A 72,089-nucleotide genomic window follows, 5' to 3' on the forward strand; every position below is an offset into this window, starting at 1 on the left:
ATCGTTAGGGTCATTTTGAATTAGAATTTCTATTTCTTACATATTAACTATGCTAGTCTCTGGCAGGAAAAATATACTGACTTGGATTAGTAAAATATTACTACCCCATATTATTTAAAAAATTACAAATTTATTTTCCAATAAATTGATATATTGACAACACAGTATTTAGTAGCAATAATTCATGTTATTTTTTAAAAGTTAAAGTTGTGGTGTCCAGGTGGCTCAGTTGGTTAAGCATCTGCCTTAGGTTCAGGTCATGATCCCGGAGTCCTGGGATCTAGCCCCACATCAGGCTCGCTGCTCAGCGAGTGTCTGCTTCTCTGTCTCCCTCTACCCCTCCCCTGCTTGTGTTCTGTCTCTCTCTCTCTCAAATAAATAAATAAAATATTTTTTAAAAATTAAAAAAAAAAAAAGTTAAAGTTGCAATAAGGGAGGGGTACATATGAGGGTAATTTCCCTAGGCAGCTGGGCAAGAGTTGAAGGAAATATAGTGAAGAAGAGAATTATAGACAAAGAAACTGCTTGATGTGAATATCCCTAATCTCAGACCATATGCACAATTGCACATGTCACCTGAGAGAAAGAAAAATAATAATAAAAATATTCATAGCCATTCTTTGAGTATTTATCACATGCCATTGTGATAAGTGTTCTTATACTTCATCTCATTTAATTCTCTTTACACCAGACAGTGTTGAAAACAACCTGTGTGGTATAGACAACACTCCTATTTTGTTTATCAGGAAACAGAAGTTATGAGAGGTTAAGTAACTTGACTAAAGTGACACACGTAGTAGGATGTAGGGCTGTATATCACATGTAAGTCTTCTCACCGCATTGAGTTGTTTACTGTCCACAAACTAAGAATGAAGGCGAGGAGTTGAAAAGAGGTAACTTTTTTTCCTGGGAGGTATTGTCTTAGGAGAATGATAAAGTCAGTGTGAACTAGTTAGTTGAATGTACTTTTGGGTTTTAGGAATATTAATTATAAACATATTTTTCTTCATTTTTAAAGTAGATGAAGTACTCTAGTAAAGGTATCTGATGACTTAACTGTTTCACAAACAAACATTACCAGTCCCCATAAATCTAGGAATGGTCACAACAATAAAACACCAAATAATAACGTTCGAGTAATATCTTATTTACATATAAAACTTCATATGATTTATTTAACGTTAAAATATGCAGTAATCAACTTGGACTCTGAATTAACAAAATTAAAATAATTCTTCTCTAATTGACATATGAAACGTTATGTAAAACTCAATATATTAAGTATTTATGAACTTCTGTATGTGTTCAATTACTGTTGGCATTAACGAAGAAAAAGAAATATTACCATTCTTCCGCTGGCATTTGGAAGAAGAAATAAAAGCCATTCCTTGGAAAGGAAAACCATCATTCTCTGGAAAGTCTTCTTGGTGGTGGTTATACTTCTCAGGTCAATATCTTTCCTTACTAGATCTACAGTAACTCATATTTTTTGCAAAAAGGATTCTGTGTGAATTATATTTTATAACATCACCGATTTTACATATTTCCTTTTTAAGTGAGAAAATGTAACTTTAGGGAGAAAAGGAACTATAAAATAAATATTTACTTGATCTATAATTAGTAGCATATCTTTCATAGTAATTTGAGAACAAGGAATACAGCTATCGGCACTAAATCTATTCCATATGCATACAAGGTATTCATGAGCACTTTTTTTTTAAAGATTTTTTTAGAGTCTTTTTTTTTTTAAAGATATTTATTTATTCATGAGAGACAGAGGGAGAGAGAGAGGGAGAGAGAAACAGAGGGAGAAGCAGGCTCCCAAGGAGCAGGGAGCCCGATGTGGGACTCCATCCCAGGACCCTGGGATCATGACCTGAGCCAAAGGCAGACACTTAACCATCTGAGCCACCCAGGCGCCCTTCATGAGCACTTCTAAAATCTGGTGGCCTTCTCTATTAAAATGATTACAAAATAGATATTTTTGCCTGTCTTCTGCCAGTCTTAGCCTGTCAATAATCAATATTGTGATCAATGTCGTGGTCACACAATCCTTGCTGTTCTTACTATGATTACAAGATGCCCTTCTGCAATACCCATCAGGGAATTTGAAAAAATAAAGATTTATTTATTACTCAGGAGACCTGGAAATAATGTACCACACCTAAGACCACACAGGGAGTTTGCAGGGAGCAGGGCTGGGGTGGTGGGGAGAGAGAAAGTACAGGGGTCTGGGTTCTGCTTTTATTGAGGTCAAGGGTGGAGGCCTGGAGTTTCATGAGCTTACTCTTTATTGGCGAATTTAAAATATAAGAGTGGGAGTTAAAGCTTTGGGGGAGAAAAATAAGTGGTCTAAATGGTCAGTCACGGAAATCAGCTAAGATTTATACAACAGGAATCTCAGTGTCTGGAGGAGGCCTGGCTCTTTATCTAGCCACTGGCTAGCAAAGTGTTTATTCCAGATAGCCCTTTTTGAAGTGGATACTTGCATTACAAAAAAAGAGAAAAAACACAAAAACAAAAAACATTGTCAGGGCTTACACTACTTTGTAGAACATTTCAGTATTATGTCAGAAAATATTTAATACAGTAAAAAAAATTGTACTTGATTTAACTGGAAAAATTATTTCCAATGCAGTATTTCCATTACTGTGAATGGAATGGTACTATTGCAAATCTTGCTCATACATTATGCAACAATCAGCAATGAACACAGCATTTTAAAACACTAAAAATAAATGTATGGCCATACTTTGATAGCTTTCACTACTTTTGAATATTTTTAGGTTTTAATTTTGACATAATTTCAATATTACAGAAGATTTACAGGAATAATACAAATGATTTCTAGGTACTCTTCATGAAAACTCATTAATTCATCAGTCACCAATGTTTTAAGAGAATGTGTGTATGTACATATATAGGCGTGTATATATATAATTAATATTATTATTTTCAGAACCATTTACATGTTAAGTTGTTGACATCAAGTCCCTTTCCCATAAATGCTTTTGAATGCATTTTCCAAGAATAAAGATATTCTTTAATATAACCACAGTATAAACTCAGGAAATGTAACATGACGTATAAATTGAACTTTCATCATATCAGATCATCCTAATAATGTCTTTTATAGAAATATTTCCCTGGTCTAGGATGCAATCCAAGATAGAGCATTGCACTTGTCATTTACTGTTTAGTCGGACTTGGCACTTGGAGATGTTACTTCAATTCTCTGAGTTTTAATTTGCAGCTATGGACCTTCAGGGAAGGTATCCAACTTTTCTAAACTTCAACTTGTAAAGATGTTGTGAGAATTAAATGAGATGGGTGGCGCAGTCGGTTGGGCGGCTGCCTTCGGCTCAGGTCATGATCCTGGAGTCCCGGGATCGAGTCCCACATCGGGCTCCCTGCTCGGCGGGGAGTCTGCTTCTCCCTCTGACCCTCTTCCCTCTCGTGCTTTCTATCTCTCATTCTCTCTCTCAAATAAATAAATAAAATCTTTAAAAAAAAGATATTACAATAAATGTACTTTCTTTCAAACGTATCTGGCATATAGTTGGTGCTTCAAAAATTGCAGCTTAAAAAAAGATAAATAGCATATGTTTAAATAATAGTTATAAAATTCAGATTTTAACCTAAATGTAGTGAAAGACAAACCACTTCCTTGTATCCTTTTCAGAATGCACTTCAAAAGGCCCAAAGCAAAAAGGTCAAAGTCACTTTGAAAATGAAGTATCTTATATAAAGACACTCTACTTCATTGAATGGTACAGTGCTTTACAGCACATGATTTAATTACACATCTCACAATGGAAAGCAATAAAGTTGTACAGCTAGCATGAAGAGAGTCAAGGTTTCAAGACAGACTTTTATGTTATGAAAGAACATTCTTGATTGAAATACAGAGAGAGGGTTAGTTTTTGATAAGAAGGAATTGCTTGAGAATGTTCCTATAGGCAAAACATTACCTCATGTTTATGCTTAACTCAACAATTACCTCAGAAAAGTGATGGAAAAAATAGCACTTTTACTGATAGAGACAGATCTTTGGAGAATGCTTGGCCCCTGAGATTTTTCTCTTTTTGTTCTACTTCTTCCTATCCAACATCTGCCCAACCATAGGTATAACCAATTGCCAGTCTTCCCAGAAGCGTATAGTTCCTTGTCCAAGCCAGCTAGGGATTCCCTTCTTTGAAAGCCATTAGTGAGCCTATGATATTGTTATTTTATAATAAAATATATATATATTTGGTCTCCAACCTTGTTTCTGGCACAGAGCTCCTAAAACCCTTGGAATTTCCTGTGATTGCAATGAAAAGGTGTCTTGTTATGTTAATGAAGTAACTTTTGGAAAGTGCTTAGATAGGTAACTTATATGGAGGCTGGTTGCCCCAGGAAACCACCAGGTGATAAGAGGGGTGGAACCTTCAGTAATTGCCCACCCCACGCCCCTCACCTCTTGGGAGGGGAGAGGGCTATAGGGTTGGTGAACACATGGAGTAGTGGTAGAGTGGCTCACTCTGAGAGAGCACAGAAGCTCCATGCTCCTTCCCACACTCCTTGCCCTATGCAGTTCTTCCATCTGGCTGTTCCTAAATTGTATTCTTTTATTATAAAATGGTAATCTAGTATGTAAAATATTTCTCTGACTTCTGAGAGCTGCCCTAGTAAATTAATTGAGTCTGAAGAGAAGGCTGTGAGAATCTCTGATTTATAAGTCGTTCAGAAGTACAGGTAACAATCTGGGCTTGTGGCTGCATCGAAAGTGGGGGGGGAGGGTAATCTAATGGTACTGAGCGCTTTTCCTGTGGAATCTGATGCAATCTCCCTGTGGACAGTGTTGGAATTGAGTTGAATTCTCAGACACCTTGCTGTTTCCTTGAGAGTTTCTTGGTGTTCTATGGGAAGCCCCTCCCCCACCACATACATGGGAATTGTGTCCAAGAACTCAAGAGTTCTGAAGAGTCATTTTGGCCTTTGATCACAGTCTGTCTCACTATAATATTTTATTAGGTTATATGTTTAAGGCTTTTCTCCACAGTGGGAATATTTTTTGTAAAAATTGCCTGGGTTCTTATATTTCTTTTGTGTCATTCCACCATGTTCAGTTCTGTCAAAAGCACTTAAGGGTGCTAAAGGAGTATTTGTGGAATTAGTATTTTTAATCTAACTTTGGGTTTTCAGTTTCATCATCTATCTGGGGTGTAAATCCCCCTCTTTTTGTCTCTATTTGCCTGATACTGAGTTAAACTGTAGCTAAATCTGACTGCTTTAGGCCTTTAATGACTTGCTATCTCCAATTATGTGAGATAGGACTTTATCCACTCATCAAAGTGCAAGGAGTAGGAAAAGATCAGAGGGCTAGGGAGAGCTCTCTTTGCTGGCTTTACGGTTCTACTCTCCTTCTGCAGAAGACTCGTCATGTGTGTTTTTTCCCTCTCTTCTCCTCATGCATTATTACCTTCTCCTCCTCACCTTGAGGCTCAAGCTGTGGTACCTGTCATTTGTGGTCTTCCTTTCTTACATCCATCTGCAAACCTACCCCAAAGCCTTTACTCTTTCCTAAACCTACCCTCATTTTTTAATTGTTTAGACACCACAGTGACTAAGCTAATTTTTCCACTTCACCAAGCTTTAAATACAGATATATTCATACCTTAGAAAATTCCTAACTATTTCTAATTTCTCATAAGGATAACCTATGGCCTTAAGACTTCAGCAAAGAATGTTACTAATAAAATGTAGATAAATCACAGACTGGGAGAAAATATTTGTAAACATGTATCTGACAATGTGCCCATATCCAGTGTTGGGGAAGAATTGCCTCTGCCCTTCAAGGTCCTTCTAGCTGGACTAAAAATCAAATAGGTATGAGACAGGTTAACAGGAGAAAATCAAATTTAATAGCATGTATATGGGGAAATTCCAAAGGTAGGCAGCATGATGCTTTTATGATTATGAGCTTAAGAAGAGGGGTAGGGTCTGAGAATACAAAAGGGGAAAGGCCATTAGCAAGAAGGTGAAAGCAGGTGTTTGGATAACAAAGGTTGCCCTATTATGTAGACAAGTTTCTTAGGTAAAGAGGAATCTCTGTTAATAGCTCTCTTCTTGATACAAGCAGGCAGTTGAGAGGGAGATAAAGAACTTTTACAAAAAAATCTTGTAAAAAGACAATATTTGAATAGACCCTTCTAAAAGAAATTTTTTAAATGTTTAATAATCACATGAAAAAGTTTTTAATGGGGAAATGCAGATAACAATGAGATATTGTTAAACAGTCATTTGTTGAGTAAAATTGAAAATACTGACAATACAAAATATTGGCAAGGATGTGGAGTAAATGTAATTCTCTTGGTGCTGGTGGGAGTATAAAATTGTCAAACCACTTTGGAAGATGATTCGGCAGTTTCTTATAAAATGAATCATACAACTATCCTATTATCTAATTATTTCACTACTTGGTATTTACCGAATAATAGTGAAAATATACAACATAGAAAAATTATACATGACTATGTATATCAGCTTTACTTATAATAGCTCAATACTGGAAGTAACTCGATATCCATCAACAGAGGAGTAGATGAATTGTGGTATATGCATTAAACATGTAGTAATAATTTACATTATTCTGCATAATCACTAGCTCATACCCCTGGCTAGTTCTGGGGATATTCGAGAAAATGGATAAATATTATTCAAAAGATTTTATTTATTTATTTGAGAGAGTGAGTGAGAGAGAGAGACAGAGAGAGAACACAGGAGCAGGGGCAGAGGGTGAGGGAATGGGAGAAGCAGGGATCCCGATAAGGGGCTCGATCCCAGGACCCCAGGATCATGACCTGAGCCACCAAGGTGCCCCAAGAAAATGAATAAATTTTAAAAACATGTTGAGTAAAGAAATGATTCAATTTATATAAAATTCAAAATAGGCAAAATTAACCTATGGTGTTAGAAATCAGATTAGTGGCTGCTTCCATGGGCAGAGTTTGATTGGAGAGTGGAATAAAGTTTCTGCATTGATAGAAATGACCTATGTATTGATTGGAATATTGGTTATATAAGTATAGACATTTGTCAAACTCATACAACTGTATACTTCAGATCTGTACATCTTACAATATTCAAATTAACCTAAATAAAAAAATAAAACAGATACTTTATTTAATATTCAAATACATTTTCCCATAGTTGTGGTCCCTAAGGTTCAATATGTACATTAAAATAAATTTGAGATTCATAGAAAACATATTTTGGGACATTTAATTGGTCAAATAGCCTATCCTTTGTTTTGGGTATCCAAACATCTCTTAAAAAAAAGTGATTTAATGAAGATTTTAGAAAATAGATTCCCCTGGTTTTCTCCTTGCTTTGTCTTCCAACATAACACTTTATGGTGGAGAACTGGATCAGTTGGAGAAAATACTATAACAATAGATAAGACAAGTAAGTGTTCTGTTAAAACCTCTACCCCGTCTTGTAAGATCTCTTTGTATATTTTCCTGGTAACCTCTTGGAATATACCTGTAATCAATATCTATCTCTCTCTCTGTCTATCTATCTATCTATCTGTCTATCTATCCCCCAAATCTAGATTTTCTTCAGCTATCTTTGTTCTCCATATTTTGTCTTTTATTTACTGTAAATACCTGGCCTCTTAATTTCTTTGAATTAGCTTTATCTTTCCACTTGTTCTTCATTAATTAGTTAAATAAATCTTTAACACATGTTTGTTTTATATCTGTTTGTATGAGAATCATGTTTTTAAGGTTTTCAAATTATAATTTGACAGCAGTAGGAGAGAGATTATCACTAGCTAGGGGAATGGGATTCTTGGGATCTTACATTCGAAGACCATAAAACAAAATGTATCTTTACCCATTGAAGAAAAAGATAGGTTAAGACAGTGCCAGTGGGGTTAGGGAGATATTCTGGGCCTTGCTTAGAAGAACTGGACAGTTTGGAGTCAAGAAAGCCTCGGACATTAGGGAAAATTAAACTTTCTAGGGAATCTGCATTTCCTAGTCTGGTGAACCTCTGGGCAAAGTATCCTGGATATAACAAATCTGTGTAGTTTTTAGTTACCCAAACTAATTAATTCTTTTTATTCTTTAAGACAGTTTGAATTTTCTGTTTCTCATAAACAAAACCAACCTAATTCTTACAAAACTATGTTCAGTGAATCTTCAGTTACCTTTTGTGGAAACAGGCACTTTCTGGACAAGTACTGTCATTTCTGGGCATAGATTATACTGTGATGACAGCTACAACTTCCATGTGAAGATCTTGTTTAGTTCCTCTACAATTAAATAATTTATTTTGTTCTCTACATAAATTTAGAAGATTCCATGTCATCTTTAGTACTTATCTCACTATTTTTGGTAATATAGTCTAAGTAACACAGCAAGTGAGAAAACAAACCCTAATGCTTCTAAAAACATCTTCATTATCACTGTCCCTAAGTTTACTGATGTGGGTGAACTGTTCATTGAAATAACATTGAAAGTGGTTAATACAGGCATATTACAGTACATCAGATATTTTTGAAGGAACAATAGGATTATGTGGAAAAATTATGTAAGAAGTAAGAAGAATGGAAATAATATTTCATTCAAATAACTATAAAAGGAGAGCTAAAACAAGTAAAAATCCACTTTAATACTAAAATAATTTAAGATTTTTAAGTGACTAAATAAAATGGATAGGAGGAACACTAAGTTGGAATTTGAAAATTCAAACTATTTTGTTCATAGTTAATTGAGGGGAAAATATGTTTTGGTCTGAACTAATAGTTATTCTGCACGTTTTGGAAATCTTCACATTCTGTTTTTTTAGGTCAGAAACTAGAAGAAGGACTAAAACGAAGTATTAAAGGTAAAGGGAATTGGAACCCCAAAAAAGTATTTCTTTTAAATAAAAGGATGACTGAATACACAAAGGATATCCTTTCTGGGCCTTGATTTTTTAAGTGCTCACTATCTCAGTCATACAGGAAGGAGGCTGTGACAAAAGGACCAAAGCTGTTTTCAATAAGATTCTTAGAATGATCACCTTGCTGAGATTATAATGCAAAGAGACCATGACATACATAAGGTTTCTAGAAGATACAGTTTCTGTGTTAAAAGGAAATTAAGTGGTCTTTTTTATTTTTTTCAATGGATTAAGCTTCGAAGCCCTACCTGTGTTCCCTTACTATTTTGAATGTTTACTTTCGCATAAAAGGAAAGATACTTTAAAATTATAAATTCTAAGACTTTAAATTTCCATTGATTCTAATAGATTTGCCACTCTTCCTCTTCTAAATGTTAAATTTTCTCATATTTTAAAATATTAACCCAATAAAAGAAATGTATTTAGTAACAAACTAAAATTAGCAAGGGTATTTACATAACAGCCCTGGAACAATAAAAATGTGCATACTGAATAATAAAGATATATAATTTTAACTTTGAAAAATATGAATCTTTTAAAACTAGGAACATTAGGTAACATTCTATAATGCCTCAATATTGAACTTAGTGGAACATGGTGTGTTTTGAGGAAAATGCCACAGTTTAAAAGATGCAGAAGCTAACAACTTCACATTTGAAGACAGAATTGTAGGAAGAGTCTGGTCATATTGAAAAGATGAAACACATGGATTGCAGGACAGAACATCCATTTAGTGCGTATACTAATGATTGGCAGATCACCAATATGATGGTTCACTGATTGGTAATTGTTGTGAAAGCACTACAAATCAGTGGAGTAGCCAGACTTTAATGTTTTAAACATGGCTTTGAAAGCAATTAAAAATTAATCTTTTGATTGCAACTATATATCTTAAATAATATGTACCTTAGAAGCAGAGATAAAATAGCTTTAAAAAGTTAATGGACTTATTAAAGCCAAAAAAATTTACCGATATGACATTTATAACAACCACAGAATTAGAATATCTGACAATAGTACCACAAAGGGTGAAGGAAAAATGGAAGCATGATGTTATAAGGTACCTTAACTATATGTGAAGTAGTATAATATTATAATAAGGTAGACTGTGACTAAAAATATATTTTGTATAAATTATAGGAGTAATTTCAAGCTTGGCACTATTAATATTTTGAGCTGAATAATTCTTTGTTGTCGGGTGCTGACCCTGTAGGAAGTTTAACAGCATCTCTGGCTGGCCTCTACCCACTCACTAGATGCCAGTAGCACCTCCTTCAGTTGTGAAACTAAAAATGTCTTCAGGCATTACCAAATGTCCCCTGGGGTAAAAATTACCATCTACTGAAAACAATTGCCTTAGACAACTAAGGAAAACAAGAAAGGAGTATAAATCAATAGAAGTGATAAAATTAAATCTTTAACAAAACCAGCTAATCCAAGAGTGTATTATGCTAAGTGAAATAAGCCAGTCAGAGAAAGACAAATACCATATGATCTCACATGTGGAATTTAAGAAAGAAAACAGATGAATATATGGGAAGAGGGGAAAGAAAAAAAGGAGAGAGGGAAACAAGCCATAAGAGACTCTTAATGATAGAGAACAAACTGAGGGTTGATGGAGGGTGGTGGGATGGGCTAGATAGGTGATGGGTATTCACGAGGGCACTTGTTATGATGAGTACCAGGTGTTATATATAAGTGATGAATCACTGAATTCTACTCCAGAAACCAATATCGCACTGTTTGTTACCTACCTAAAATTTAAATTATAATAAATAATAACCAGCTAATCTGAAAGAAGGCAGGAACAGAGAATAATACACTAGAGCAGATGAATCAAATAGAAAACAAAAAGCAAGACAAAAATTCAATCATATTGATTACATTATGTAAAATACAAAATATGTATAAAGTTCAGTTAATAAGCTAAGAATCTAAGATGGGTTTAAGGAAGAAGACCCAACTGTGCTCTCTCTATAGGAAACCATTTTAAATATAAGGTACAAAAAACTAAAAGGATAGAAATGATATGTAATATAAACACTATTCAAAAGAAAACAAGAGTAGATATATTATTAGCCAAAGAAGACTTCAGATGAAATACATGTACAAAATTTGTTAGAACTTAAACACAGGGACAAATCCAAAATGATAGTTGAAAATTTCAACAGTCCTCTCTCAACAATTGACAGAGCAAGTATATAGAAGATCTGAATGATACCATTACCAACTTAACCTGTTTACATTTATGAAATGCTACAACCATTAAGAGCAGAATACATATTTATTCAACAGCTCTGATTATATTTCTGCACCTCCTAGGCTATGATTATTCTTGGGCTGAGCAGGTGTCCATGGTTTGAGGCAGCTGAGTCAGAACAAGGAAAGTTGTGAAGGATGGAATGTGCCTTAGGTGAAACACTTGTCACTGTGAGTGTGATGTGGCATGAAACTGTCCATAGAGCCACAGCTAAAATCATAGGTGGACCAAGGGGAAATGACACAGCAAACCATAAATGTCTTCTAGAGTGTGAACTTTCACCTGTTGTTCAGCTGAAAACTTCTGTATCATTCTCAGAAGGTCACACATGACTCCTTTTTTGGGGGAACCCAAACTAAAACACTATTCTCCTTGGACTGCAGGGCCACATTATGACTTTCATGAGCCAAAACCACTTTTGCCTTCATGCGCCTTTCCTCCATAAAAAAAGTGTTAAAATTATATACCAACTGCATTGGTATAAAGACAAAGTAATATTATATATTACATTTTCTTTGACCTAAAAGTTCAGTTTTTTTCTTCTGATTTTAAAAGGTGTTAAACAGGGGCACCTGGGTGTTTCAGTCGTTAAGCATCTGCCTTTACTCAGGTCATAATCCCAGGGTCCTGGGATCAAGTCCCCCATCGGGCTCCCTGCTCCATGGGAAGCCTGCTTCTCCCTCTCCCACTCCCCCTACTTGTGTTCCCTCTCTCACTGTGTCTCTCTCTGTCAAATGAATAAAAATTAAATTTAATTTAAAATGTAAATTATTTTAAATTTAATTTTATTTTTAATATAAATATATTAAAATAAATTATTTTAAATTAAAAAAATTAAAATTAAAAAAAGGTGTTAAACATTTGGTGGGCCCCTAAAAATACTGTGGGTCCTGTAGGCTGACTCTTGTCTCTGGTGGATAACGTGGCCCTGGCTGACTCAAGCACAAAGTGGGACTGGGGGCAGGGGAAACATGATAGGAAATTGCTGTCTCTTAGAGGTACTTAATACCCAAGAAATTCTTTTAAATTCCAAATCTCTTTTACATGCTAAATCTATGGAGGGTTTTGTAATGGTTCTGCTTTGATTTATGACATTTGATTTTCTCCTAGATTTTATTTATATATTATTATATATATTATATTATATAAATATATTTTATAATAAATTATATAATAAAATATATTATATAAATATATATATTATATATATATATATCCAAAAATTATTTACTGATCTGCCATTCCAGAATGGACAAAGTAGTGGAACAAAGGAAAAAAAATGTATATTTATCATTATTCCAATAGAATTTGCTTCTTGTCTTAAGCAAGTGACTATGCAAAGATTGTTAAATGTCACACATAAATCAAATCGATGTTTTAAAGAATATACCTGACATATACTTTCTCATTTGCTACCTATGGAAAGATCTTGAATACATATTACATTGCATTATTATGAGATAAATATTTATCAAATTTTAAAAATGTATGGACTGCCTTTCATAAGCAAAATGTTACATAAAATAAAAACAACATAAAACAAATTGAACAAAAGCTTTATATATAATCCAAGAACTTTAAGGCTAGCTAGTGCAAACTTGTACTTCTTTTAGGTACTAATATCTGCATTTATCCTCACAGCCTTTCTTGTAATCTTAGATAAAGTTGTTACCCCACAACCTGTGTTTGATATGATTCCCTTCAAAATTTTCAGGATCATGGATCAATTTTTATCATTCTTACTTATTTTCAATATTTCTACCACCTGATTTATTTCTTCTAGACTAAAATATATTCAAGTTTTTCCTATTAAAATAAAAACAAACATAAAAGGAAAAAGAAAACTCTCAATCAACTCTGAGTTTCTAGATGTCCTTTTGTGTTCCTTCTCTTTGGAGGCAGATCTCAAATGTCGGTCTCCTATACTTGCCTTAATTGTATCATCTTTTATTCATTTTTGTCAGTTTATCAGGCTTCTGGCCCCACCAAAGGGGCTCCAGGAAAGATACTAACTGCTAAATCTCTGTATGCCATTTGGTGTCCCGTCTTATTTGACTTTTCTACAACATTTGACACCATCAGCCACTTCCTTCTTTGCTAAATTAGCTTCGATTTTGCCACATTATGGAGAGCTATTTTTCTGTTGCTTACTAGAGCAAATCAACTGGGCATACAAATGGTGTCTTTTGTTCAACCTGTTGAAAAAGTCATCATCTTTCTTTGTAACCTGATCCTCCTTCCTCCTTTCCTAATTCCAAGACTGTAAATACCATTCAGTCACTCAAGGAAAATAAACACACAGAAACCAACCAACGAAACAAAACAACTTGGGTACATTAGACTCCTCCCAAGAATCCTACTCCTGGGGCATCTGGGTGGCTCAATCAGATAAGCATCTGACTCTTGATTTCAGCTCAGGTCATGATCTCAGGGTCGTGAGATTGGCCTGCTTCAGACTCCACTCTTAGCAGGGAGTCTGCTTCTCTCCCTCTCCCTCTGCCACCCCACCTCTTGTTCTTTCTCTCTCTCTCTAAATAAATCTTAAAAAAAAAAAATCCTACTCTTATTTCCCTTGGTCACCAAATTCTACATTTTCTATTTCCTTGACATCTCTAATTTCCATCTTTCTCTCTTCATCTATGTAGGTTTGTTTAAATTCAGATCTTTCATCTGGATCAGTTCATTAGAACCTTACTCTAATCCAGTCTTCCCTGTGCATTGCTGCCAGAGATAGCTAGTTGCACATATTCCCCTGCTTAAGATGCTTCAATGCCTTCTGATTCTTTACAGCACAAGGGGAAACACCTTAGTATAACATACCAAATCATTTATAAATATTTATTATTTTGAGGGGGGAGGACCCGAGGGAGAGGAAGAGAAGGAATCTCAAGCAGACTCTCTGCTGAGCGTGGAGCCTGATACAGGGCTCAATCTCACGACCCTGAGATCATGACCTGAGCTGAAACGAAGAGTTGGATGCTTAACTGACTGAGCCACTCAGGTGCCCCAGACATACCCAATCTTTTACAGTTAGTGTCCTTCCTACTTCTTCAATGTTGTATCCATCTAGTGATACATCCCACCTGTTCCTTATACCCTTTTCTTCAATGCAGAGTCATAATCTCTGCTCCTGACACTGGAAATTGCCACACACAGCAAGACTACTTCAGACTTGGATTTTGTTCAAGCTGCGCTGTATGCTTACGTTATCACATCCCATCTTTCAGCTGGTGAATACATATCCAGCTTTCAAGTTTTAACCTTTATTTGAAATCTCTATCCAGCAGGTAGAATTATGCTCATCTTCCTTTTGCCACCATTACAGCTCATTAATATATCTATTTCATCTGTAATATTATGTGTATATTTGTGATGATCTTTCTCTACTTTATTACGTCTTCTTCCTTATATTTTTATCTCCAGTGCCTGGCACTGCAACTATTTGAAACACAATTGATACAAGTTGAATAAACCCACAAAGAACAGTATGATCATGGTAAAAGAAGAAACAAAAGAATGCTACATTTCAAGAGAGAGAAATTCTCTTATATCACTTTTATGTTTGATAATATTGAAAAATATATAACTCCAAAAGAAACTGAGAATAACAAATTACCTAAAGAAGGAAGCCCATACTAAAGTGACCAGTCGGATTCAGAGAAAACATCTGTTATGTTAAGAACACACACACATACACACACAAATGTAATAGATACCTAAAGTGTAGCCAGCAAACAATGAGGAGGGATACAATAAGAAGGCTTAAAACACAAACAAAACAGTGCTGTTATAGAAATGAACGAGCAAATAGTTCTGAATAATCCTATTATCTAGTGAAATTAACTTGAAGCAGTAAATGTTGACAGTTTTGTCATCAGCATAATATAACCTCTAAGTCACATGCTGAGAATCTTTCTCTGTGGTTTGAGACAGATTGCATCAGTTCTGCCCTGCTACATGTCTGACTCAGTGTCACAGTTTACAGATCAAATGTAGCTGTTCCATATTTTCAAGACACCCAGAGAAAGTCTGACCTGTCCCTTTTTGATCAAACCTTGCTTAATCACCTATAACTTAAAATGCTAAGGGACAAATCAGGAGAATTTTCATTTGCCAATAAATGATGATGCTATAAAGTGGCGAAGGTCATTATAATTTTGATGATCTTAAAAATATGACTTGAGATTAACCTTAGAAATGTTATTACATTTGTTTCATACTGCTGAATTTATGCAATAATTATTTTTAAGAACTTGCAAATTCAGACTAAGTTATGGAGATAAAAGTTAAGATGTGAAGGAAAGTCAAAATTAGAATATTTTTAAAAGAATTGCAGTTTTGTTACATTTTGCTTATATATGTTAGACTAGTAGCCAATAAGGTATTTCCAGTAAATATTGGGATTTCCCTAATGAGTAGATAAAATCAATTATTTATAATCATAGTGTTATTTTATTCAGAAGTATAAAAAAATCATATTATAAGCAGTTAAAAATTTTTGTCTTGTCTCCCTCTCCACCCTGCTGACTCTGCAATTTGATATACAATGGTAACCTAACAAGCAAACAATTTCATTTTTCCAGTAGGGATGGTATTAACAAAGGGGTGAAAAGATGAAAGAATACAGTGCCCAACACAATCTTACATACACACAGTAGATGCTTAACAAATGTTTGCTTCTTAATCTACATATAGAAAAGTACACACAATTAATAAACTCTATAAATTAACCCAAAGTAAAGGCATCCAGTACCCATAATTCAGATCAAGAATTATTACACTGTCAACAACTTAGAAACTTCTCTAGAACCCCCTATACTTACCACCCCTTTTCTTTCTTTCTCTTTCTTTCTTTTTACTTCTTTTTATTTATTTTTAAGATTTTATTTATTTATTTGACATAGAGAGACACAGTAAGAGAGGGAACACAAGCAGGGGGAGTGGGAGAGGGAGAAGCAGTCTTCCCGTGGAGCAGGGAGCCCGACGGGGGGCTCGATCCCAGGACCCTGGGATCATAACCTGAGCTGAAGGCAGACGCTTAACGACTGAGCCACCCAGGTGCCCCACCAGCCCCTTTTCTACCCAAGGGTAAATGCTATTCTAATTTTTAACACCATAGTTTATTCTGTTTCATAGTCATAACACCTCATACATGGAAGATAATAAATATTATTCTAAAACCATAATTTAGATTTGCCTATTTTTTTAACTTTATATAAATGCAATTGTATAGTATGTATGTTTGTGTGATTCATCCATGTTTGGATGGCAGCAATCCAGGTCTGCTCTTTTGTAGAACAGTTTTAGAACTGGTTTATGTTCACAGCAGCACTGGAGTCAGGTACAGAAATTTCCCATATATCCTCTGTCCCCACACATTGGTAGCCTCCCCCATTATCAATCTCCCCCACCAGGGTGGTACATTTGTTACAATTGATGAACTACCTTGGCACATCACTATCACCCAAAGTGCATAGCTTGCATTGGGGGTCATTATTGGTGTCGTACACTTTGTGGGTTTAAATAAATGTATAAAGACATCATTAAAGTGTCATACAGGATATTTCCACTGTTCTAAAAATCCTGTATGTTCCACCTAGGCATCCCCCTGTCCCACCCCCTGGAAACCACCAATTTTTATAATGTGTCCTTAATTCTACCTTTTCTTTGAATGGATTGCCTTGAATCTCATACAGTCGGAATCACACAGTATGTAATCTTTTCACATTGGCTTCTTATGCATTTAAGTTTCTTTCATGTCTTTTCATGGCTTGATAGCTCATTTCTTTCTTTTTTTTTTTTAAAAAATTAAATTTATTTCTCAAATACTTATTAATATTTCCCTGTAAAATATTCAGTTTAATAGATACTCACTTTAAAAGGTAAAACATAAACTATAATTAATGAATATCAAAATTGTAAAAAATTATTTAAATCAACCTTAATTTTTTATTGTTATGTTAATCACCATACATTACATCATTAGCTTTTGATGTAGTGTTCCATGATTCATTGTTTGTGCATAACACCCAGTGCTCCATGCAGAACGTACCCCCTTGAATACCCATCACCAGGCTAACCCATCCCCCCACCCTCCTCCCCTCTAGAACCCTCAGTTTGTTTTTCAGAGTCCATCGTCTCTCATGGTTCGTCTCCCCCTCTGACTTACTCCCCCTCATTCTTCCCCTCCTGCTATCTTCTTCTTTTTCTTTTTTCTTAACATATGTTGCATTATTTGTTGCAGAAGTACAGATCTGCGACTCAACAGTCTTGCACACTTCACAGCGCTCACCATAGCACATACCCTCCCCAATGTCTATCACCCAGCCATCCCAACCATCCCACCCCCCCCACTCCAGCAACACTCAGTTTGTTTCCTGAGATTAAGAATTCCTCATATCAGTGAGGTCATATGATACATGTCTTTCTCTGATTGACTTATTTCACTCAGCATAACACCCTCCAGTTCCATCCACGTCGTTGGAAATGGCAAGATCTCATAACTTTTGATGGCTGCATAATATTCCATTGTGTATATATACCACCTCTTCTTTATCCATTCATCTGTCAATGGACATCTTGGCTCTTTCCACAGTTTGGCTATTGTGGTCATTGCTGCTATAAACATTGGGGTGCACGTACCCCTTCAGAACCCTACATTTGTATCTTTGTGGTAAATACCCAGTACTGCAATTGCTGGATCGTATGGTAGCTCTATTTTCAACTGCTTGAGGAACCTCCATACTGTTTTCCAGAGTGGTTGCACCAGCTTGCATTCCCACCAACAGTGCAGGAGGGTTCCCCTTTCTCCGCATCCCCGTCAACATCTGTCGTTTCCTGACTTGTTAATTTTAGCCATTCTGACTGGTGTGAGGTGATATCTCATTGAGGTTTTGATTTGATTTCCCTGATGCTGAGCGATGTTGAGCACTTTTTCATGTGTCTGTTGGCCATTTGGATGTCTTCTTTGGAAAAATGTCTGTTCATGTCTTCTGCCCATTTCTTGATTGGATTATTTGTTCTTTGGGTGTTGAGTTTGATAAGTTCTTTATAGATTTTGGATACTAGTCCTTTATCTGATATGTCATTTGCAAATATTTTTTCCCATTCTGTCGGTTGTCTTTTGGTTTTGTGGACTGTTTCTTTTGCTGTGCAAAAGCTTTTTATCTTGATGAAATCCCAATAGTTGATTTTTGCCCTGGCTTCCCTTGCCTTTGGTGATATATCTAGGAAGAAGTTGCTGCGGCTGAGGTCGAAGAGGTTTCTACCTGTGTTCTCCTTTAGGATTTTGATGGACTCCTGTCTCACGTTTAGGTCTTTCAACCATTTGGAGTCTATTTTTGTGTGTGGTGTAAGGAAATGGTCCAGTTTCATTCTTCTGCATGTGGCTGTCCAATTTTCCCAACACCATTTGTTGAAGAGACTCTCTTTTTGCCATTGGACATTCTTTCCTGCTTTGTCATAGATAAGTTGAACATAGAGTTGAGGGTCCATTTCTGGGCTCTCGATTCTGTTCCATTGATCGATGTGTCTGTTTTTGTGCCAGTACCATACTGTCTTGATGATGACGGCTTTGTAATAGAGCTGGAAGTCCTGAATTGTGATGCCGCCAGCTTTGCTTTTCTTTTTCAACATTCCTCTGGCTATTCGGGGTCTCTTCTGGTTCCATACAAATTTTAGGATTATTTGTTCCATTTCTTTGAAAAAACTGGATGGTATTTTGATGGGGATTGCATTGAATGTGTAGATTGCTCTAGGTAGCATTGACATCTTCACAATGTTGGTTCTCCCAATCCATGAGCATGGAACATTTTTCCATTTCTTTGTGTCTTCTCAATTTCTTTCATGAGGATTTTATAGTTTTCTGAGTACAGATCCTTTGTCTCTTTGGTTAAATTTATTCCTAGGTAGCTTATGGTTTTGGGTGCAATTGTAAATGGGATCGACTCCTTAATTTGTCTCTCTTCTGTCTTGCTGTTGGTGTATAGGAATGCCACTGATTTCTGTGCATTGAATTTATATCCTGCTACTTTACTGAATTCCTGTATGAGTTCTAGCAGTTTTGGGGTGGAGTCTTTTGGGTTTTCCACATCCAGTATCATATCATCTGCAAAGAGTGAGAGTTTGACTTCCTCTTTGCCGATTTGGATGCCTTTGATTTCTTTTTGTTGTCTGATTGCTGTGGCTAGGACTTCTAATACTATGTTGAATAGCAGTGGTGATAGTGGACATCCCTACCACGTTCCTGAACTTAGGGGAAAAGCTCTTAGCTTTTCCCCATTGAGAATGATATTCGCTGTAGATTTTTCATAGATGGCTTTTATGATATTGAGGTATGTACCCTCTATCCCTATACTCTGAAGAGTTTTGATCAAGAAAGGATGCTGTACTTTGTGAAATGCTTTCTCTGCATCTATTGAGAGGATCATATGATTCTTGTTCTTTCTTTTGTTAATGTATTGTATCACGTTGATTGATTTGCAGATGTTGAACCAACCTTGCAGTGAGGGATAAATCCCACTTGGTCGTGGTGAATAATCCTTTTAATGTACTGTTGGATTCTATTGGCTAGTATTTTGGTGAGAATTTTTGCATCCATATTCATCAAGGATATTGGTCTGTAATTCTCCTTTTTGATGGGGTCTTTGTCTGGTTTTGGGATCAAGGTAATGGTGGCCTCATAAAATGAGTTTGGAAGTTTTCCTTCCATTTCTATTTTTTGGAACAGTTTCAGGAGAATAGGTATTAATTCTTCTTTAAATGTCTGATAGAATTCCCCTGGGAAGCCATCTGGCCCCGGGCTTTTGTTTGTTGGGAGATTTTTGATGACTGCTTCAATTTCCTTAGTGGCTATAGGTCTGTTCAGGTTTTCTATTTCTTCCTAGTTCAATTTTGGTAATTGATACATCTCTAGGAATGCACCCATTTCTTCCAGGTTATCTAATTTGCTGGCATAGAGTTGTTCATAATATGTTCTTATAATTGTTTGTATTTCTTTGGTGTTGGTTGTGATCTCTCCACTTTCATTCATGATTTTGTTGATTTGGGTGATTTCTCTTTTCTTTTTGATAAGTCTGGCCAGGGGTTTATCAATCTTGTTAATTCTTTCAAAGACCCAGCTCCTAGTTTCGTTGATCTGTTCTACTGTTCTTTTGGTTTCTATTTCATTGATTTCTGCTCTGATCTTTATTATTTCTCTTCTCCTGCTGGGTTTAGCCTTTATTTGCTGTTCTTTCTCCAGCTCCTTTAGGTGTAGGGTTAGGTTGTGTATTTGAGACCTTTCTTGTTTCTTGAGAAAGGTTTGTATTGCTATATACTTTCCTCTCAGGACTGCCTTTGCTGTATCCCAAAGATTTTGAACAGTTTTGTTTTCATTTTCATTGATTTCCATGAATTGTTTTAATTCTTTAATTTCCTGGTTGACCCATTCATTCTTTAGTAGGATGCTCTTCAGCCTCCATGTATTTGAGTTCTTTCTGACTTTCCTCTTGTGATTGAGTTCTAGTTTCAAAGTATTGTGGTCTGAAAATATGCAGGGAATAATCCCAATCTTTTGGTACTGGTTGAGACCTGATTTGTGACGTAGGATGTGATCAATTCTGACGAATGTTCCATGGGCACTAGAGAAGAATATGTATTCCGTTGCTTTGGGACGGAATGTTCTGAATATGTCTGTGAAGTCCATTGGGTCCAGTGTGTCATTTAAAGTCTTTATTTCCTTGTTGATCTTTTGCTTAGATGATCTGTCCATTTCAGTCAGGGGGGTGTTAAAGTCCCCCACTATTATTGTATTGTTAATGTGTTTCTTTGCTTTTGTTATTAATTGCCTTATATAATTGGCTGCTCCCATGTTCGGGGCATAGATATTTACAATTGTTAGATCTTCTTGTTGGATAGACCCTTTAAGTAGGATATCCAGCTTTCTTTTGGTGTCCATTAGCATGGTAAATGGTTTTCCACCCCCTCACTTTCAATCTGGGGGTGACTTTGGGTCTAAAATGAGTCTCTTGCAGACAGCATATTGATGGGTCTTGTTTTTTAATCCACTCTGATAGCATGTGTCTTTTGATTGGGGCATTTAGCCCATTTACATTCAGGGTAACTATTGAAAGGTATGAATTTAGTGCCATTGTATTGCCTGTAAGGTGACTGTTACTGTATATTGCCTGTGTTCCTTTCTGATCTATGCTGCTTTTAGGCTCTCTCTTTGCTTAGAGGACCCCTTTCAATATTTCTTGGAGGGCTGGTTTCGTGTTTGCAAATTCCTTTAGTTTTTGTTTGTCCTGGAAGCTTTTGACCTCTCCTTCTATTTTCAATGACAGCCTAGCTGTATATAGTGTTCTTGGCTGCATATTTTTCTCGTTTAGTGCTCTGAAGATATCTTGCCAGTCCTTTCTGGCCTGCCAGGTCTCTGTGGGTAGGTCTGTTGCCAATCTAATATTTCTACCATTGTAGGTTACGTATCTCTTCTCCCGAGTTGCTTTCAGGATTTTCTCTTTGTCTCTGAGACTCGTAAGTTTTACTATTAGATGTCGGGGTGTTGACGTATTATTATTGATTTTGAGAGGGTTTCTCTGTGCCTCCTGGATTTTGATGCCTGTTTCTTTCCTCACATTAGGGAAGTTCTCTGCTATTATTTGCTCTAATATACCTTCTGCCCCTCTCTCTCTTTCTTCTTCTGGGATCCCAATTATTCTAATATTGTTTCATTTTATCATATCACTTATCTCTCGAATTCTGCCCTCGTGATCCTGTAGTTGTTTATCTCTCTTTTTCTCAGCCTCTTTATTTTCCATCATTTGGTCTTCTATAATGCTGATTCTCTCTTGTGCCTCATTTATCCTAGCAGTTAGTGCCCCCATTTTTGATTGCACCTCATCAATAGCCTTTTTGATTTCGACTTGGTTAGATTTTAGTTCTTTTATTTCTCCAGAAAGGGTTTCTGTAATAACTTCCAGGCTTTTTTCAAGCCCAGCTAGTATCTTTAAAGTCATGATTCTGAACTCTAGGTCCGACATCATACTAATGTCCGTATTGAGTAAGTCCCTGGCTGATGGTACTACCTCTTGTTCTTTTTGCTGAGGTGATTTTTTTTCGTCTTGTCATTTTGTCCAGAGGAGAATAGATGAATGAGAGAACAAAATGCTAACAGGTTTACAACGTCCCCAGCAAATATACTGTATACAAATCAGAAAAGACCTGAAACCAGGGGAAAAGAAAGGGAAAGAAAGAAAAAAGAAAGAGGAAAAAAAAAAGAAAAAAGATAAAAACAAAAACAGAATAATACAAAAAAAGCAGAATATGATCAAATATGATCAGGCTAGTGCATAGATCAGTGCCACACACTAGATTTTGGGCATATTTTGGTCTGTTAGAAAAAAGTGCCTCCTAAAATTTTAAAGGAAGAAAGACATATATGTACAAAATAAGGGTCGATACAATGAAGGGATGGAAGATGACTGTAAAGATGAAAATTATAAAAGAATTTATAAAAGGAATTGATAAGTTGTTTGAAAAAAGAAAGAAGATTTAAAAAAAAAAAAACGAAAAAAGGGAGAGAATGTGATCAGGCAGGAGACTAGAACAAAGCCATACACTAGTGATTTAGGGTATATTTTGATCTGTTAGAAGAAACTGTATCTCAAAATTTTAAAGAGAGAACAACTTATATATATATGCCAAAAATAAGGGTAACTACTATGAAGGGATAAAATATGACTCTAAAAATGAAAAATAAAAATGTTTTTTTGAAAAAAGGGATTGATAAGATGTTGGTTGAAAAAGGGAAAAAAAACAGTTAAAAAAATTAACTTTGATGAACTAATGAATCATTAAAAAAAGCCATGAATTCTATGTGCACTATTCCCCTAGCGCTGGAGTTCTCCCGTTCTCCTTGATAGGTAAACTTGGTCTTCGCTTGCTGGCTGTTCGTGCTGGTCTTCTGGGGGAGGGGCCTGTTGCCGCGGTTTCCAAATGTTTTTTGCCGGAGGCTGAACTGCCCCACCCTTGTAGGTCTGGTCTAAGTAAGCTGCTCGGGTTTGTTCTCAGGAGCTTTTGTTCCCTGCAATCTCTCGGTACAGCTTTGGAGGACCAGGGTGAAAACGGTGGCCTCCCAATCTCCACCTGGAGGAGCTGAGAACTCGGGGCCCCGCTCCTCAGTGCACCCCCAGAGAAAAGCAGTCACTCCCGTGTCCCTGGTCTCTGGCCGCACTCTGTGCTCACCCGGCCTGTGACCGAGCCTTTGTATCTCTGGCACCCGACCCCGTGTGGAGTCTCCAAACCCAGCAGATCCCTGCGGTGCGCTCCCGCGCCGCTCCTCCCGGGGGAGGAAAGGGAGTCTCTCTGGATCTGCTGCTTGTTGGGTCCCTGCTGGAGGAGCAGTGACCCGACTGGGCCGCGGATCACAATTTATGGCAACCCCGAGCTGAGAGCCCGCGCCTCGGCTCCGTCTCTGCAGCCGGCTTCCCCACTCCGATACCTGGGAGCTCTGGCGCACTCAGGCACCCCCGGTCTTTCTGTGACCCCAAGGGTCCTGAGACCACACTCTCCTGGGAGGATTCCACCCCTCACTTAGCCACTGCAGCGACGTCCCTCCACGGAGCCGACTTCTAAAAGTTCCGATTTTGTGCTCCGCGTCTCTATCACTTGCCAGAAGCAGCCGGCGGAGGCCCCCTCCCCCACCGTCTATCCTCCCGAATATCGCCTCGGATTCACTTCTCCGCACATCCTACCTTCCAGTAAGTGGTCGCTTCTCTGTTCAGAGAGTTGTTGCTACTCTCCTCTTCGATCTCCTGTTGAGTTCGTAGGTGTTCAGAATGGTTTGGTCCCTGTTCAGCTGAATTCCTGAGACCAGACGAAATCTAGGTCTCCTACTCCTCCGCCATCTTGCTCCATCCCCTCGATAGCTCATTTCTTTTAAGTGTTGAATAATATTCCACTGTCTAAATGTACCACAGTTTATCTATTCACCTACTGAAGGGTATCTTGGTTGTTTACAACTTTTGGTAATTATGAATAAAGATGTTATAAACATTTATGTGCAGCAAACCATTTTTAAAGAAAGATAATAGTAAACCCTATTCTATTTCTAGTCTAATGATTCCTAATAATGAATCAAGTTCATGATTAATGAGTATGGATATAATACCAAGGAAAGAGGAATCATTGGGTTAGAGGGTCACATAATGACATCATATGGTTTTCATTCTCAGTGATCTTTGTGCTAAGTAGTTATTAGTCATATGAACTAATATGATGAACCAAAGATCAAGATATGTATTAATTGGTGTAAAATATTTTTCTAAGATATGACTCATTGCTTTACCTCAAGTGTCTAAGAGGACATTCAGATTAGATCCTTATTTACAAGTCTATTGCTTGTGGTACTAAATTTCATAATGACAACTATAAGATAAGGGTCACATATTATCTTTAAGACAGAAAAATGTTTTGTAGCCTAGGGTAATAGTAAGATGTTGTTTCAATTGAGAACAATGGCTACCAGCGGTGGTGGTTTTATATATATAAATTTTTGTTAAGTGCCGACTGATCTTTTGTTGTAGCAAGTAAAAAGAAAATGAATTTTTAAGCTTCATTATTTCTCCTGTGGTATTCTTTTGCAAACTTAACTAAATCATGTTTCTGTAGCTATGTAAAGGGTGTTACTTTCTTCTACTTTTCTTTTTAAAGCTAAGGTTACTAAAAATATGTAGTGCCAGACCATAGAGAATTAAATCTGATAGCATATGCTGGTGGAGCCAGAAATTATTAAAACAGACACAGTATGTGGTGTGTTGAGAGACAAAAGTAGCTTAATTATTTAGTTACACTGTTTCAACCTTTATAGTTGACTTTTTTGGATGAAGGTATTAAAGAGGCCTTGCCAAACAATGGAATCATCTCTTTTTGCTTATTGTGGTTCAAGTCGGATCTTGCTTAGAAACAGAAATATGGATGAGATAATCACAATGAATTAATTAAACTAGCTGACGTTCTGTCCTTGGCCTGGACCAGGGTTTGTCAAGGTTGACAGTATATCAAATTCACCTGAGGAGCTTAAACTACTAGCGAAGCCTGGGTTCCATGTGCAGACATGATCTTATCAGTCTAGAGTGTGGCCTCAGCTTCCTGATTCTAATGTATAAGCCAGGATGAGAACTACTGACTTAGTCAGGTAGCATATTAGAAAGGAACACGGATTTTGGAGAGTCAGAATTGACCCCAGTTAGAACTTCAGCTGTAAGAATGATTTATGAAGGTCAATAAAACCTAATGAGCCTCTGAAACAGAGCTGTTGAATGAATAAAATAAAATTATTCATGTGAAAACTGATGGCATGGTATTTGGCATATGATAGGCATTAATAAATATTCTTTGTCTAGTCTCTCCTTCTCATTTCTCTGCATCCTCACCCTTTAAAGGATAGGGAACCAAATATAATAGCCACTGTTTACTACCTGTGTGGTGCTTCTATTTTCTTTATATTCTAGTTCTGGTTCAAAGAACACTGCTGGGTAATATGGGAGATAAAGAAGTTGATAAACATGTTATTCTTCTATTTTCCCTACCCCATATCTGATTTGCTGCTTTCTTCAGACCTCCATTTAAATGTTATGTCCTCTGGGAAGCCTTTCCTAACTACTCCACCCATCCCAACCTAGGTTGAATCCCACTGCATCCCACCTTCGTGATATTGCTAATGAATCCACAGAATTTACCATTATATTTCCCAGGGCACATAGTGCTCACTTAATAAATTTAACTGGATAAATAAATGAAGGAGTTTAAACTAAAATAATATTACAACAGCCAGCATAAGGCAGTATTTATCTGAATGTTAAATAGATGGTTGTAATATGAACATAATTTTTAATAGTATACAAAGTGCTTCTACATGAGTAATTTTGTCTAGACTTCTCATTATTTTTTCTTTTTTTCCCCCATTTTTGTTCTCAAAAGATGTTTTTTGACTGTCTACTCTCTTGTGACAGATGCCCTTCTAGATATTGGAGATACAGAAGTGAACAAGACCAACAGTGTCTTGGTTCTCTTTGGGTTCACATTAGAGTCAAGGTAGATAGGAAAGAAAATGACTAAACAACTTAGTATTATTTCAGTGGTAGTAAATGTTCCCAAGCAAAGGGTATGAGAGAAACTGGTTGTGGTGTGTGTGTATGTTAGAGATGTTGCTTAAAGTCTTCTCTGAGAAACTAACACCGGAGCTGTGGTCTGAAAGACAATGAGCCAGCCATGGGAAGGTCTAAAGGTGGCAAACTGCAGACCAATGAAATTGACAGTGCAAATTCCCCAAAATGAATCTGAGTTGCCATATTCTATAAGCAGTGAAAGACTCATGTAACCCCATAGTGAGCAAGGAGAGAAGACTAGAAAATGAAATTAGGTGATAATCAGGGACCAGTTCCTATAGAGCCTTATAGGCCTTGGTGAGAAGTTTGTTTTTTTTAGTCTAAATATGGTGAGACACCATTGGCATATTAAAGATTCTGGAGGCTGGAAAGTTTATATTTAAATGTATTAGATTTATATATTTAAAAAAAAACAACTTGACTGACATGTGGAAAATGGAGTTTGGGGGTAGTAGTGGTAGGGAATGGGGGATATACGAGCCCAGAGTGGAAGCATTGCAGCTGTCCATGCAAGAGTTGGCAAATCATCTTCAGAAGCAGCAGTTAAGATCAAGAAGTGGATGAAAAGAATACATTTTGGAGTTACAGCAGGCAATGCTTGTTGATGGACTGGGTGTTGGATGGGGGTGGTGTTAGTTGAATGTGTGAACAGGCCAGCTCTACCCCTTGTGATGGGGGCTTGATGTTGGGGTGGCACGTGTAGGTCTAGGTTTTTTTCATGCACCCCTGGGAACTTCGAAAAAGCAGGGCTTCGGCAGTGAATCTTTTTTTTTTTTAAAGATTTTATTTATTTGAGAGACTGAGAGGGAGAGAGAGAGAGCAAGCATGAGCAAGGGAGAGTGGTTAGAAGGAGAGGGAGAACCAGACTCCCCACTGAGCAGGGAGCCCGATGTGGGGCTCGATCCCAGGACCCTGGGATCATGACCTGAGCTGAAGGCCGATGCTTAACCAACTGAGCCACCCAGGCGCCCCTTTGGCAGTGAATCTTAATCACTCCTCCTGAGTACAGCTTTGGCTGTGGTTGGTAGGGAAAAATGTTGCTGAAGATTAAGGATCTCAACAGTTCCTTAAGACGATTAGGGTTTGGAAAGTTTGGTGCAAGAGCGTGAAGGTAGAGAAGAAAATAACCTGAAAATGTCTGAGAAGCAGTGAGTAGATCAGTTTGTGTGGATCAAGGATTAATGTAGGGGAACAGTGAAAGATACATATGGAAAACAAACCTGGGTTCATTTTGTGGAAAGCCATAAATGTCATACCTAGAGTCCATGCTTTATGGCTTTATGGAACTAAAAAAGTTTTCTGAGAAAACCTGATGATGGCATACCAGGGGGATTGATCTAGCAATGCTCACATGATGGCATAGAGGGGGGAAAAAGCCTGAAAACAAGGAGACTATGTAAATACCATTCAAGCAGGATTATTCATTCATTAATTTATTTACTTGTTCAGTTAACATATATTCATTGGGCACCTGCTGTATGCTAAAATCCAGTGGTCAGCAGGGTTCTGTTTTATCTAAAAGTGAAATTAAATATGCTCAGGGAAAGGTGTAGCAGGATAGATGCTCACAAAGAGAGGTTGAAATACAAATCTCTCAAATGCTTGGAAAAGCAACGTGCTTTTATTATCTAATTCTGTGACATTATGATTCATAGCTCTAAGGTTTGTTTGTGCACATGGGACTGATTCTTTCCCAAAGGATATATTTTTAAATAGTTTTAATACTGTTCTATAAACTAATTATACATTTTATATACTTACAAATGTGTGTTTTAAAGGCCATCCAAATGGTTAATATTTAAAGAAGCCAGATATATCATTTAAATCAAACTATTATTTTATTTTATATTAGTACACTGCATTCCATGCACTTTGAACATAGATGTATTTTACATACAGACAAATTTGTTCTTATACAACTAAAAGATACCACTTACCATTGGATGATTGCACTAAACTAAGTCCTTTTGAACTTATGTATGGGAAGAACTATTAAACTAAAATGCAAGTCTTTTCCTTATCTTAGATTACATGATATCTGGTATGGATTTTTGTTAGAATTTCTGACAGTAATGAATGAAACCCCAGCGCAACTGTATTTGACATTACAATCCTTGACCAAAAGAGACATAGGGAATTAGGGAGAGCAAAATACATGACCCCAAAATATGCCACTTTGGCTTGTATATGGGTTATTTTGAGCTGTAGGCAAGACTTATCCGACTCAAGGAAAACTTTTACCTCTCCCTTAATTACCTAAAATAAGTAAAAGAGAGCTATTAACAAAGATAACTTTTTATCTGAAAAACTATCTGTATAGCAGGGCATGCATGTAATTACCAAACATTACCTCCCCTTTGAAGCCCCAGGCCCCTATCCCATTTCTTAGGATGTCATATAAACCCCAACTAAGTGACTTGTCCTTGGGTCTCATATTTTTTATGGGGCTCCTGTAAATATGTAATTAGTTTTTCTCTTGTTAATTTGTCTTACATCAAATATAATTCTGAACTAGAATAGAATGCCATCATATATTAGAAGAAAGGCCTGATAAAACCACATTGTCAGTATTTATATGGTGGGAAAAATTGGCCAGTCAGCTCCTAATCTTTGTAATTTTGCCATGAATTTTACTCAGACTCTCTGGGGTTATTTTTATCCCTTTGCTTTGGACCCATTACAGTCAAACAATAGTTATATTGTTCTTTATGTTTTCCTAGAGAGTAGAACATAATTCCAGGTTTTAATTACTCACATGAATTAGGTAAATTTTTCAGAAATGAAAGCTGTCTGATAAATTCATTATACAGACATGAACAGAGTTATAACTACAATATATGCTTGGGAGTTTTCTTCCAAAGAGTATTTCCTTCATATAGTGTTTTTGAAACCTACATTATGTTTTCAAAGTAATACTTGTATTAGGAAACATGCTGATAATATCACATTTTCTTCTCTAGAAAACATGAAAAATGTGCTTATCGTTCTTGTCTGTAAATAATTTAACTAAATACTTAAAGTAAATCATTAAATAAAACTTCAGATGACTGCATTAAACAAAGTAAAATCACACTGTTTCTAACACAAAATTCTTTATTAAGGACTGTATTAGTTAATGAGCAGTGTTACAAAAGGGAAAAAGAGAGCATTTAATCAAGATGTAGCATGGCTCTAAAGCTCATTTAGCAAGCAATTACTTCTGTTTCACTGAAAACCAACAGGCTGTGCCTTAAGTCAATTTCCAGGTGAGGCAAAGCCAATGCCACTGATGTCTGGCTTTAAATATAGACAAAGTTAACCAATCAAAATCAACATGATTCATGACTACAAGATGCATGAAATTTTACATTAATTAAATTACTTTTTTTTTAAGATTTTGTTTATTTGACAGAGAGAGAGAGTGAGAGAGAAAGCACAAGCAGGGGGAGCAGCAAAGGGAGAGGGAGAAGCAGGCTCCCCGCTGAGCAGGGAGCCTGATGCAGGGCTCCATCCCAGGACCCCAGGATCATGACCTGAGCCGAAGGCAGACGCTTAATGACTGACCCACCTAGGCACCCCTAAATTACTTCTAAATAAACTTGAGAACAGATCTTGAAGTTGTGCCCAGGAGTCGATTAATAAAGCTTAATTTAGTCCTATCTCTTTAACAACAAAACATATTAGAAGATAAAAGTATATTTTTTTTACAGGATGGCTAAGGTTTATCAATTACTCAGGTGAGAGCTTTGGGAGTGTCTTCTCAAAGAAGAATTAATGTATTAAATTGTCCATGTGACAAAACTCTATGTAAAAATGAATTAATAGATACCATTTTATTTCTTCTGACCTTATTTCCTCTGATTTTACAAAACAGTGATGAATGATTGAGTAAAATTGGTAGCTCAGTGATATTACCAGATATTCACAGAGCCTGTGTGACAGATGAGGACAACATTTATTGAGCAACAATTGAATAATGAACTCATAAGAATGGCTGAGATTATGTTTATGTTCTTTGACTTATGATATCTAGTTTTTATTCTTCAGTTTTATTGGTTAGTAAAGTTTAGTTGGTATACTTCCTGATTCAGCCTGTCTTTCTGCAGCTATTATTTACAGCTTTATGATACTGAAGATAGACAATTTAATGACATAAACAAAAGTACAGAGTTAATAGCATACAACTCTCCCAGTAGGAATCAGGAAGAATTGTAAATGAGATGATAGTTGAACTATATCTTAAAAAGTTAACTTTTCCTTTAAAAAATATTATACTGGGGGTGCCTGTGTGGCTGTCGTTTAGCGTCTGCCTTCGGCTCAGGTCATGATCCCAGGGTCCTGGGATGGAGCCCCACATCAGGCTCCTGGCTCAGCAGGGTGCCTGCTTCTCCCTCTCCCTCTCCCTCTGCCTCTCTCTCTCTCTCTCTATCTCTGTGTCGCAAATGAATAAATAAAAAATCTTTAAAAAAATATTATACTGGGTAAGAAACACAAAATCTTGTTTTCCTAAGCTCTTAAATTCTATTAACTATTTCAGGGAAAGTTAAAATTGTTAATAAGTTTGTTACAGAACCTGGACTGGATTGCCCGACGGAAGAACCAAGCGACACCTGGAGATCTTGGAGGATAGGAGATTTATTTAACGCCGGCAGGCTCAGAGGAGAGTGGTCTCCAAAAGTCCGAGCCCTGAGTACAAACAAAGAGGGCAATGTATATACTTCTACTTCTGCATACTTGGCACTTTGGGCGCGTGCGCGAAGTGGGGCAGGGAGAAGGACCCGGATTGGTGCGTGTGGGAAGCAGAGCAGGGAGAAGAACCCAGAAGAGTCCCAGGGCAAGGACTGGGACTCTCTCGCTGGCCCGGTCAGCCATCTTAAGACACAGATTTTCCTATCATTCCCCCTTTGATGCCCCTTTAAACACCTAGTTTAGAGGACATCATTTTCATCTTCTAAGGGGCGATAGTGAGTAAGAAGTAACTGGAGTCTGATTTTAGCAATTTGAGTAGTGATAAACTTAGTAAGGGCATTAAGAATACAAGGACCAAATGCTACTATGAGGAGAAGCAGTAGGAAGGGGCCGACAAGGGGGGCGAACCAAGGGAACCATTCTGAGAGGGTATCCCACCAAGTTGTCCGCTGGAGTATTTCCCACCAGCAATGTACTCATTCCTGTAATTGGGTCAGAGTTTCTTGGACCACCCCCAACTCATTAGCATAGAAACAACACTCCTCCTGTAAGAAGAGGCAGAGCCCTCTTTGCGCAGCCCTGAGCAAGTTGAGCCCACACCTGTTTTGGAGGACCACTGAGGCCAGTGAATCAAGTTGGTACTGCAGGGCCGTGAGTTGTTGAGTTAACCCCCGATACTGGCCCTGAGACATCCCGACGCCAGTGGTGCTGAGGGCAACACCTGATGTGGCCAGCAGGCTCACGACAAGAAGGATGACCACAGGAGAGCGTCCAGGGTAGCTAGGAGGTCTCCATATGAGTGGGGCATCGCTCCTGGGGAGGACTGAAAGATTGGGTAAGAGACGGACAAGCGTGCATGATTGATTACATGGGGTGATGCAGATGTGTACACCTTGATCAGAAGCCAGAAAAGTGTTGTTAGGCACACAGACCCAGCTGTGGCCCATGATGGGAGAGGAAGGGTTGCCATACAGTGGTACCGGAGCCAGAAAGGGATAATCTGAGGTCCCCAGTGCTGAGGTGGGAGGTGACACAGTAGACTGGTTGAGGATGACACCTAGGTATTGGACAGGACCGGGCATTATACAGATTCAGCAGTCAGATGCTAGGGGTGGATTTGAGTGGTTAAGCACTTGGTGGGAGGTGTTAATCATACCTAACAGTTGAGCTATAGACGCTTGCTGCCTGTGAATGGGGGACCCAGGGATGGGTCTGGACTCTCCACTGGTGCAGTTACTCATCCAAATGATGAACTCTCTTCACTCTGGAGTGGTCGATCTATGGAGTGACACCTGAGACCTTCAGTAGGTCGGTTAGAACAACAGTGTGGGGCCCTATTCACTGCAGTTTGAGGAGGTCTTTCTTCCAATCTTTTACCCAAACTGAGTCCCCTGTCTGGAAGGAGTGTACCTGAGACCCGAAGGAGATTGGGCCCCTCTCAATGGTGTACTTTTGTAATTTATTTAGGGTGACCCCCAGGGCCCCTCTCAATGGTGTACTTTTGTAATTAATTTAGGGTGCTCCTTTATCCTTTTATCTCCAACCTGATGCAAGTTTCCTGGAAGGCTTCCCAAGCATGGATGAGGCCATCCATATATTAATTAGAATGGGGAGAAACCTGATGTCCTGGGTGTGCAGCAAGCACACAGGACAGCTAGGGGTAGCAGATCTGGCCATGGGAGGTTAGTCTCCTGACAAAAGTTTGCTAAGGTTCCCTTGAGGGCACGATTCATTCGCTCAACTTTCCCTGAACTTTGGGGCCGGTAAGTTGTGTGGAGTCTCTACACAATGTCTGATCAAGACCTGTACAATGGTCAGGACCTGTACAATTTCTGCCACAAATGCGGGTCCATTGTCACTATGGATTGTTAATGGCAGGCTGAACTGGGGCACAATCTCCCACAAGAGGACTTTAGCTACTTCCCGACTTTGCCCTGTCCTGGTCGGGAAGTCTTCGACCCACCCAGAGTATGTGCATACTATTACTAGGAGATATCTGAACCTCTTGCTCAGCTGTACATCTGTGAGGTCTACCTCTAGATATTTGAAGGGGGTTGCTCCCATCCTCTGACACCTGACGGGGGCCATGGTGCAGACCGAGCATTATTTTTAGCACATGTGATGCATCGTTCACTCGTTGCTCGGCATAGTGCTGGCAGCTGACTGATGTAGTAGTGCTTCTTGAGAAGGGCCTCTAATGCAGTTTTTCCCAGATGAGTGAGTTGGTGGTATTCCTTCACTAGATGCCCTCCAGTTGCTGTTGGAACAAAGATGTACCCATCTGGCATCATCCAACATCCCTTTTCAGTAAGGGTGGCCCCCTCAGCCATGACCAATTCCTTTTTCTTTTTAGTGTAACTGGGCAGAGGGACTTCCTCAAAGGGTGTTAGGGCCATGGTGAGGGAAAGGGCTCTGTATCCTCACTGGTTGCGGTCTTGGCTGCCTTACCTGACAGATGAGTTCCCTGTGCTATGGGGTCATCTCCTTTCTGGTATCCCTTACAGTGCAGGATCACTACTTCCTTTGGAAGCCAGACAGCTTCGAGGAGTCTCAGTATCTCCTCCTTGTTCTTGATAGTTTTTCCTGTGGCAGTTAGGAGGCCCCTTTCCCTGTAGATGGCTCCATGTATATGTATAGTAGCAAAGGTGTACCGACAGTCAGTATAGAGGTTGACTCCTTTGCCTTCACCAAGGGTGAGGGCTCGGACTAAGGCATATAACTCAGCCTGTTAAATTGACCATCCAGCTGGTAATGCCTTAGCTTCTAGGACTTCAGTGGTTGTGCTTACTGCATAACCTGCTCTTTGAGCACCCTCATAGGTAACTGCTGCCATCGCTGAACAGCGTGAGCTCTGGATTCTTTATGGCTTGATCCTGCAGATCTGAATGGCTCGCATAGACTTCATCTGTCACCTCGGAGCAGTCATGGTCTGGTTCCCCCTCTTCCATGGGGAGAAGGGTTGCTGGATTTAACATCCTTACTGTTTCGAGGGTGACCCATGGGTTTGTGCTAACCGAGAGTTGGAAAGGAAGTGGTGTCCCTGTGCATTCATGAGGGACACAACTGCATGAGGGACCTTGACATTAAGTTCTTGCCCCAGGGTAAGTTTGTCTGCCTCCTTTATGAGTAGGACTGTGACTGCCAGTGCCCTGAGGCACGGTGGCCATCCCGCTGCCATGGGGTCCAGCTTCTTTGACAGATATGCAACTGGCCATTGCCAGGGCCCAACAGTCTGGGTGAGTACCCCGAGCACTATTTTTTCGTTTCCATGCACAAAGAGATTAAAGGGTTTTTCTACATCTGGTAGGCCCAGAGCTGCAGCCCACCCCAGGGCAGTCTTTATCTCTGTGAAAGTGGCTTCTGCTTCCTCAATCCAGGCAGAGGGTTCTTGATCTGGTCCCCTTAAGAAATCATAGAGGGGGGTCTTGCTATTGCCGAGAACCCAGTGACCCAGATGCGGCAGAATCCTGCAGCCCCCAGGAATTCTCGTAAGCCCCTTTTTGTTTGGGGCTATGGCAGGGAGATGATGACCCTTTTCCTCTCTGGCCCTAGTTCTCTTTTCCCTTGGGTGAGGAGGAAACCAAGGCATTGGACCTGTTGTTGGCAGATTGGTGCCTTCTTCCATGAGGCTCAGTATCCCGAGTCTGACAGGAGCTGTAGGAGGGCCTTTGTGCCTTTTGTGCAGTCTTCTTGTGTGTCACTGGTGAGGAGGAGTTCATCCACATACCGGAGGAGGGTGCATCATGTGGCCAGGGCTTCCCCAAAGAGGGTTGGTGTGTTGATTACTTCCTCGTTCATCATCAAAAAAATATGAGTAAGTACCTACTATTTGCCTAGAACTGTGCTTGGCACTGGAAATTAAATGATTAGGAAAAACATCATTCCAATAAATGTAAAAATACAATTGAAACAGGTGCTATAAAGGAGAGCTATATGGGGCAAAAAGAGAACATATAGGAGGGGTCTGACCTCATCAAAGACATCGGGAAGTTCTTTCCAAAGCACATAACAGAAGACCAGAAATACGAAGGATGCCTAGTAATTGGCAAGGTGGAAATATAGGTGTGTTCAGCATAAGGCTGAGCATTCCAGGCAAAGGAAAATCCCATGCAAATGTGAAGACTTATTAAGAGCAGAGCAAGTAAAATGAGTCAAAGAAGGCCAGTGTGCCTAGAGAGAAAGGTGTGCCACACCTTTCTAAAATTTATAGAACAAAGTTTGGAGCAATGACTTAATTTTAAGAAAAGGATAACCCATTGAGATGTTTTAAATGAAAAGGTGAATTCATTGGATTTGTGCTTTGTAAAGATGGTCCTGGCTACAAGATAATTCTGGAGAGCTTATTAACAAGGGTCCTAACCAGAAGTGGCCACAAAAATTAGGAAAGAAACCCCAAGGAAAGAGAATGGTTGCTTATTTTAAGATACCGGTATAGGAGGTAGAGAGAAATGGACATATTCAAGATATTTTTAGGAAGTAAAATCAATAGAACTTGGTGATGGATGCATATGGGAATGAAGGATGACCCCATAAGCATACTTAACTAGCAGAATCATATACTGAGAGATCAAGTATGGGAAAGAGTTTGGAGGCTGTTCATGAGTTTAGTTTTAGAGAAGTCAGGTTGCAAATATATCTCATGGAAGATATATTCCAGGAAGATATCAAGAAATATCCCTTAGTTGATCTAGAGTTCATATATTAGAAGTCTGACTTGGAAATACTGATTTGTGAGTCATCTGTTGCTATTGTCTGAATGTTTGTGTCTTCTCAACATTCATATGTTGAAATCTTAACCCCCAAAGATGATGGTATTAGAAGGTGGGTCCTTTGGCAGGTGCTTAAGCCATGAGAGTGGAGCCCTCATGAATGAGATTAATGCCACATAAAAAAGGCTCCAGAGGGATTCCTAGCCCCTTCTACCATGTCAGGACACAGTGAGAAAGTGCAATAAACCAGGAAGAAGGCCTTTACCAGAATGTGACCATGCTACTACCTTGATCTTGGACTTTCCAGGCTCTAGAACCATAAGAAATAAATTTCATTGTTTATAAGCTACCTAGTCTCTGGTGTTTTGTTATGCAGCCCCAACAGACTAAGAACCAAGATATCTGCATATAGGAGGTAATGGGAACCAAAGATAGGGATGATATTATCTCAGAAGAGAGAATAGTAGGAGCAGAAAAAGAACAGAATTGGGAACCAAATATTTACTCCATATTTTAACGGCCTCAAAGAGCTCGTACTCCAGAAAGAAAAAAGAAATACACATACACCCACATCAAAAATCATTAAAATGCACATTGTTAATGGCCATAATAGTCTAATTTCCTTCTATGAGGTCCAGAACAAAACATGTGATTGGTGTGGCTAAGGAGGTCTGATCAGTGGGGTAGAAGAAAACATACAGACATCCACATGCAATTCCTACAACTAGGAATGTGATCATTTCTGTGAAAATGTCATCTAATCTATAATGAAAGGAAATTTGATACCCCGTACACTGGGATGGATCAAAATGCTGGATTAATTAAACACAAAGTGGAGAGGAGAAGAGAAGAAGATATGAAATGCTTCAGGACATAGTCTGTCAATAAAATGTTTGCATTTTGAGTGCAGAGAAAAATTAGAGGATAAAAAAAAATCATGCGCACAATGTGTTGGGAGCGCAGAGAGCATAGTTTTTAACTCCCTCTAATGGAATCTCAAGAGTCTTAATAGATTAAGTAACACTTGTTATATAGGATTTTTCCCTGTGAACAAAAGAAAGAACACTTTTTTAAGTTAGAAAATTTTTTATTTAAATTATTTTAGGGGGGTGCCTGGGTAGCTCAGTCAGTTAAGCATCTGCCTTCAGCTGAGGTCATGATCCCAGGGTCCTGGGATCAAGCCCTGCTCTGGGCTCCCTGCTCAGTGGGGAGTCTGCTTCTCCCTCTGCCTGCCACTTTGCCTGCAGCTTTGCGTGCTTATGTGCTCTCTCTCTGTCTGTTAAATAAATAAATAAAATATTTAAAAAAATGTATTTTAGAAAGATGCGGCACCTAGGTGGCTTGGTTGGCTGAGTGGCTGACTCTTGGTTTCAGCTCAGGTCATGATCGCAGGGTCCTGGGATCAAGCCCACGTCAGACTCTGTGCTCAGTGGGGAGTCTGCTTGAGGATTCTCTCTCTCTCTCTCCCTCTGCCCCTCCCCCTGCTTGTGCACTCTCTTACTCTCTAAAATAAATAAATCTTTCAAAAAATAAATTATTTTAGGAAAGAGATGAAAAAGCTTTTGTCTCCCCACTACCCATGAGATGGAATATCTGAGGAGAGAGAGAATAAATTGAATTAAAATCCCACTGAAAGGGAAGTGGTGACAGAGGTGGAGGTAGGGTGGAGGGTAAAGGCTAAGGAAGGAACTACTACAAAATGGAGGATTGACTTTGAACAAAATTGGCCCTAAAACTTTCTCAGAGAGCATAGGAAAGAAGGATGGGCATGATGAGCAATGGCTTGTGGAGAACGGGGATGCATTTAAGGATATTGTGAAGAAAGAGATGATGATATTATTGAGAGAGGGGGAATGGATGTGTGGGGTTACTTATGAGAACTGAGTAATGGTTTGTGTACTATGGAGGTTTCCAAACAGCAAAAACACCTATTTTCTTATATTGTGTGTGTGTGTGTGTGTGTGTGTGTAGCCTTCGACCTTTATCATATTTTACAAAATATATCTTACATATAGCTTTATAATATATATATGTATATATATAAATTATAACATGAAGTATCTTGGGTCTTAAAAGAGTAGCTAGGCAATGACTGATATCTATTTATCTATTTCTCGTCATAAATACTCAAATAGGTACTCCACTATTTTAAACTATTGTTTTGGGGAAAATTATATTACTTATAAAAGGCAAATCTCAAAGAAGCATATGCATCAGGAAAATTTTTATTCTATTTTGGAAAGTTAATTAAAATAAGAGTTACCATTTGTTAAGCAATTATTATGTTCCAAATACTGCACTGAGGATTTCATATCTGTTATCGACTTAATTCCTTACATACCTAGTTTTATCATTTTCTCATTCCCATTTTATAGATGCCAAAACTGACTGGTTAAATCATTTGATCAAGATCACTGCATTCTGAATGAGAGAGCAACGTTTCTAAGGGTTGTCTATTAAAGTTCGGAGTATTTTGGCCCCAGCCACTCCCCAGGTTAAACATCATAATGATTTATGTTTTGCAAATCCAATCCCAGGGATTTTTTGTTTTTGTTTTTGTTTTAGAGACTGAGAAAGAGCCCCCCCCTCCCTCAGCGCGTGGGAGCTGGGGTGGGAAGGGGTGGAGGGAGAGGGAGAGAGAATCTTAAGTAGACTTGGTGCTCAGCAGGAGCCCGACTCAGGGCTCGATGATCGATGATCAATCTCTCGGATCTCTCAACCGAGAGATCCTGACCTGAGCCAAAATCAGAAGTCTGAGGCTTAACCAGCAGAGCCATCCAGGTGCCCCCTCCTTTTTTTTTTTAACCTAGCTTTAGTAATTTTTACATTTTATATTTCCCAATTTAGCCCAAGAACAATGGGGCTTCCTTGGGGTCAGTCTTAACAAACTGTACATAATCCCCTGCCTCCCAAACACACTCAAAGGAAAACACATAAATACATTAAAACAAACATATACTTGACTCCTACAACCCTAATGGATAATGCATAGTTTTACTGAAGTTTTTGTGAAGCAGTGGAGAAGACAGTTATATTGCCTTCCGCACTGCAAGACCTCATAAAAATCTTTAAATGTCAGACTTCCACCAGAGTTCTTTCACTGTGCAGCTGTGGTAGTCATCCTTTTAGTTTTGGCTCTATCCTCCCCTTCTAAAACCGTGTTTGTAGTCTCTCTCTCTCTTCCCCTTCTCGATTATGGCTATGAAAGTTCATGCTTTTATCTTTCCACAACCAGAGCTTTCTAGAAGATCCTACCCTTTCCTTTTTTCTATACCCTCCCATTTGCAGTCCATCTACCAAATAACCTAGCCAGAAAACTGATTTTCCTCAATATCTGATCTGCCGTGGGATGAAGGAAGTAATCTGTCATTGAAAATTTTAGACAATACACACACACACGGTAGTCATTATACTTTATGAACATTTTTGATTGCTTGTAAATACATGTTTTACTGTAGAAAAGAACTAGATATATGGATTATACTCTAAGACTGAATTGTATTTATGGTTAAGTGCTAAATTATGAATTCCAAATTTGAAAGGACTACACAAAATATATTTTCTACTTTTGCTTTGGAAAAGCATGAGTTAATAACTTGTGCTGCTTTTGTAAGAAAAATCCTGAACTTAACTTTGTCTTCCTTTTCAGAAATTTCTATCTGTTATTTCTTTAGACTCAGAAACATCTCTTGTGAGTAACTTTATAGCTCCATATTTTTTTCACAGTAACTTTACCATGTTATTTTTGGGGGGAAACTACATTGAAGATCCGAGTCTACAATGACTCATTATAAAAATGCAGGTAAATATTTATTGTGAGTAAATATGAAATATACTGATTCACTATATACATGTAGAAAGGGGCAGGAAGAAATAGGAAAGGCCTAGCCTAGAATTATTAACTTAATTATTAATGTGGGAAACCTTAAAAGAAGTTTAGAGATTATGTGTTGAACAGATATCAGTCAGTAATTAGCACCACCTACTTCAGCAATTATACTGATAGAAAAATAAAGAAGCAAAAATAAAAATTAACTCAGCATAAAACCTTTTAAGAAGCTCTTAAATTTTTCCCTCTGCTTGAAACTGAAATGAAGCGATGAAACAGCATTTTGAGGCTATTCCGAATAGATCCACAGAGCTAAATGTGCTAGAAAAAGCAGAGAATTCTTGCACAGATGGTCTGCCACGGAACTTGCCAAATTAGCCCAACGCACAGCAACTCTGGGAAAGGCTTTTCTGCCAACAGGCAAATATAGTGCCTTTTAGATCTGGGTTGCCAAAACTGAAGTCTGAGAACGTCATATTGTGATACTGCTTATCTCTGATGAAAATCATAAATAACAAGAACATTATATTATAGAGTTTTGATTCAATAGCAAAAACAACTGTGACCCAATTGCTGGACTGAAAATGTAGCCTTGTCCTGTTGTTCCTGCAGTCACGCCCCTCCCCACCTCCCTGCCCCACTCCTCAGCCAGACTGATCTGTTTAAAATGCAGATCTCATCATGTCCTCCCCTCCATACAACTGTTCAATGGCTTCCCTTTGTTTTTGGGATAAAGCCCCAAGTACCTGACACGTTGCAGTCCTGCCGAGTATGAATGCCTCTTTTCCATCAGACCACAAACCACACTGGCTTGTAGCTCTAGCTGGCCCAGACCTGTCAACCTCATTCTGGCCCACGGGCATCTGATGTTTTCTATTCATGGAAGTTCTTCCTAGACCACTCACCACCTTGCTTTTGACCATTACCAAGTTAACTGGAGGTCATACCAAACTTTTTCTTTCGGGAAACCCTCTCTGATCAACGCCCCCAACTCCACCTCCACTGGATCAGTGTGCCCTGTTTTGTTGAATCTCAAAGAATCTTACATTTTTCCTTTAAATAAAGTTTAGCAAAGTGCCTGAAGTGTATGTGTTGATATTTGTAGGATAGGGCATGAATGGAACTAAAATGTTTTAAACATGAGTTGGAAAATAACAATATAAAAGAGGCATTGACATTATATTCATAGATATGTTTGTGGTAAAAATTCCAATCCTAAGAAATGTGGAAACGAGTGTAGAAATTACATTTACATAAAAATTATTTTGTAAGATTTTTAAAGACAAAATACTGGCTTACTACTTTACTGACAGTTCAAAATGCAATATCCTAGTGGTAATATTTGTACAACTCTCAGAATATACTAAAAACTAGTGAAATGTACACTTTTAAAGGATAAATTTGGGGGTGCCTGGCTGGCTCAATCTGTACCGCATGCAACTCTTGATCTTGTGGTCGTGAGCTCAAGCCCCATTTTGGGCATAGAGCTTACTTAATAAAAAATAATAAAAATGGGGTGCCTGGGTGGCTCAGTCCATTAGGCATCTGCCTTTGGCTTGGGTCATGATCCCGGGGTCCTGGGATCGAGCCCTGTGTTGTGCTCTCTGCTCAGTGGGGAGTTTGCTTCTCCCTCTCCTTCTGTTCCTCCCTGCCCTGTTTGGTTTTTTTCTCTCTCTCTCAAATAAGTAAATAAAATCTTTAAAAATAGAAATAATAATAATAGGGTGCCTGGGTGGCTCAGTCATTAAGCGTCTGCCTTTGGCTCAGGTCATGATCCAAGGGTCCTGGGATGTAGCCCCGCATCGGGCTCCCTGCTCAGCGTGAAGCCTGCTTCTCCCTCCCCAACTCCCCCTGCTTGTGTTCCTGCTCTCGCTATCTCTCTCTCTCTGTCAAATAAATAAATAAAATCTTTATTAAAAAAATAAAATAAAAAAGGGTAAATTTTATGGTATGTGAATTATATGTGAGTAAAGCTGTTATGAAGGCAATAAAAGCATGTCCTAATGTAGCAATTAGAACTTAGAAAATACTCAGCTCTCAGTAGCCATAGTTTATTCTCTATATATTCTTCTAAGATTTTATTTATTTATTTGAGAGAGAGAGCGAGAGAGCAAGAGAGAGAGCATGAGCAGGGGGAGGGGCAGAGGGAGAAGCAGACTTCCCATTGAGCAGAGAGCCTGATGGGGGACTCTATCCCAGGACCCTGGGATCATGACCTGAGCCAAAAACAGATGCTTCTCTGACTGAGCCACCCAGGTGCCCCTATTCTGTATATTTTTAATGCTGTCAAATAAAAAGACAAATCCTGACTTTGGTGAGGAGCAATGTTATTCTAAAAGACTACAGCACTAGAGGGAAGACTATTGCAATAAAGAGAACACTCCCACTCATGAGAACTTTCTGTGTCTCCATGGCCAGGCAGCAGAGGCTTTTTTTTTATAGGGGGGAATAAGGAAAGCTAGAGATAACTGGGCACTGGGGAGTACGATGATTAGGTGGCATGGTTGGTCAGTTGAGCAGGAAAGTCCCTGTGGTCAGCTGATTCTCAGGGGGGTAGTTAAGAGCAGGTTGTTCAGCCTTCCAGGGCTTGCTCATGCTCTAGGATGGACAAAACTTAGGGACATACGGGAAACAGAGAAGTCCAACTAAAGTTTGATCAATTCAAATTAGTGAGCGTTTTTCCAGACTGGTCAGTGGGGACATACAGTTCAGCTACCCATTTATGAGACAAAGAATGGGGATTTGTAGTCTGTGTCTGACCTTGCCAAAAGTACACAAGGGGAACGCCCACCAGTCTAACCTCAGCCATATGCGCAAGAGTGATTCTTTGTAGTAAACTGTCTCCCAGGACACCAAAGGGTGCGGAGATTTCTTAATCATTACTTTTTTCCAGGAGGAGGGGGTTCAGCTGAACTTCAACATTGCCAGTACTCTAATAAGAATGCCTCAAAAAGGTGTTTTTGGTTACATTCATATATGCGGTGGTCAGTGCAGGCTATCAAATGGAACAGATCTGAGATCACATTAAACTACTGATTTGTCAGCACCCCAGACATAATGAGCTACGGATATCTGCAGCAGATGGATGGGCCAAGGAGAAGATTCAGGTGTGTAGTGCAAGAATTTTCTGTGTTTGAAATATTGTCACTTTATTGTAAAATATCAAAGTTCACAAATTTATTATTGCTTTGGGAAGCGTTTCTGTGGGCATCCTGATAGAGAGGGTTAGAACATAGTTTTGGCAATAATTGTAGGCAGTATTAAATATTTTATGAGAAATACATTAGTGTAAATCACCATTTTTAAAAGTGAAACATGAATCACTACCCAAAGAATTGGACTAAGTACAAGAAATCCTGATTTATCTGCACTGTTGATACTGTATATGTAAATGCCATTTCTCAGAAGCATAAAACTCTGAGTATAATATATTGGTTAGTATAAGCAGTATAATATATATTTTTCAGGCTGTGCTAGTTTCATTAATCATATATTTTAAGAATTTTAAGCTTATTTTTTATGAGGCATTGCATTATATGTGGCATTGATATGCATGTGTAATTTATTACTTGGAAGTGAATTATCCTACACTATTTTATGTGCTTGATATATTGATTTTCAGTTGTGATAGATCATTTTAAGATTGCACGACTTTACTCGTGGTGATTTATCTGCAGAATCACATAGACTGGGGCAAGTTGATGCAGCCCTTTGAACACTTTCTATCAGCTATAAATAGAGTTGTTAACTGGAATTCTTAACCCCAGTAGGGAAACATATTTAGCAAGTTGAAAGAAATAACTTTCATTCAAATCTAGTTAGTTGTTGAATAAGTGCCCATAAAGATACTTTCAATATGTCTTTTTCTTCTATATGCTAATCTTGTAACCCATTTTTTTATCAATAGGCAATAAAGTATACAGTCAAAGGAAGAGAAAGATGTCATCAGTTTGCTTAAGAGATGTCTTCTATGACTGCAGATTGTCTTTTAATCCTTATCAGCTCAAACACACACGTTTGCATTGACTTGAATTATTATCACCCTCTTCCTTTGTAGAAAACTCCCTTTGAACAGAGTTCCATGGAGAAAAAAACATACAGTGCCCAAACATCAAGTATGTGAAGATATTGCGTAGAGGAACCAGCTAAGTGAAAGGGAGTATTTTGGAATTCAGGCAGCATTTTTAAAATACTTCCTAGAACTTCTAATAAACAATATCAAGGCTACCTTGCAAAAATATGCTGTCTTGTCCCTGGTGCCAAGGTACTTAAACCACAGGAGCATTTGAAGAAATATATACTGAGACATTTCCTCTTTGCTCTCTTATCTTGTGTCCTACCTGAATCCTTCCATCTCTTAATTGTCATTTTTTTCCCCTTCCTCTCTTACTACTCTTTGTTGCTATGTTATTGTTTATAAACAATGCTCCTCACTTTGGTTTCCTAGAGACCAGGAGGGCTTGTTCCTGATTTCCATCAAGTCTCTGCTTAAATAGCATTTTACTAATGTGTCCCCTGCATATAGAAGAGTTCTAGGCACACTCTAAGCACTTGATATTGTTGAATCAATTAAAGAAAGAATGAATGAGTGAAATTGGGTTTGAAACTATACATTCAGCTGCAACATAGTGGTTACAAATTTGGCCCTAGAGTCAGACAATTTCTTAGTACTCCCTAGCTGTTTAGCCATGAACAAATTGCCTAAACTTTTAAACCTCAGTGTTTTCTGAAAAAAGACAGCACCTTATTCCAGAGTTTTTGTTAGCATTAAATGAAATGAAATAAGTAAATCACTTATCACATTTACCTGGCAGATTGTATGCTCACAATAAATATTGGCTGCTGTTGTTATTATTATTTTCTATATGTATATCACTTAATGCTCTTCCCCATTTGTGCATTTAAACTCTTCCCCTCTTTGTGCATTTAAACTTTTCACAGATGTGTTGGTTGGCTTGAAAATAAGCGCTATAATTAATGAGAGTGCGGTTCTTCCTTATTTGCTTAAATAGAATAGCTTGCACCTAAAATGAAATATAAGATTTGAATTTTATTATAGTACCTTTGAAATAATTTTCAACACATTAATTCAAATGTGAAAAAAAATTGATTTTATGAGATGAGCAGTATGGTGATTCTTTGCTGTATGTTTGGAAGGAATGTATTTAAAGAAAATGATCAGAGAGAAAGCTGTGTTTGGTGGAAGAGCATGCATTCTTTTAAGATATGGGCCTGAACTGCCGTATGACTAAAATTGCATAAAAAGATGATATGACTCTCATGTGTCATGAATCGATAATTGCAGTAATGAATAAAAAAATTGTAAATAAGCAGCTTAAAACTACCTGTATAGAATTGCATTAACAACAAAGCAAATTTCTGAGTAACAAATTAGGACTCTCAGCTGTTATGGCAGCAACTGCCACTAGATGTCATGCACTTCTTATGCTGTCTTCTCACAAAAGGTCTGTAGGTTCTGTTAAAAAATGTTATGCCCTTCCAAATTTACATTCCAGGCTCTTGATGGACATAGGTAATAAGTCTTTGGGGATACATTAGGATTTGATAAAATTAATTGTCACTAAGATTGCATCTATCTATACAGCTAAGTAACCATTTTGATCAAATTGATCTGTTAATTTAGTCAAACAGATTTAATTAATTTGATGTCTGTTTTATGGATTTGACACATACTTGCAAGGCATTTCTTTTATCTAATTTTACCTATATGTATTTAAAACACGAATATAGTCCTTGTTGTACTATGTATTTATTCAATTTCAGCCTCTGAGGAGTATTTTTTTATTCATATAATGTAATGTCAATGCATATTGGGTCTGTGCTGTGACTTCAGCAGAGCCTATTGTAGAAGCAGAACCATCTTGCACTCTATGGAACTTTGTAACTGGAGGAACAGGGAACAAAACAACCTCTAAACTATGCTCAGAGATCAAGAAGATAATTCTACCTTGTTTTTTAAAATAAATCTTTTAAGAAGCTTGATTACACACTCTGATTTAAGATAGAATATCTAAACTTTTATTTTGAAGTTGGCATTTTTGAAGTTTGAAGCCTTTGCACTTTCATATTATAGATGTTGTTTTCTAGCATTTTAAATTCACATTCAGAGACTTAAATTTATTCTGTTTCATGATATGCTAGTATATTGATCTGTCCAAGCCTCTTTATTTATTCTCTCTTTATTATTATTTTTACTTTGTTTACTATCCTCCCTGCCATATTTTTCTTACTCTTATGAATTTAATGTATATCTATCAAACTTCCCTTTCATATATGTACATATAAGTACAGAAATGAAAAAAATATACTATTCCGTGTGTGTTTAAAAGAAATAAAGTGCCTTTATCCTAAATCTTATTCTCTTCCTAAGTGTTCTCAAATATCTCTTTAGTTTGAAATGCATTCTGACTGATACATGTAGATCTAGCACCAAATAGTATATCATTTTGTAGCATCTTTTTTTTTTTCCTATGTCAATGAGGAATTATAGGACAACAGGGCATATTTCTTGTCTGTGTCATAGGACTAACTGCACTTAAACCATAGACAGGGATTACATGAAAAGTGCTTAATCGATGGCAAAGGGGTCAGAACAAGTCTCTCCAAAATACGACACTTTAGCATGAGGATTATTTTGACCTAAAGGCAAACAGCACCCAGCAGACTCAGGAAAAGCTTTTTACTGCCCCTGAACTGCCTAAAAGCAATATAAATTTCCTTATTTGTGGGGAAAATCTGCAATTATATAAGAAATTTACATTGGAAAGGGGGCCTGTGCCAGGATAGAGCTATTACTGGAGATAACTTTTTCACCTAGGAAATTTATCTGCATAACTGGCAACTTTTGTTTACTAAACATTTCCTCCTCTTACCTTCCTATGAATTGCCTTTCTCCCATTTTAGCCCAAACTCCTATTATGTGTCTCAATTGCCTGGCTGCCTTTGGAGTCTCAGATCTTTTGGAGGCCCCCTTACGTATATAATTAAATTTGTTTTTCTCCTGTTAATCTGTTTTATGTCATTTTCATTGTTAGACCAGTCACAGAATCAAGAAGGGTCTAAAGAAAATTTTTCCTCCGCAATGGTAATTAACTATATGAGACTAATCTGAACATAGCAAACACATTTAGACTTTATATCTAACATTTCTGATATGTCTGAATACTATGTTTTTTTGTTACTTACTTGTGGAACCAAAATTGTAAAATCTACATTCAGTAATAACAATTAAGAAGATAGAAAATTTCCTGAGAAATTCCATTTGCTCTGGATTAGAGGTTTCCAGATTTGGCTGTACATCAAAGATACCTGGGGATCTTATGAAAAATACAAATTCCTTAGCTACTCTAGCTCTACTGAATCAGAACCATTGAGGAGAGTTCTGGCCATTCCTCTAATTTACATGTCAACTGAGTAGGAGGAGGTCATGGAATCTTTCTTAATTTCCCCAGGAATAACAGAGTAGGGGTGTGTGAGGGGGCAAGTCTGGAGTCTATTTCTGTCTGTATGTTTCTCTATCCATCTCTAGGTATCTATATAGATCTAGATTATATGTATATAGGGAGAACTTTTATATATATCCTCATCTAGATCAATTGACCTCTAAAAAGGAGAGATGTAGAGGTATAGATAGATCTGGATCTTATATATATCTAGAGTGTGTGTGTGTGTGTGTGTGTGTGTGTGTGTGTGTATGTATATTCTCAGGCAGTTTTGGTATAGGCAGTTCTTAGTACCAGTCCTTAGAATACACCATTTCTGTGATTGATCAGAGATGGATAGCCGAATCTGCTATTACTGTTCTAGTGATGAGGGAGCAGAAGGCAAACTGAGGACAAAGCACAAGCTGACACCCCACACCGCCCCCAACACACACACTCCTAGGTTGGATATGTGTGACATTCCTCAGGCACTCCTGGCTGCCCTAAAGCTAAGGGAAGGGAAAAACAAATGGTTAACTAAGAGAGATCACAGTCCAGCAAGACATGAGTTTCTCTCAGTTTACAAATGTCTTAGTGATTTACAAGAAAAAAAAAAATTCTTATCAATAGCCTAACTTCTAGAGACTCAGACTCAATTTCCTGGAGGCCTAACATCACCCACCCATCCATAGTGATGTGGGCAATGAAGGTAGAAGGGAATGTAAATAAAATAACATTTCCTTATAAACCTGCAGCCCAACAAGGACTTGTGATAGGCAGAGTATAACATTCCTCCAGAAAACTCCCAACTGTCTTAATGTTAATGCTTTACTAGAGGGAAAAAAAAAAACCTTAACTTGACAATGGCGAGGCCTGGTCTCCAATATCTTGTAGGTTCTCTTTAGCATACAGAAGTTCTTTTGTGAAAACCTCCCTTTTCCTGACATCCCCCAACTCCCAAGTATATAATCAGCCACCCCTTACAACCCCAGTATAGCAGCTCTTTCTGCCCACAGGTCCTGTCCCCGGGCTTTAATAAAACCACCATTTTGCACCAAAGACGTCTCAAGAATTCTTTCTTGGCCGTCGGCTCCAGACCTCACCCCACCAAACCTCAACTACATTCAAAAATTATATCACTAGCACAGAAGGGATTAAATTTAATGGTATTGATGTTGTCATATATTGTTTAGAGACTGAAAAATGTTGTTTGTTGGTGAAGCATTACAATCATGGAAAAAGTAATGGTCCTTATGTTAATTGCTTCAGATGAATGATTCTCATTGCTACTCTTAGCTAAAATTTGAAAATTTTAACATTTGATCTTATTCTTGGTCTAATAATTTCTAGCTTTGGGTATTTTGGTATCTCTCTGCACCAGGTATTGAAATATTTTCAGTATTTTTTTAGATAAATTAACTTAGCAGTGGGTCATTTCAGATCACTTACATTTATATGTGAAATTTCTAATTCCTTAGTTATTTTAAAATCTTGTGTGTGTGTGTGTGCATGAATATTTATTAGTAAAAGTAGAAGCTATGGGGTATGGGTAAAGCTACATCAGACTTGAAATACTAGTCTGAAGATCATAAATATGTTCAAAATTCATCTCAACACTTGTTCACTCACAAGATGAGTGCTTGGTCAATTCAGATAAATCTAAAACAAACTCCTGAATAGATGTATACTTATGGGTTATAGAGGAGAAAATGGCTAACAGGCGTGCACTTGTGGCTAAATACACTTGCCTCAGCCATTCTGGAGAGAATAATTACTAGACATTTTAGTCACCACTCAGAATTGTACCACAATCATTTTTAAAGCCAATTTTGATAATGCCCCATGAAAATATGAACCCTGATCTGGCCAGAATTGATTATTATGGATTCATGACAGACTTTTTTTTTAACCAGTAGTTGGATAATTTCTAAAAATAGGAGCTGAAAAAATATTTTCTTTTTTTTTTAAGATTTTATTTATTTATTCATGAGAGAGACAGACAGAGGGAGAAGCAGGCTCCCAAGGAGCAGGGAGCCCGATGCGGGACTCGATCCCAGGACCCAGGGATCATGACCTGAGCTGAAGGCAGACGCTTAACCGTCTGAGCCACCCAGGCGCCCCTGAAAAAATATTTTCTAAATACAAGTTGTTCAGATAATGTTTGCCTATTGTTTCACTGAAGAAAAATTATAGACACTAATTAATAAATAGTGCCTTATATTCTTTGAGAAGAGATTTCACTTATTAAACACTGTGAATTGTGTAAGACTGTTGAATCACAGACCTGTACCTCTGAAACAAATCATACATTATATGTTAAAAAAAAAAAGAAGATAGTAGGAAGGGAAAAATGAAGGGGGGAAATTGGAGGGGGAGACGAACCATGAGAGACTATGGACTCTGAGAAACAAACTGAGGGTTCTAGAGGGGAGGGGGTGGGGGGATGGGTTAGCCTGGTGATGGGTATTAAAGAGGGCACGTTCTGCATGGAGCACTGGGTGTTACACGCAAACAATGAATCATGGAACACTACATCAAAAACTAATGATGTATGGTGATTAACATAACATAATAAAAAATAAAAAAGACAAAAAAATGGTGGCAGAAGTGATTATGTAAGGTATTACACTAAGGTGGTATTCCCTGAAGATGTGATGGTAGGTTTTTTTTTCCCCCTCCTATTAAACTATCACAGCGCGAGTCTCTTTAAACGCAGGTTTGATAAGAGCAATTGAAAAGCTATGAACAAAGTTTTAACACTACTCCATTTCAGCAAAGAGGGATTAATTAAACTCAATTTATAAATCTTCAACTACTGTGTCGAGAAGTCAGTGGTTTAGGACTGCTAAAGGAGGAGGTGTTTGTGACAGAAAAATGCACCATGTTTTTCTTCAAATGAAAGAGGTTGGAAATGAAAGATAAGAAAACAAAAAATGATCACATACAGTCTCCAACGGTAGGCGATGGGGGAGGGCAGGCAGGAAGATACTGGAGTGCACTAAAATGCTGCTTATTTACTGGTGTCTGGAGCGGTCTATGTTTTGGATGAAAAAAGATACTGTTGTCCTACTTAGGAAATCTTTATTTGGCCTTAAGCTGAGAAATTTCCTCTCTCTCTTTTTCATGTTCTAAGGACTGCAATAATCTCAGAATGGCTCCAATGTTGGAAAGGTAGGATAAAACAAAAACAAAAACAAAAACAAAAAAACAAAACTTAGAAGAAAACTACCTGCAGAGATTATCGAGTTTGGGCCAAGCATGATTCAATTAAATATTGGAAATAACTAAAAGAATCTGTTGAATTACAGTAATGGAAGAAGGTTTTATGCTTTAATACTTAAGTAAAATTCTGAACACACAAACATTTAAGCAGGTCCCATGAATAGATTTTTATTCATAACAATTTTTGTCACATCAAAAGTTCACATTAAAAACATAAAAAAGAATCTAAGTATGTAGTTTTTTATACAGAATCTTTTTTTGAAGATGTGCTATTTGTATATGCCTCTAGCTTTCTAATAGTTCATTCATTGTACTAAAGATCTGTGGTGCACTATGTGCTGGCATTTTGTAAATGCAATTTTCCCTACATTTAAATGTTTTTTTTTTTTTTAAATGAGAGACTAGGGAATATATGCAAAGATAATTGTAGAAAACATAAGCATAATCTGTATTAGTCTGAAAACAAAATAATGTTATGATCATAACATATGTATACTAACATCTATGAACTAAATTTTAGCATAACTTTGATGTTACCTATATAAGGGAAAAATATACCACTAACTAGAATTCGATGTCTCAGACCACACCAGTAGGAAAGACCAGGAAATACCTATTAAGTATTATTTATATAGATGAATTTTTATTTTTCTTTGCCAGAAAATGAAATGGATTTCCTACTTTTCCATGCTGATTCATTTTATACATTTCACCCCTATTTATTTTTATTGCTACCATGCAATAATGTCTGATGAGAGCTCCCTGTTAAACATTCCCATGGGAAGACAGTATTGAAGGAATTTGCTTTTAGTGTTCAGGTATAATTTTCCAGTAATAAAGGCCCCATTAAGGTTTTTTTTAAAAGAAAATGTATTTTCTAATTAGCCCCATAACTTTTTTCTCTACCAACTCCACTAAATCAAAATATTTCATTCAAATGATACAGTTTCTCAACAAATATATTTAACAGCAAATATATTTAATAGCAACTCGAGAAGTGTTGCTGATAATTGATGTGGGAAACAAAGGCAGAAGAAAAGTTATTGAATTTCCTTACTACCTACAGCCCATTGACAAGTCCTTGAAACAGGCAGAGTGACATTCCTCTAGGGACTCAACTGCCTCAATGTTAATTATGTGCTAAGGGCAAAAGGCAACCTTAGCCTGACCCCCAGGATCCTGTAAGTCTACTTTAACATATAAAAATTCCTTTAGAAATTTCCTTTATCTCTAAACTCCCCAAGATACATGTTGGCAAACATCCCCCAGGCATATGACCCACCAATATACATCTGAAGGGTCTGAAGGCTAAGGTTTTATCAGACGGTAATAAACGACCTTTTCCCATCAACAGCTAGCCCCCTCAAGGTCCTGGAAACCTTGCTTCCAAAATTCCTTAGACACTGTCACTATCCCTAACTCCCTCCCACTTCAGAACGTATAAAATGGGCCGCCCCTCACGACCCAGGCGCAGCTCTTTTTGCCAGAGTCCTGTCCTGTGCTTTAATAAAACCACCTTTTTGGACCAAAGATGTCTCAGAAATTCTTTCAGATCTCCCTGGGTTGAGGTTCAGAAATCTGAAATCAGTAAAGCTGAAATGTAGGTAAGCTATTTATATTATTAAATTTATTTGTTAGGCAACGCCTTCCAGTTAAATGTGTTATTATTTACTTTTAATAGACATGTTTCAGAACATTTATTTCAGTCTCAAATTTTATTTACCCCAATTCTTTTTCAACTTAGAAAGTTTAGCATTAAGGTACAATAAAGATAGGAAAAGAATAAAAAAGAAAGACAATGTGGGGGGGAAAAAAAGAAGTAAAAACCAAAGGGCTGCAAGGGGGTGGGGGGAACCAAAGCCTTAAGACTTTTTACAAAGCAAAGCTACTTCATTCACACCTAAAACCAAATATGCTTTGCAGAGCAAAAATTCAAGAAAGGAGACTTTTCTGTTTCACATGTAACAGAACAGGCAAGTTTGTTTGTTTGTTTAGTTTGCTTTTTTTTTATTTTTTATTTTTTTATTTTTTTAATATATTTTTTTAAGATTTTATTTATTTATTTGAGAGAGAGAATGAGAGAGAGAGAGAACATGAGAGGGGGGAGGGTCAGAGGGAGAAGCGGACTCCTCGCTGAGCAGGGAGCCCGATGTGGGACTCGATCCCAGGACTCCAGGATCATGACCTGAGCCGAAGGCAGTCGCTTAACCAACTGAGCCACCCAGGCGCCCTGTTTAGTTTGCTTTTAATGCCTATTCTGATACTTCAGGAAAAGTGCAATGAGATAGGAAGGCAGCACGGGGGCTCCCGTATCTGTCAGTGGAGGCTCCATCAATCAGAGGCTCTTAAACTTTTTGGTTTCAGGACACTTTTAAACTCTTGACGTGATGAATGGCCACAGAGAATTTTTGCTTGTGTGGGTTTCATCTGTTGATATTTACCACAGTAGAACTTGAAACTGAGAAAAGTTTTAAAATATTATTTTAAAATAACAATAACAAATCCTCCACATTTTAACATAAATAAGCTCTTTTGAGAAAAATTCCGGTATTTGCCAAAACAAAACATTAAGAGGCGGAGCATTGTTTTATTTTTCTTATTTCTTTTATGTCCAGCTTACTGAAAACACAACTGGAATCCTCATTTCTGCTCCTTTTAATCGTCTGCAATCTTCTGTTTTGATTGATGAACATGAAGAAAATCCAAAGCACACAGATTTGTAGTAGGAAAGGCAGGATTTCATGGAACACCCAAATAACACCCTCAGTTCTCACTTTGAGAACTGCTGGACTAGATTTTTCGAGAGTCCCCAAATCGTGGTGGTTTACAGCAAACACCTCCCAAATCTCAGAGACTCTCCACAACAAAGGTTTGCTTCTTGCTCATGCTTCATTTCGTGTGGATCACCTGGGGGCTTTGCTCCGTCATGTCTGCATTCAGGGACTCGGACTATCTGAGCAGCCACTGCCTGGGCATGCCAGTCCTTGGGGGAGAGCAGAATGAGCACAGTGATTACATGAACTTGTTCTTAAAGTTTCTGCTGGAAAGTGACCACCTCACTGCCCTTCACAGTTTGTTAGCCAAACACCTTCTTCAAGAGGCAATAAGCATAATCCTCCTTCAGGGAGGACACTGAATATTGGTGACTAGAACTTCATTTTCCATACACCTACCGATGACCAAAAGATGTCTGTTAAAAATATCCCCCAGTCTATCTTTAGGTGAAAGTGTTATTTCAAAAGGAAATAATTTTAAATATAACATTATATTAAATTAGATGTGATTTGGTTTCTGTGGTTTTTTGGCTTCATTATTGGATATTCTCTTAAGAAATGTTACTGTAGGGATGCCTGGGTGGCTCAGTCATTAAGCATCTGCCTTCGGCTTAGGTCATGATCCCAGGGTCCTGGGATCGAGCCCCACATTGGGCTCCCTGCTCGGCAGGATGCCTGCTTCTCCCTCTCCCCCTCCCCCTGCTTGTGTTCCTGCTCCCCCCATCTCCCTCTCTGTCAAATAAATAAATAAATAAATAAATAAATAAATAAATAAATAAATAAATAAATATCTTTAAAAAAAAGAAATGTTACTGCGGACAAACACATTTTTAGCATATTGTATATCTAAGGATTTCTTTTTCTTTTTTTTAAAATATTTTATTTATTTGACAGAGAGAGATACAATGAGAGAGGGAACACAAGCAGGGTGAGTGGGAGAGGGAGAAGCAGGTTCCCTGCCGAGCAGGGAGCCTGATGTGGGGCTCGATTCCAGGACCCTGGGATCATGACCTGAGCCGAAGGCAGACGCTTAACGACTGAGCCACCCAGGCGCCCCTAAGGATTTCTTTTTAAAACTAAGCATGAGTTCCTGATAAGAAATGTGGTCTTGTGGGAAAATGAGGCATGACATAATTTAAGCTAGCAATATTAAAATAAAAATGACAACATTTGCAAACATTTATTGAATACCTATGGTGCACTCATGTACTATACTAGGGATTTTAGGATTTTACCTCCCACCTGAATGAATTTCTGGATGGATTCCTATATGTGATCCTGTGTGGAAACTTTGATACATAGCATAATAAGTACAAAAAAATGTCTTGAAGATAGTTAAAATGATATGGATAAAAAAAGAGTTGGTCATAATCATTTATTCAACTTGAAGATCTATTGTAGGTGTTAATAATTTTAAAAAATTATTTTTCTTTCTTTGGAAAATAATAGTCATTTCATAGACTTATTATATCACTAATGTATTCATTTCCTATTGCTGCTGTAACAAATTACCACAAATTTAGTGACTTAAAACCATACAGATTTATTATATTTTAGTTTGAGATCAGAAGTCCAAAATGATCTTACAGGCTAATACCAGTTTGTCTACAGAGCTGCATTCCCCTTGGAGGCTATAGGAGGAGAATCTATTTCCTTCCTTTTTCAAGCTTCTAGAAGCCTCTTGCATTCCTTGGCTTCTGCCCCTACGCTCCAATTTCACACAGCCTGTCACTCCCACTTCTGCTTCCTTCATCACATCTCCTCTTGGTGTCTGACACTTCTGCCCCCCTCTTATAAGGACCTTTGTGATTACATTGGGCTCATCCAAATAATTCAGGATAATCTTTTCAATCAAGAGCCTTAATTTAATCACATCTGCAAAGTCTTTTTTTGCCATGTAAGGTAACATATTCTCAATTTTGGAGATTAGGACATAGATATCATGGGGGGAGGGTGTTCATTATTCTGTCTACCCTATCCAGTATCATTTTTTTTTTTATTCTTAAAGGGTTCAACCTATTCTCATAGGTTTCAAAATACTTGTGGGGACCATAGGAGCTGCATGTTTAGAATTTAGGTGAAAAATGTATTTTTTAAATAGCCATAAAAACTTCAGAATACTACCAAATACCCTTCCTCATTCTTAGCTGCAGATCACTTTATCCATGAAGATTGATATCTTTTGTAATTTTATCTTTTTGATTTTGATAATAGTATTACTATCCACATAGAAAGCCTAATCATCTCTTCCATTTCCCTAAGTTATTTTCATGCATAGCTGGACAACCCAGATATGCCTCAGAATGAATGGTGGAGATTTTCAAAACAAAGCAAAGCAATGCAAAAAATACCATTTAACTGCCTAGACTTATTTCCAATTAAGTAATTGTTAAATAAGAATGGGACAAGATGTCAGTTTCAAGGACAGTTTTTCTGTTCATCACTCTGTGTAACACAATCCATGCCACATCAGTATCTCAGGTAGATCACTTAGATTACTCAGGCAAGGAGGAAATATAATATAGAATAACTCCTCTGAAATGCCATACAACAGAGGTTGTCAGAATTGCCATCTATCTCATTTTCTTTAAAAGAAAGCAAGAGTTGGGGCACCTGGGGGCTTCAGTCGGTTAAGCGACCGACTCTTGGTTTCAGCTCAGTTCATGATCTCATGAGTTGTATGATCAAGCCACGCCTCAAGCCTCTCATGGACCTTTGGGCTCAGTGGGGAGTCTGCTTGAAGAGTCTCTCCTTCTGCCCTTCCTCTGCTCATTTTCTCTCTCTCTCTTTCCTCCCCCCTCAAGTAAATAAATAAATCTCTAAAAAAATAAAAGAAAGCAAGAGTCAATATATAGCACAACTTTTAAGACAATGGCTTTATTATTTTATAAACTATTTACAGTAATTTTCCTTGGGAATGATTTCCCTAATTTGATTTATTTTGTTTATATCAATACTGATCTTTCTTATTTTTGAATTAATGTTGGCAACATTTATTAAATTCTTACATTTGCTAGGCTACATGGAGACGCCTCACACACATATTCTCATCCAGTACTCTCATGAAGCACATAATTGGCCCTAAAGCATATGCAACCAGGTTGTATCTTATCTTATTCTCAGCTACTTATGTCTTTATATTCAGGTAATAAAAGTTTTGCTTGCAGCTAACTGGGCTATAAACTCAAAATTTCAAGTTACCTCCACCAACCTCCGAAAAAAACAATTAGTGAGCAAACTGGACTTTCACTGAAAGTTTTATAATAGAGATAGAAGAACATGTTTACGTACTACATATTTGTCCTATTCAAAGTATAGCCCATAGACTGGTGCCTATTCACAAACTATTTGTTACCTGATCGATGATGAAGTAAGCACAAGAATTTTATGTCACAGAGAGGAGAGATTGCCTTAAGAGTTTCTAAATTACTCTCTCAGTATCTTTACTTACCCTGTCATAGGCCTGTATCTAACTACTGCCAGACTGGCACTGGTTGGAGGGTCACATTAGGGATGCCCTACTCTGTAGCACAGAGAGATAATACCTCATCTGAAACCAATTTTCCAAATACCTTATAAACCAGGAGTCTACTTGAGGTTTTTACCTTTTGCAACTTTCGCTAATTAGGGTCCAAATTTTTACAACCATCATGATACCTCCCCAAAAGTTCAAATTTCTCATCTTTTGTTACTTGTTCAATTTCTTCGGTTTATAACCTATTCAAAGTAACTTATTGAGCACTATTATGAAATGTCCTCCTCAAAAGGAATGTTTTCCTTAAAAGTGTAATCATAAATCAACTCATAGACTCATACACAAAACTAAAACAGCTAGAACATAAACCAGAACTGATTCCAAAATCTGTGAGCAACAACCAATTCCAAAATCTGTGAGCAAAACCTTCCTCAAAAGGACATTTTATAATACTATAGATGCTTATTAGGGAGTTGAGGGTTTGTGTGTGTGTGTGTGTGTTTCTTTATTTTACCTTCTTTACATTTTTTTAAAAGATTTTATTTATTTGAGATAGAGAGTGTGCGTGCACGTGGGAGGGGCAGAGGGAGAGGGAGAAGCACACTCCCCGCTGAGCAGGGAGTCAGACCCTGGCTCAATCCCAAGACCCTGAGATCATGACCTGAGCTGAAGGCAGATGGTTAATAATTTGGAAATCTTGAAAAATAAAGCTGAAAATACCTCTGAAAATAAAGTTGATAAAAAAAAAAAAGTGGAAAATGTCCCTATATAGTTCGTGATTGATTAACACCAATTAATACCACTTCCTCTTTGGGAAAGATAACTTTGTATGGAATAATAAAAAGAGACCTGAAATTGCCTATTGTTATCAGAAGGGGAAAATTTAAGTGGCGATTAGTGGTAGGAACAGAAGATAGGATACTGATAAACCCGAAAACCTCAAATTTAACCTGTGAGACACAACTTTACTAAGTATGTTTCATCTAAATATATATTCTGGATACATGACAATTGCACGTTCTTATCAATCTAGCATACCAATCCCCAAATACTAAGCCAAGGCCAGTGGCTTTGAACAAGTTCTGTTCACAAAGAAGTTTTTTCTTTTTTAATCGATTTGCTGCTAATTGAGAAAAATAAGGATTGCATAGATTTTTTTTTATAAAATAAAAATACTCAAAGAACAGATTTTTATTCTTAGATTTCCAAACCAAAGTTTTTAAAATTATGCTATTCTCCAAGACCTTTTTGAGATGTATACTCGTAAAATTCACAAGTGGGGGCATCATAAGTCTGGTGCAAAGAATACAGGTGAAGGAATCTGAGGCCTTACACTTTAGTCATTTTCTAGATGTAACTGAGACTATAGATACCTCCCTCTGCTGTAAATATTATGTGTGTAGACACTCATTAATTGATTTAGTACATAGATGGACATGGAAAAGAGAACTATCTTTCAATGTAATTGAAAAGCCTTAGTAAAAGCCGCAAATATACTTTCACAGTTCAAATCACATGAGGAAGGTAGGGAGTTGAATGATGGTGCCCCAAAGCTACAGCTGACTATTCAAGTTCATAAAGAAGAATAAATTTTTTCCTATTGATCTTTTATCCACATGTATCTAATTAAACTAGATTTTAATTATCATTCAGGGCTTTCTCATGGGTAGAGGAAATGCCAAATTTTTTTGCTAAGAGTGGATAGCAGTTTTGTTTCCAGCAAAAGACAATGTAGTTTGGCAGTGATGTGCATATTTTTCTCTTTGTTTTTGTGCTTTTCCGGATATCATGCAGGGAATTGATCAGGAGGTATGGCATAAAAACCTCCCAAAATGAAAGAAACAGCTATGTACCCTAACCTCTTCTGTGTGGAGGGATAGTAGATGCTAGCACACTAAGTACATTACAGTAACTCATTGCTGATGCATAAACACTCAGAAGGGGTACGTTTCATTTATTTAAAAATTCTCTGAAGTAAAGAGCCATTTGTGTTTGGTAAATAGGTTCAGTCCTTGTTATAGAAACTGAGTCTCTAGGGCCTGTTTATTGGCTTGAAATAGTTTCACAAAGAGAGATGGAAGACACTCTGATTAATTGAGAGAAAATTTGAAGCTCCAGAGGAGAATTCAAAGGATAGAAAATGAGCAGAAGAGAAGGGCAACAAAGGAATGACAGAATATTTTATGCTATGGAATATAAATCCTCATTAGAATACATACAGATCTTTAATTAAAAAATAAAAATCAAAGGAACCAAAAATTATGAGGCGATAGGGAAATATGAGCCAAGATTTCTTGAATATCTGAGAGGCATCGAGGTCCCTGTTGAGATTTTGTTTATACTAGGGTGGACTTGCTGTTTTCATTGTTGTTGTCTGCCTATTGCTGAGAATTAAGTGTATCATGCCAGATTGTGGAATAGTTCATTTTATATTGCATCAGTAAGAAGTACATAACATAAAACCCAAGGAACTGTGGTTTAGACGAGTAAAATATTTTTTTTTTAATCTCACAACAATATGAAGACCTGGGAAAAGCAAATTCTCTCCCAAAAAATGTCATCAGGGAACCCAGACACAGTCCTCAGCAGGTGGTCCTTACCCTAATGCTTGTCGACACTGGTTCAAACTGACGGCTAAACTGGCAGGTATCTGGCAGGTATCATGTTCACATGCCAGAGAGGCAGAGGGAGAGCAGAGGGAGGGACTTGGAACTCCACCCCTTAATTTTCGCTACATCTTATCAGCAGTGCTGGGTTATGTGATCAGATCTCAGAATGTTGCTAGAGAGAACAGAAGGCCAGCACACTAAGAATATCTGCCACAGCGGTGCCTGGGTGGCTCTGTTGGTTAAGCATCTGACTCTTGATCTCAGCTCCAGTCTTGATTTCAGGGTCGTGAGTTCAAGCCTCATGTGGGACTCCATGCTGGACATAGAGACAGCTTTAAAAAAATGTCTGCCACAAGTTTCTTCAAATGAATTCATTATTTTTGAGGGAAGGTGTTGACAGTATTCAGTTTAAATCAATGTCCTAATTATTGTTAATGTTAAATTGATGACAAAATGTTAACCAAGCTATTTAACAGATTATTGATGTCCTAACCAGAATGTTTTTAAAACTACTGAAACATTGTCTTATTTAGTCATTTCTTGCTTTACTGATAAATTATTGAGGCACAAAGATACTGATAAAAGTTGTTGAAATGACTAGGCAGTTATGAAGACTGAAATAATTAAATTGGTGATTTGTCTAGGTCGTATTAAAAATATGGACAATTTCAATATTGATGGTAAATATCAAGTGTTTGTTGTGGGTGTTGCATTATGTTAGGAATTATCTTCGTATCTACTTTAACTTTCAGCCATTTCTTCCACATGAAATACTTGGTGGGGATGCAAATGACCAGTGCAGGTGCCTGAAATTGTACATGCCAAAGATTCGTACTCTCCTCAGAGAATCAGCCTACAACTGACCACCAAAATGCAAGTATTACAGGAAGGGTGACATATTTTAAGCACCAATTCTTTTGTATTAAGGAGTCAATTAGAAGCCCACTTTAGTGACAGAAAGGACTTGGGGCTTGGCCTGACTTCCAAGATTTTAGGATCTAGAGGTGTAAGTCAGGAGGGCTCTGAATAGAGAAATTGAAGGCTAATATGTTCATACTTTGCAATTTTGACCAAAACTAATACAAAGAGGAAGCTAATGAGTTAAACATTTATTTACTTTTTAAAGGTTTAATTTATTTATTTGAGAGAGAGAGAGAGAGAATGAGAAAGAGAACACGAGAGGGGGGAGGTTCAGAGGGAGAAGCAGACTCCCTGCTGAGCAGGGAGCCCGATGTGGGACTCGATCCCAGGACTCCAGGATCAGGACCTGAGCCGAAGGCAGTCACTTAACCAACTGAGCCACCCAGGCGCCCTAAGTTAAACATTTAATAAGACCTGTTACAACTTCCAGAATTTAGAGGTTATCAGTGTGAAATCCTTATGACAGCCCTCCCTGAAAATCTATTTCTGCTTGAGGAATTTTAAAACCTATATATTCTGCTTCTGAATTATTCTTCTAAGAGGTTTTCACATCCAACTTAGTAGAATACCCAAATGCAATGAGATAAATGATGTCCTCTCTGGTTGGCAACATGTTGAGATTTTTCATCTCTAATTCTGTTATCCTATGGTTATCTTCTCTTCTGAATTATGTATATACACTGTCAATTAAATTAAAAACCTTTCAATAAATTATGCTTAGGGCTATAGAAACAGTGAATCTATTCTGAATTAATGTGATATTCTCTCTTCATTATCCTTTATTGGTTTAAGAAAAAAGCAAGTGGCCTCTGAACCTTGCTCTGGCATTATAATTTCAAAGGACTATTTGCTTGAAATTAGGAATTCTCTCTACCTATCAATAATTTTACAAATGAGCAGTAAAAAAAAAAAAGTAGTCCAGATACCTCAGAACTGGTAATTGGTTATTAATCTATATTATTCAATTGTTCTAAAAGTAATAGAGAAAAAAATCTCCACTAGAGTGTGTCTTTCTGCCTTGATGCTTTATTGGCAAAATCACCACACATAACCTCCTGTTATATACAGGGCTAGGGGATCCTACTCTGTGGTCTGCAAAAGGAAAGAGAAAAATATAGGGAGTAGAATGTAGGTTATACAATTTTTTTTCTTTTTAGTTTAAAATAATTGCAAATTTACAGAAAAAGTTGTAAGAATATTACAAAGAATTTATTTCTCCTGAACTATGTGCCAACATGATGCCCCATCATCTTTAAATACTTAGGTTCATATTTCCTACAAAAAGAAAAATTTCCTGTATAATCACAATATGGCCATCAAAGTCAGGAAATTAATACTGATACATTACTGCTGTATAAACAACAGACCCAGTGAATTGTTGCCAACAATGCCAATGATCCCCTTTATGGTAAGAGAATCCAGTCCAAGATCACTGATCGCATTTAGCCATCATGTTTTTTTAGCCTTGCAATCTGCCACAGTTGCCCAGTCTTTCCTTGATTTTCAAGACTTTGGCACTTTTGAGAATTACAGGTCAGTTACTTTGTAGAACGTCTCTCAGTTTGGGTTTTTCTGATGCTTTCTCATGATTAAACTCAGGTTATGCATTGTTGGCAGAGATGTCACATAAATGATGCTGTGTTCTGCTCATAACTTCAGCATCAAAGCATCCTATCAAGTGGCTCATAATTTTGATTTCTCACATTACTGATGTTGATAATTTTGGTCACTTGATTAAAGTGGTGATCGCCTGGTTTTTCCACAGTAAAGATATTCTCTTCTTTTTTATACTTAATAAATATTTTGTGGGGATACAGTTTGAGACGATGTAGATATTCTATTTCTCCTCTAAATTTTACTTACTAGTTTATCATACATTGATGTTTCTTGGCTGAATTACTTTTTGCTATGATAATTATCAAATGATTTTCTAAAGCAACTATTTCTTTTATATTTATGAGTTGGCATTCTTTTGTATGGAAGTTTTCTTTTTTTATTTATTTATATCAGCATTGGCTAATAAATTATTGTTTTGCCTAATGAGCTATTTGTTATTTGTTATTATTCATTTGTTGCCCACATATCCAGATTTGGCCAGCGTGAGCTCCTTGAAGCTGGCTTCTGTTTTATTTTGTTTTGTTTTGTTTTGTTTCTGTTTTTATTTGATATGTTCCCATCATTCCCTTTTTTAAAATTAATTACCTTTTTTTAGAGAGAGAGCACATGCACATGAGTGGAGGTGGGGAGTGAGGGGAGGGACAGAGGGAGAGAGACTCTTAAGCAGGCTGAATGCCCAACGCCAAGTTGAGTCTGATGCAAGGCTTGATCTTACAATCCTGAGATCATGATCTGAGCCTAAATCAAGAGTCAGATGCTTAACCGACTGAGCCACCCACATGCCCTCCCATTATTCCTTTTAATAGAGAATACTATTTACAAGCCAGGATCTGTGATTCTTGGTGTGGTCATTGCCATTAGGGTATTGCTCTTCTCAGGCCATATAAGTAAGTAAAGCAGTGAAATACATGCGCACACACACACACAGACACACAAAACTTCCTTTTACATACATATTTACTTCTATAACCCTATAGATTGAAAATTGTATGATTTCACATAGACACCTCCAATTCCAGTATATCACTCTCTATAATAAAAACCTTGAATTTATACTAATGTCTGCTATTTAAACCAATACCTCAAATTCCTCTTCCAATCTAACACCACAGGGTCCATTTTAGTTTTCTCTTTTTCTGTATTTGTAACCCCTCTTCAAATAGTAAGAAACCTAGCTCCACTTATCCACGGTATATTTACTATTGGATCAATGCCCCTTTGTGTAACCAGCTCCCCATTGTCACAGCTGCTATCCTCTGTGTAGATACTTCCTTACCCTACTTAGGCTCTGACCACCCACCAAGATGTCCTCTTACCACTTCTCTCCTCCAGTTCAGACCCTTGCTTATTCCGTCCAGGCTCTACGACACCACAGTGGGCTTCTGTCACATGCCCTCTTTCACACCACTTAGTGATGCACTTCTTCCCAGATAACCTTCACTTCATTTGGGTTTCAACACTCAGAGATGGGCCATTGACCCCCCCCCCCCACCGCCACACCATAGATGCCTAATTCTCTCAAGTCACATAATAGTTTTAGGGAGGGAGGAAGAGAGAGAGAGAGAGAGGGAGACAAAGGAAGGATCAGAGGAGGATGAAAAAATATATACGTGAAGGAAGGAAGATGGAAAGCAAGGCAAGAAGGAAGCTGTACCATTATTTAAAAGTTCAGAGAATACCTATCTTCTTGTTGCAGGTGTGAGTGTGGACACTTACCCACATACAGTTGGAGGTGCTGGTTATGAAATAGCAAAATTTAACTGAAGGTTGCTTAAAACAGTAATCATGCCAAAAAGTGGTGATTTTATAATAAAATACAAACATGGAGCAGAAGAATTTAAATCTGCTCAATGATCTCTGTGGTCATTTTAGTCTATTTAATTACAGGATTCTTAGGGGAGAAATAGATGGGTACAGGAGTATGAAGGAAGGTTTCAGAAAATTTTTATTGTCAGGGATTAGCCATGTGGTGTTTTGTTTTTGTTTTTGTTTGTTTCCAGAAAATAAATACCCGAGAGGCAGAAAGAGGATTAGATAGTACAGGATATTATCATTCTGGTTTTGGTTTATAGGTTGATTATTATAATTTGATTGCCCACAGCAGTCACTAAAGTCTGATGCATAGTAGAGAGTGATTCTTGAAATCAAAGCCTAAATGAGCGCACTGACAATGATGACAAGTCACATCCATCTGAAGATCCTGGACTGAATGAGATCTTTGCATATTTTCAATTTCAAATTCCCTGTACTTGGATGAAAATCCTCATATTTTAGGCAAATATGGTCAGTGTTCTTACACAGCCAATATTTATGATGTAAGCCCATGTCAAAATGACTCTAAATGATCATATTTGGTAAAATATTAATATAACAAGCTCAGAATTATGTACAAATATAATTACTGTACTTGGGAAGGGAAACCCTCCAAGAGTTGTTAGTTTATACTTTTCAAAAAACGCACATATACAGATACCCAAGCCACAGCATTATAGGAAGTAATTAACTAATGACATAATTTGGTAAGCATTCTTTTAAGAAAATATGTATTTCCTTTTATAACTACATCTAAAGAGGTTATTTCTTTATTTCTACATGTATTTCTACACCACTTAGAATGAAGTTCTCTACCATTTTGATAATTCTAGAATAGGAATAGTCATATTAAGTAATTAACCTGTGAGAATGAAAATGCCTCCCCTAACATATTAAAAAAATGATCAATGATTAATAGGGAAAATTATTAATGTTGAATTTTGAAAATGTATTCTTTTTATATCACATATATACACACCTCAACTTCCACTAACAGGGGCAGAGGTGCCAGGAAAGCTAAATTAACCTATATATTGCAGAGTGTTGAGAGCATGATAACTATCTGTATTTAATTATGTTTTCCTTGAATCGGTATTTATTGCCAGGACTTTCATAGCAAGACTTCCTTCTCCATTGACAAAATAGTCACTTTGATTAATCAAAATAAGTTTAGTTGAATAATATTTTCAAATAGATTTGATATGTTTTTTGAATGTATGAAGTTTGAGGATTCCTTTCTGTTGACTTCAAACATGGACAACAACACATGGTATCTAATAATACAGAAGAGAATTTGAAGCTGAGTTTGATTTTTTGTTTAAATCGTATAAGTGGGCTGCTTTTTTCTGTCTTTTTTGACATGAAATTTTAGTGTTTATCCTAGGAATTCAATAATGTCACTAGGTTCTACTCTGCTGTTTATTAAAATTTTAATTAAATTAAGTTTAATTTTTTCTGGTTAGGTGAGATCCCCTTGGATTTACATGTTCAATTTTTTCTGGGTCTTGAACTCATGATCCTCAGATCAAGAATTTCATGCTCTACTGACTGAGCCAGCCAGGCACCCCTTCCTGGTTTTACTCTTCATATTCACTTTGTATGCTATATGCATAATTGTCTTTAGTTACAGAATATTTGCATAATTTCTCCATTACTTTCGGGGAGTAAGTTCTACTCAATCCTTATATTTGCCAAAAAATTATTTGGGATGGAATTTTCTTGGCTATCCTCCCTGTTTACTAGAATATACCTTGAATCCTCTAATTAGAGCTTGTGTTGAAATTCTGTAAGTCGAAGGATATTTAATAAGTTGCATGGTTTAGACAAATGGGTGGGGCCATGGAAAGTCCCAGGAAACCTGTTTGTTTTTGTACCTTTTTTTTATATGATTCTTGGAAGCAAAGACGTTTGGGGGCAATTTTGCCCAGTTGAACAAAAATTTCTTACTTTTGGATAGATGTCCTTCAGATTTTGGTGTATCTCTTCAAATTGTGGTAAGACCAGACATAAATGAATAAATGAATGAATGAATGAGTGAGTGAATGAATCTATCAAGGCATGGCCTGCTGTATGCATGGGGCTGCCAGAATGCTTTTCATATGTATAAGAAAGGGTCTCCATATAGAAAAAAAAATCCCATTTTCCCAAATCTTCCAGTTAGAATACACAACAGTTAAATTGCTCTCTGAAGAGAGGGTTTACACTAGCCATAAGCCTTTATTTTTCTAAGTGGGTGAAAAAAGGTAGAGTTTTTTCTATTTTCTATAATTTTTCTATTGTTATTTTTTGTTTTTGTTGTTTTTACATATTATATTTGTACTATTTATATATGCATTAGCAACATATCCTGAATTTCTGTGACATACTATTGAAATGATCCCTAGTTTCAGCATTTTGGCATTGGTGATATTTCCTTAATTATGATCTTTTACTTTTCTAAATCATTTAACATTCACCATGACATATTTCCCGCACATCTTATTTCCTTTTCTCAATTTCAGCTCCATATTCCTAGATAACTAGAGACATATAAACTTGATAGGAGCAGGTGTAACAGTAAAATTCTGTACTTTTTACACACCATTCTAGGCATTCAGTGTGACAAACCATTAGATGAAGTTAGATAGTCTCTGGGTGTGAAGTAGCTATTAAAATCACCCATGTTCTCATTTATATTTTCAGTTTATTTCTCCTCTATTCCACAGACTGTTCTTTCTATCCTTGAGTACTCGATGTAAATGTGGGAGTGTAACAGAATGGAACGTTCTAAGGTTAACGTCATTCTGCTTTCTTCTAAGAAGCCAGAATCAGCAACAGGGCTAATGAATAAAGAACCCATGATTTCTACTTGTCAGAGTTAACATGCCGGTGTAGTGCTTGGTAAGGAATATTAACTAAAACTTTTAAAAAGCAGAGATATTTTAAAATCATCTTTCTTATTACTTCTGTTTCAAAAAGTTTTCATCCAGGCATTTTATATTTTGACTTCATGAAAATTCTAAGGTTACATGCTGTATAAAAACATAATTATTTATTTATATAATTTGAGACTGAAATCATGTAAATATTTTTGAATATTTGTTCTTCTATAATTGAACTATTTCTGAAACTGTGTTTTATAAGTTATATATCTTGGTAATGGCATATGCAGAAGTGTTTTCTGTTGAAAATGATTGTATTTTGAATCCTATTATAAAGGGAAGAATAATTTTCCACATAAGACAATTATTTCCCTTTTCTGTGTATATGCCCTTTGGTATATTTTTTTTAGGTGGTGTGGGCATGCGAGTGCACATGTGTGCAAGTATGCACGTGAGTGTGAATATTGGTGATATTATGAATAAAAATGATTTTCTTAATAATAGAATCCCTTCTTAGGAAAAGACCTGTGCTATTGAGTGAATATATTGTTAAGTCAATTGGGTGGAAAGTGAGATTTCTCTAAAAGCATCGTAGTGTGGTAGGCTGCCTTTTAAGATGGTTTGCAATGATCTCGGACTCCTGCTACGGAAGTCTTTGTGTATCCTCATCTATTTGAGTGTGAGCTCAACCTAGTGACTCTCTTTCTAGTGGATAAAATATCCCAAAAGTGATGGGATGCCTCTGCCAGGATTAGGTTACAAAAAGACTGTGACTTCCCTCTCATATCTGCTCTCTCTCTTTCTGTTCTGATAAAGCAAGCTGCCACATTTGAGCTGCCCATTGCGAAGGCCAACAGGGCAACAAAGTGTGTGGGCAGCTTCTAGACCACAGCTAGTGAAGGGTTAAAGCCTGCCAACAACCACATAACCGAACCTGGAAACGGATCCTTCCCCAGTTGATTCTAGTGCAGACTTCAGTCTTGATGGAAATCTTGACTGCAGCATGTGAGAGAACTTAAGGCAGAGAACCCAAAGAATCTGTACCCAAATTCCTGACCTACAGAATCCGTGTAATAACTAATATTGTTTTAATCCACTAATCTTGGGGGAAATTTGTGATAACTAATACATTGATTGAGAATATATAAATTGTTCTCTGAGACGCTGTAGCCTGCTGATAATGGGACTTTTGTTTTTATTAGTGGGTGAAGAGAAGTTAAAGGCCAAAGGAAAATTGTTCCCAATAGTAGCAAAATATGGCTTTTACTCAGAGAAGGACTTGGGAGGAAGAATTGAGGTGCCTGATAGAAACTATTAGGGAGTTTTGCAATGTGATATGCAATGTAAAGTTTCTTACTAGTTTTTAAATGAAATCTTTAGTGTATTCTGGTGTACTGACAAGCATATTATTGAATTGAATCCCTACTGACGGGATGTGATAATGTAACAGGGGAAACATTGAGAAAGCTCTTGGGAGGCTAACCACAATGGAGCTACACCTTGTTTATATAAAGTTAAGTTTAGTCTTTGACAATTGCCTAAATAAGTTGGCTCCAACTAAATGAAATTAAAGGAATTTTTATTTTGGAAGAAAAGCCTATTGGATGATGCTTATGAACAAAGATAACTAACTGTCAAGATTAGTGAACAGTACAATTTCTAATATTACTAAAGATTTGAGACTAAAGATAGTCTAGGAAACATATAAAACATGTTTTGTGTTTGTAATTTGTTTGGCATTTTCTATGACAATTGTATTATGTAAAACAGCTTTTTGCCTTAAAAATGTACTCTCAGGGGAAGTATTCAGGCCAAGATAATGCAAAAATTGAACTTCTGGAAATATCTGTCTAATTTACGTGTAATAGAAAGATATTGGGGATAAGGAAAAACCCAGAAAATAGCATACTCATGCTTATCAATTAGAGAGGAGTTGATGTCCAGGAAATCTACATTAATATTATCTTTATTTTGTTAGTCTCTTAATTCAGTTAGAAATAACCAGAATATGTGAAAGGCATTCAGGATTTGGGGGAGATATCAAGTGATGTAGTTCTCCCAGGTCTTTGCCGAGAGTTTCAAATTAGAATCCTTACTTAGCTGAAAATATATGCAATACTCATTTTGATTAAAAACGGAACTCCACTGCGTGCAAACAGAAAATAATTTGACTTTCACACCTCCTGTCTCCCTGCATGGGGTTACTTTCTCAACTGTCTTAGGGAAATCTCTTACAAAAAACCACCACCCTTTTTATCACTCTTGGATAGTAAATAATTCTACTAATTTCTAGACATGATAGCCATTATTTTTCAATAACTTAAAATGATTGGTCCAGATAAATAGTCAATATTCTAAATTTCATCAAAGAACGAATCTCTTCCTTTCCCAGATCAGACCTGCTTCAAGACTGAAAGTCTACCATGTGCTAACAGGAATACAGTGGCTTTTCATCTGCTCTCTACTTTTGCCTTTTGCTTCTCCCTCAGCAACCTGACTGTGTGTTCTTATTCCTTCATGTCTGGAGCTGGGAGTCATGGGTCATGAAGCAAGATGTAACTTGACTGGCAGTGTCTTCTACATCAGTTCTTTCTGTACTTGGGAGCCTCTGGGTCTTGAGAGCTGATCCTTTCCCTTGTAGAGGGCTTTTCTGGGTTCTTAGGAAACTCCTTATTACTTGGGATTTATTACCTTCAGTTCCTTTAATTCAGATAATGTCTCCTTTGCCTATGGCTTTGCTTACCTTTTTGTTTTTTATGGTCCTTTCCACCCAAATTCACTCTGTCAAGGTCCTCTGGCTCCTGCAGGTAGTTGTCTTGGGGGAAAATCCCATTACAATCTCTTGAGAGCACTTCTTTTTCTTTTTGTGGTCATATCTTGTCCCTAACCAACCATGCTAGGACAAGCTGGTCCCAGTATAGCCATCTCACGTTCTCGCCTTCATTGTCAAAAAAGCTAGTCATGCACAAATTCCGACTTGGTTCTTGTTCTGAGCTTTGTAACTCACATACTGCTGGGGTTATGGATCATGTTCTCTGGTCTCCATAAAGTCCCTCATCTCTTTCACATGAGGATAGGGATGGAATGAGGAGGGAAAAAAGTGTGACAGAATCTCACAGTCTTTTCCCAAACAAATTATTTCCCTGTTTTTGGATAATACCATTCAGTCTCTTTTATACCTTTAGGGTGGTTATTGAACCAAGGATTGCCAGATATTTTTAGATTTTTGTATAGTTCCACCTTGATGATCTAGGACTTCACTTTGAGACATGGAAGTACTTCCCTAACTTTAAACAGAAGATGTCAGATTTAGACATTCTATTATTATAGAATTAAGGCTTGGTATCTGAAGGAATGGGAATAGCCAAGGTGCAGAAATGAGGGAGTCACTGATCAGAATGAATCAGTGGTATGGCATAAGAACTGAGTAACTTAAGTACCGTGTTCTTCTACCTCACATAACTCTTAATAACCTTCTACCTCACATAACTCTTAACTTTATGACTTGTGCTACTTTTAAGGCATTTAAGTATGTGCTATCTTTTTTGGATATTTAGTATCTGTATTATGTGTATTAGCTTTTTTTTATTATGTTATGTTATGGAACACTACATCAAAAACTAATGATGTAATGTATATTAGCTTTTTAACTGATTTTTTTTTTAGTTCCTTAAAGGAAAGTTTCTTCTATTTCTTTGTATTCTACACAACAAAAGAGAACGTATATAATAAATGCTAAATAAATATCTGTAAATAAGTTTGTAAATTTATCTCCATTGCAGACATTTCCTCAGGAGTTAGTGATCCATAGAAGTCCAGGATTACCTGATGGGAGATCCATGTATTCTTTTTTTTTAAAGATTTTATTTATTTATGTGACAGAGAGAGACACAGCGAGAGAGGGAACACAAGCATGGGGAATGGGAGAGGGAGAAGCAGGCTTCCTGAGGAGCTGGGAGCCCGATGCAGGGCTCGATCCCAGAACCCTCAGATCATGACCTGAGCCGAAGGCAGACGCTTAACGACTGAGCCACCCAGGCGCCCCAATCCATGTATTCTTAACTATATTCTTAATGTAGCTGAATAAACACAGCAGTACTGATGGTGGTAGAAGGCAAAAGTACAGTGAATTCTGTGTCATTAATAAACCTCTCCTTCATGTGTATGCACACTTCTATATCACATGCTCTTTTAAAAAAACTGCATTAGTAACAAAGATTTTGAGGATATCATTTGGGCCAGGTCTTATAATTATATATTCTTCCCTACTTAATGCCTGTCAGAGTAGATAGGACTCTGTATGAAAGAATTTCAGTTAATTTTATATTTTTTTGGAAAATAATGAGTTTTTTGTTTGTTTCATTAGGCAGTGTTTATTTTAGTGGTTTTGAATTGAATTTTCAGGCACTCTAAAAATAGATATTTTCTGACAAATTATGAATCTAATCAAAGCAATGTATTGTCATATTTTATGTCTGTTGGGAAAATATGATTGATGAGGAAAAATTGTTTCTTAATATGACATATTTAAATAACTTTTCCATGGTTGGCTTGTGTGTTAGGAAATGATCTTCAGATTTAAATAATCCTTCATTGTTTCTCATGTGTAAGAATATCAGCACCAATGAGGAGCTCCAGCAGGAAAGCATGAAGCTATTTGTCTTTTTCAATGCATGTACCAAGGCTAGGAAATGATAAATCAATATGACTTCAGAGGACAAGCTTTTAATTAAATGATACCCATAAGTCACCCTTTCTGTTTCCTTAGAGGTTTTTGAAAAAAATCTTTCTAATTTGGCTTTAATGCTCAAATATATGAATACATTCACTCTAAATTACTCCACAATTTTCACTTCAATTTTTTCTACTTATTGTAAAATGTCACTTTTAGCATTTCCAGAGTCTTTTATTAGGCACTTTATTTATTATTGCCCAGCTACAGTCAGCTTTACAAGTTTTAAATGCTTATAAATAGGGAAATGCAACACTTTTCTGTAAAATCCTGGAGTGTTGCAACAGAATACAAACTTAAAAAAATGAAACTTCAACAGAGCTTTACTGCATTTGCGGACCACTTTACTGCTGTACTGTGAGAGTGTCAGTTAAATCTCAATTTCAGAAGAGGTTCAGATGCCTTTGAATATATACTGCTTGTCTCAATAGCCCTTCAGACGAGTCAGAGGTCAGGCAGGTTTGAAATTAATGGTAAGAGTTCACTAGTATTCTTCCGATTCACAAGACAAAACAAAAAAGTGCGGGGGGCGGGGGGAGGAGACATTTGAAGGGTTATATAAGAGGATAAGATATGTAATTTGTGAGCACCTATTAAAAGCTAGGTAGTATTCCACGTTGGGAATTTTAGTCTTCATAACACCCCCTTCATTAGATCTCCCTTGGAGATACTGAAACGGAGGAGACTGCGGCTTGCCTAGAGGTATATAGTCAGGCATGGCATTTCAATTTAGGCTTTTTCTCATTTCACTGTCAGGTCTCCTTCCATCCCCTCTAGTATAGTACTCACAGTCCTATAAAAGTATTCTCACTAACACATTTTAAAGTTTTGCCTATAATCTAGAAAAAAACGAGGCCCAAATTACTCGTGATAACAATGAAATAAGGTTCTTTTTGTTATTCTTGCAATTCCTTCATTTATAGTATATTTTAGAAAAAAAATTGTTTTTGTTTGTAGAGAGTGAAGGGGATCTCTGGGTAGTTAAATAACTTTAGGCTGAGGATAAAAATAATGTTGGGATGTAATTCCTGGAGGTGAAGGGTCTGAGGAATAGCAGCATAGTTTCCAGACACTCTGA

The sequence above is a fragment of the Callorhinus ursinus genome, unplaced genomic scaffold, assembly GCF_003265705.2.
Source record: "Callorhinus ursinus isolate GAN/ISIS: 27379988/994484 unplaced genomic scaffold, GSC_fseal_2.0 scaffold8, whole genome shotgun sequence".
Lineage (NCBI taxonomy): Eukaryota > Metazoa > Chordata > Mammalia > Carnivora > Otariidae > Callorhinus > Callorhinus ursinus.